Genomic DNA, 72,089 nt, shown 5'->3' with positions numbered 1-72,089 from the left:
ATGTTGTGACAACTTATCCTCTACGAAATATTTTACACAAGCCTGAGCTCTCAGGTGATCGGCCATATAAATCGGCAGGTACGACATCGAGTATCGACCTCGAACCGCTATCAAATCTCAGATCTTAGCAGACTTTGTGGCTGACTTCATGCCGACCTTGGTACCCAAAATTGAAAAGGAATTACTGATAAAATCGGATACCTCTTCGGGAATCTGGACCCTCTTTACGGATGGAGCCTCGAATGCAAAAGGGTCCGAACTGGGCATCGCACTAAAATCGCCCACAGGTAATGTAGTTAGATAGTCTATTAAAACTACAGAATTAACTAATAATGAGGCAGAATATGAGGCCGTGCTTGCACGTCTCAAACTAGCTAAGAGCTTGGGAGCCGAGGTCGTGGAGGCTATATGTGATTCCCTCCTCGTGGTAAATCAAGTCAACGGGACTTTCGAAGTCCGAGAAGATCGAGTGCAGAGGTACTTGGATAAATTACAAGTGACTCTACATCGATTTAAGGAATGGACTTTGCAACATGTGCTTCGAGAATAGAATAGTGAGGCTGACGCTCTTGCGAACTTAGGTTCTTCGGTCGAGGATGACGAACTTAACTCGGGGACTGTCGTGCAACTTATGAAATCGGTAATCAAAGAAGGTCATGCCGAGATAAACTCCACGAGCTTAACCTGGGATTGGAGAAACAAGTATATAGAATACTTCAAGAACGGGAAACTTCCATCGGATCCAAAGGAATCGAGAGCTCTACGCATAAAAGCTGCACGGTTCACCTTATCCAATGATGGAACGATGTTCAGAAGGACGTTCGATGGTCCACTGGCAATATGTTTGGGACCAGGAGATACCAATTACATCCTACGTGATATTCACGAGGGTACTTATGGGAATCATTCTGATGCTGATTCATTAGTCCACAAAATAATCAGAGCAGGATATTATTGGATCGATGTGGACAAAGATGCCAGGGAGTTCGTTCAAAAATGCGACAAATGCCAAAGACATGCGCCCATGATTCATCAACCCGGGGAACTTCTCCACTCGCTCCTAGCTTCTTGGTCTTTCATGAAATGGGGAATGGACATCGTCGGCCCCCTCCCATCGGCCCCAGGTAAGGCTCAGTTTATTTTGTTTATTACTGATTATTTCTCTAAATGGGTTGAAGTACAGGCTTTCAAGAAAGTCAGAGAAAAGGACCACATCATATGTCGGTTCGGGATGCCATCCGAGATTGTATGTGATAATGGAAAGCAATTCATCGGAAGAAAAGTAACCAAATATCTCAAAGACCACAAAATCAAAAGGATCCTATCAACATCTTATCATCCCAACAGAAACGGATAGGCCGAATCGACCAATAAAACCATCATCCAAAATCTTAAGAAAAGATTAACTGACGCTAAAGGAAGATGGAGAGAAATACTACCCGAAGCCCTATGGGCTTACCGCACAACATCAAAATCGAGCATCGGGGCGACACCATTCTCGTTAGTTTATGGCACCGAAGCTCTTATCCCGATTGAGGTCGGGGAACCTAGCATCAGGTTTTGATATGTAACAAATGAGTCGAATAAAGAGATGATGAAAACGAGCCTAGAATTATTGGACGAAAAATGAGAAGCAGCTCTCGTTCGATTAGCCGTCCAAAAATAGCGGATCGAAAGGTATTATAATCGAAGAACCAATCTTCGATATTTTAAAATCGGGGAATTAGTGCTACGGAAAGTTACTCTCAACACCCAAAATTCAAATGAAGGAAAACTGGGTCCGAACTGGGCATGTTCTTGAAATCGTCGAAAAAGGAAACTCGGTGTAATAAATGGAAAACAACTACAAAGCAATTGGAACGTGTCGCACTTTAAACGATACTACTGTTAAGGTACGACCCTCCTATGTTCATTTATTTCTCGAAATTAACCCTTGCAGGTGTTCGATCAGAAACAGGGATGGGTTATTCAACTCGAAGCCTTTAGGCCTGAAAGCACGCATTGCACTCTTTTTTCCTTAGACCGATTTTGTCCCAAATGGGTTTTTCGGCAAGGTTTTTAATGAGGCAACCATTGATCGTGCTAACTTAGAACAATTCAACAGTATTCGAGTCCTCTTTACAATCAACTTCGAATACTGGGGGACATTACCCCCGAATATATCAAGTTCAATTATCAAGTTCGAAGCAAGAAAGTTACTTCATGACAACAGGGTTTCGATAGGAAAATTGTAAGAGCCAAATGGTCAAAACGAACCATGCTCATGTAGTTTGCTCGATCCCTGGTACAGAACATAAACACATGTATAATGACATAAAGAGAATTTTTTACCGATATCTCATATCTCAGAATCCATCCTCTATTTCATGATATATTATGACAACATTACACCATAAATCGGGGACCGCCAACCAAAAAATCAACGAGATCAAGTCCCACTAAGCCTACGGGCTACATCACTTCGAGTTCAAGCAATTATTCACTCGACTACTAAGCCTACGGGCTACTCTTATTTTGAGTTCGAGCAATCACTCACTCGACTACTAAGCCTACGGGCTACTCTTATTTCGAGTTCGAGCAATCACTCACTCGACCACTAAGCCTACGGGCTACATCACTTCGAGTTCGAGCAATCACTCACTCGACTACTAAGCCTATGGGCTACTCTTATTTCGAGTTCGAGCAATCACTCACTCGACTACTAAGCCTACGGGTTACTCTTATTTCGAGTTCGAGCAATAACTCACTCAACCACTAAGCCTACGGGCTACATCACTTCGAGTTCGAGCAATCACTCACTCGACTACTAAGCCTATGGGCTACTCTTATTTTTGAGTTTGAGCAATCACTCACGGGACTACTAAGCCTACAGGCTACATTACTTCGAGTTTGAGCAAGCACTCACTCGACCATTAAGCCTAAGGGTTATGTCATTTCGAGTTCGAGCAATCACTCACTTGACCACTAAGCCTACGGGCTACATCACTTCGAGTTCGAGCAATCACTCACTCGACTACTAAGCCTACGAGCTACTCTTATTTCGAGTTCGATCAATCACTCACTCGACTATTAAGCCTACGGGCTACTCTTATTTCGAGTTCGAGCAAACAGTCACTCGACCATTAAGCCTGAGGGCTACGTCATTTCGAGTTCGAGCAATCACTCACTCGACCACTAAGCCTATGGGCTACATTACTTTGAGTTCGAGCAAGCACTCACTCGACCATTAAGCCTAAGGGCTATGTCATTTTGAGTTCGAGCAATCACTCACTCGACTACTAAGCCTAAGGGCTAATCTTATTTCGAGTTCGAGCAATCACTCACTCGACTATTAAAAGCCTACGGGCAAGTTCAAGCAACCACTCACTCAACTACTAATCCTAAGAGCCTACGAACTACATTACTTCGAGTTCAAGCAATCACTCACTCGTATATAAGGACTTCAAGATCCGGCTTCGATCAAATTGCCTAAAACCTCGAACTTATGAAAACTTTCATAAGGCATGAATGAAACAGAGTTTTTATGAGGCATGACTGAAACAAAATTTTCACAAGGCAGAATATGAAACAAAGACAAATCGGGAAAGGCAAAGATCTTCATATATATGAGTATTTACAAGGTCTGATCAGGACCCTACATAAAAAAGATCAAAAACAAAAAACCCTAAGGTTCCTGATCATCTCTGGGAGCCGCCTCTTCTCCATTGAGCTCCTCCCCGCTCTCAGACCCACTCTTGCTCTCATTGTCACCATCGGAAGCCAGGGCTCCATCTTTGGCTTCAAGTTCTTTAGCCTTTTTTGTCTCTTCGACGAGATCGAAACCTCGAGCATGGATTTCCTCGAGGGTCTCCTTCCGCAATTGGCATTTGGCGAGTTTAGAAACTCAGTATGCTCGAGTTTAAGTGGTTTCAGATCTCTTTCTCACTTGTACTTGAGCGGCTTCGACATCGGCCCGATAGACAGCCACGAATACATCCGCCTCGGCTTTTACTTTTTCAGCTTCATATTTGGCATTGGCAAGTTCGGAAGTCAACCGAGCTTCAAGCTCCTCTATTTTTCTTACTTGAACCGAGCTCCTCTCCTTCAAGGCTTGAAGTTGACCTTCGGCCAATGATAATTGGGCTCGAACTATCACGACCCAAACCGATGGGCCGCGACGGGCACCCGGTACCTTACTCAATCGAGTACCAACATAACGTATCTTTTCGTATCATACTATCATAGATAACTGAGCCGGAGAGGCTGCCGTGAGATAGGTAAAATACAATATGTAATACCAACTTATACATAAGACATATGGGCCTATAAGACCAAAATAACCACTCGTACACTGAACATAGGCCGACAAGGCCGTACAATCTTTTACGTACATGACATCTGTCTACAAGCCTCTAAGAATACATAATTGTCATAAAGGTCGGGACAGAGCCCCGCCATACCAAATAATACACATCTAAATCATACTGACCAAACAAGCAACTTCAGAGCAAATGGAGTGCACCAAATTCTTTCGCTGAGCTGATCGCCTACTTGGAGGACTCTCGACCTGTCTATCGAGACCTGCGGGCATGAAACGCAGTATCCCCAGGCAAAAGGGACATCAGTACAAATAATGTACCGAGTATGTAAGGAATGAAAATCAGTAAATAATAGACATGAGAAAAACATGGAGTAAAAGACTCGACATGTATGTCTGAATAACTCTGTGAATCATTTCATATTTATAATGTCATGCATATGCGTATAAATATCATACCATGCATAGGTATATGCGTTCATAACATCATCAAGCCTCTGAGGGCATCCCATCATATCATCTCGGCCACTGTGGGCAAATCATCAACGTATACCAGCTGATCAGGTGGTGGTGCGTATATAACGCCATAACCTTTTCCCATATCCCATATACATATAATATACGCGTATATAACGCCATCTGGTCATGGGTCAATGTATATGTATAAATTCATGAAATGCATAAGAAATACGTTAATAAGATTTTCTCGTTATGTCATAAAAATAATATGCATGTCGGATAAAACTTTATCAAATACGTATTTTTCTGAGACCCATGAACAGAAAATATAATAATAATTTACATGGGAAATCAAGAATATAGACACCCCTAATGTTTATATGAATAGTCATTTATGGAAATTGTGCATTTGCTCGTTTCGTTCGTGTCGTATAGATCATGCCAAAAAGAAAGAAGGAATAGCCTTAACATACTTGAGTTGATTCTCTTGAGAAAGATTACACTGTATTCCCTTAATATTGCAAAATCTCATGTTAATTAAGGTGCTCTGAAATCTCGGGTTTTTGAAGTGTTGAAGACGCTATGGAATATCATACTTTGAATTCCTAAAGAGCCTTGAAATCTCACAGTTTGAAGGAAATATTGAAGCAAACCACGTTGCTAAGATGATAAGGAATTATTTTGGTTGAATTCTTGGAGTGTCATTCGTAAGCTTTAGCATCCAAAAATGAAGCTTAGCACTTTAAAATGAATTCTTCAAAAATGTTAGTTGGTAGGCCCCACTAATTTTGATGACTTAGCCCCCTTAGTCTTCCAAATGTGCCATGTTGCTTCTTAATTCAAGAGTCATTCTTTTAGCTCTTATTGGCTGCCACGTTAGGGGCTTCAACCTTCTCCAAAGATTTTTTTTAATTAATCTCCCACTAAAATTTATTAATTATCCAATTATCCACCTAATTAGAAATTATCTCAAATTACTCAAAATACTTCTTACTTTTAATACACTTTGTACACCTTACTATTATGGTTATGTGGTACCTTGTATGACACTAGTCCATAAATGCCGGGTGTTTTAGCTCGGGCCGTATTTTATCCCAAAATGTCAAACTTTGACGAAATTTATTTTCTTCGATTTGCTTACCCTCTCACCTTCACGAATTCAATTATCACTTGTTTGAAATAGCATAATGCTTATAATCTCAAAATAATCTCGTTCCCGAATTTACATCGATTAGCTTACGACGAAACTTTAACGTACGAAAATGCGGAATGTAACATCTCATTTCCGAGCTTATATCAATTTACGTATGGCGTACTTCCACGTACGAAAACATGGGGTGTAACATCTTTTCCCCCCTTGGATCATTCGTCCTCGAATGTTGACTGATGCACTTATCATTTTCATGACTTATGTCTTCCGAATACTTTAGTATTGTCCTTGCCATCTAGGCAAATGTTCTGTGAATAATTCCAAAGGCCAGGGCATTCCCCCCTTTAGACCTCTTTCTCACACCACGACTTATGGTCGGAATCCTTCCAATATCATAACTGTTGCTACCTTCTATCATGCAGCCTGTACGACTCTGACCTTGTAAGTGCGCCTATACGACTCTTCTCTCCTTTTTCCTCCGGCTTTTAGCCAATCTCTAGGCCTCACTTTGTAAACATATACAGAACTTGATAAGGTGTCCCTCTGGGCATCTATGGGTATACTGAATTTCTTCGCTCGATACTTTGTTGGACTTACGGATATTGCTATATCTTATTTCATAGACCCGATTATCCATCCGTATGACTTTACTGCATCTAGGTAGGTCATATTATACCATAACTCTTACTTCGATTTATCATTGCAGAGGTCTGCTACTGAACTCCAGGTTACTTTCGTTGCTTATCCCATATGTATAAATCTAAGTCCTTTAATGCTTCCTCATTACTGTTCATCTTAAGAATGACGGCCTAATCTCATCTCATACTTTGTGACTTTTGTCCATCCATTATTGATTCACCTCAATATTGATCTACAATCTACCACTGATAACTTGAAACTTCTTACGTAATACATTGTCACTAGGGCTTACATTGCATCGAGGAATATTTGAAGTAATTTTCCTGATCCACTTAGGGGCGATATTGTACTTCAATAACCGTATTTTATGGCATCCCAATGTGATTCACCTTACGTGGGTATTTTAATCCCGTACAATTTATGAAATCCTCTTCAAATAATAACTCAATCGAAGGCCCAAACATCATCCTTTATCTACCACAATTACACCATTATTCTACTACCAGGGCAGCATTCCATCTTTTCTAATGCTATTAGTCTTAGACTCCTTTGAGTTCATTCAAGCTATACTGAGCTTTCCATAACTTAGAGAAACCATTAGCTCTCTTATTTTCATGGGCTTAATCCTGAGGACTTATCCATTCTCGTCACGTTCTCACTCGCCCTTTCTTATCCTTATTCCTATCTTCCTAAAACCCTGTCGCTTTACCCTTGTTTAGATCGGGACTTACACATATCTATTTATACTACTCGCAACCTTCCTTCAACTTGCTTGCACCATAGATTTCCTTGTGTTATTCTGGAATATCAAGCGAGACATCGCATCATTTCTAACTCTTCTTTACTCTCTTAACTAGACTTCTCGATACCTAGAAACCATAGGTTGGAAGATATGTTGCTAACAACACCGCTATCATCCCTGGATATTGAATCCCCGCACTTCTAACCTTATATCCGAAGTAAGGACTATTCACAACCTTCTGCATTTGAGTATCTCGTATGTTGTCCACCTTTACCTTACTTATCTTAATGTCTCACATCATATCTTCTATCTCTTTCATAACCCCCCTTCCACATAGGTATAATTCACATCCACAACTTGGAGCTCTCTTATAATACTTGCACCTCTGGTGCATACACAATTTGGTGGTAGCTCTATACTGACTTTATTTTATGAGGCTGGTACCCTTCTAACTGGCTTTCTTGTAGAGCCGTTGTAGAATATGGTTGTTGTACTATCTCTTTTGCACCTCTGATATTAAGAGTGATTCTGCTATGTTCTCAATCATGATTTCTATAATTATTTTGGGTCCAATAATTAGACTCCCGATTTACTTCATTGATGTAACTCTTTAGTTTTCTCTTCCTTCTGATCATCCTTTATGTAGGCTTAAGCTATCTTCCGATCTGTGGCTCTTGGTATTAGCTATTACTTTTGCCCTTCATGGACGCTATGGAATATCCATGATACAATCTTCTAACAATTCAATCCTTTGTCTATGACCTGGGCTCAATTCTTTCTTTTAACTTATACCGGAATCTTCTATGGTTGTATAATTGTCAACATATATGCTGCATGGATAATACTCCGAACTCTTAAGTGCGTTCATAACGTAACTAACTCTGGATCATTGATCGTATAATTTCTTTCTTTCCTTCTCAGCTTTCTTTAAACGTAAGCTATTTCTTTTCCTGGTCTTTCAGCCACTTGTTGCATGAATATTTGGCTTATCTTAGTGCCCACACATATTGGAATTCCATCCAACCCATATGATTTTGAATATCACCTTTTGATTTTTTTCTTCTTCTCGTTCATTAGCCACGATAGGGGCCACTTTCTTATGGAGTGCGTACAATGTTGTTGTAAGACTGTTGTTACAAGACCATCTCCTCTTTAGGTCACTGTGCTTAGGTTGAAGCTTTCTTCCTTATTTCCTAAGCTAGTCTTTCATTGTAGTACTTAGGGAGGATCCTCTAACTCTTGTAAAGTTGTGAGCTTATTACATTGTATACTCGACGGACCTTTTGATGTCCTTCCTTGCCTATATTTATTCGTAGTTACTTACCTCCACGCCCTTATGCTTGTAGGGTTGCTTCTGAACTAATATTTTGACTGTCTTCCCAGTGACACTCTCTTTTATTCCCGTAATACTCATACGGTACCTTTAACTACCCCAACTCATATCTGAATATTTCTCAGGTATTACAATGATATTACTGCGAGGCTGAATTCACTATATTGGGTTTTACTATGTTTATCTTGCATGATCTGCTGACTCGTCAGTAACCTTCTGTCTAGCCATAAATAGGCTCTTCCTGAATCAACTACCAACTACTCGTTGGCCCATTCTCATATCAATGTTTTGCGTAATCTTGCTTGGGTTATTTCCTTTGTCTTAACTTACGTCTCGCACTGGCTCCTTATTTATTAATATAATCTCGAGTAGGAACCCTTACTTTCTTTCCTTGACATCGTATTTGCGTAATGTTCTGGAATCGTAGCATCTCTGTAGGCTTTAAATCAGTGCAATCTCATCCCTTTTCTCATTTTTATCGCATTCTTTTACCATTCCATAGTTACTAGAACCGCTTAATTCTGATTTAATGCCACATCACTCCATATTCCCCCCTTTAGGGGAGTATTAAGATTTAGTGTTACAATGAGCTACCTATAGATGTTTTATCTCTACATATTTGGCGTCTTTTCACATCATCGATGACCCTTAATCACCTTGCGGTAATCCTTCTGTACCAAGGATAACAAACTTCCTTACTCACGAGGGAGACACCTAGTGTAACTGGCATACACAGTCCCTTAAGCTTGACTTTGCTCACATTGCTTACTTTAGGGTGGCGTCTTCCTGAATGACCATTCTCTGAATTTCTCATGAATCTTCTTCTGTTGTCCATTCTATTATCGCCAGAACGCAATATGAAATTCTCATGATGTCGACCATTATCAAATCATTCAGTCCCTAATTCATGTTTAGTTTATCTTATTCACCAGCTCATACTGATTTCTATTACTCTGGGGTCTAACTTTTCCTTCTGGTAGTCGCGTTGGAGTCACAAACTTATTTCTCGAAATGAGGATACGACTTTATGGCATTTACTCTTTTGTCATCTCAAGGCCTGTCACCTCTCGTCTTTTCCTTCACTTGACTATAGACTCTGTAATACTATCATCTTTTTGATCTACCGTTGTCATCCATGTATCACATCTTACTCATAATGCTTCATTAACTCTCTTCCTATTTCCCGCTAACATTTATGTCTATCACTTTATTCTGAAACTCGAACAAGACATTCTTTTGCTTTTAACTCCCCTTACCGCATCTACCGCCCCATCGGGTTGCCTAACATTCTTTCTCTACTAGGGACGGGAGCCACACTAAGGTAATATTTATCCCTTCAAGGCTTCCAGTGCCTATCTTTGTAGTACTCAGATCTAGTTGTACTATTCTAGAGTGCACCGTCTGGGTATCTCACAAGGAGATCTATTAGCACATTTGCAATATCCTTCGAAAATGTCAACTAACACAAATAATCCATTCTCCCAGTCGGATCCTGATATCCCGTCCGTCTCTTAAACTACACCTGTTAGCCACCATAGGGCATAACTGAGATGGGTGTGGCCAATTGTACATATATATATCGTCGCTGAAGTTAACTCAAAATGCTTATATTTCTTTGCTTGAATTGTAAATACTGATATTCTTCATTAACTGGGCGTCTCGTACCCTTCTTCACCTTGCTTCTTTTTCTCATCATTAGCATCATGCAAAATCGAGTTCCTCTGTCTTAACTCTTCCACAGCTATATCTCTTGTCAACCGTCTTTCTAGATGTAGGCATCGTCGTATTATGAATAAGATAAGGTTTAGGAAATTGAGTTCTTACAACTGAGCTTTACCACACGATCTAGAGTAAGAAGAAAGAGTGACAGTCCTAAATGCCTTGTAGCCTCCTGCTTATAAGTGTGGTGCACGACACACCCATAAACAAAACTCTACTAGACACGGCTTACAGACTCCCTAGGACAAAACTACTCTGATACCACTTTTGTCACGACCCAAACCGATAGCCGCGACGGGCACCCGGTACCTTACTCAACCGAGTACCAACATAACGTATCTTTTCGTATCATACTATCATAGATAACTGAGTCGGAGAGGCTGTCGTGAGATAGGTAGAATACAATATGTAATACCAACTTATACATAAGACATATGGGCCTCTAAGACCAAAATAACCACTCGTACACTGAACATAGGCCGACAAGGCCATACAATCTTTTACGTACATGACATCTGTCTACAAGCCTCTAAGAATACATAATTGTCATAAAGGTCGAGACAGAGCCCCGCTATACCAAACAATACACATCTAAATCATACTGACCAAACAAGCAACTTCGGAGCAAATGGAGTGCACCAAATTCTTTCGCTGAGCTGATCGCCTACTTGGAGGACTCTCGACCTGTCTATCGACACCTGCGGGCATGAAACGCAGCATCCCCAGGCAAAAGGGACATCAGTACAAATAATGTACCGAGTATGTAAGGAATGAAAATCAGTAAATAATAGACATGAGAAAAACATGGAGTAAAAGACTCGACATGTATGTCTGAATAACTCTGTGAATCATTTCATATTTATAATGTCATGCATATGCGTATAAATATCATACCATGCATAGGTATATGCGTTCATAACATCATCAAGCCTCTGAGGACATCCCATCATATCATCTCGGCCACTGTGGACAAATCATCAACGTATACCAGCTGATCAGGTGGCGGTGCGTACGCCATAACCTTTTCCCATATCCCATATACATATAATATACGCGTATATAACGCCATCTGGTCATGGGTCAATGTATATGTATAAATTCATGAAATGCATAAGAAATACATTAATAAGATTTTCTCGGAATGTCATAAAAATAATATGCCTATCGGATAAAACTTTATCAAATACGTATTTTTCTGAGACCCATGAATAGAAGATATAATAATAATTCACATGGGGAATCAAGAATATAGACACCTATAATATTTCTATGAATAGTCATTTATGAAAATTGTGCATTTGCTCGTTTCGTTCGTGTCGTATAGATCATGCCAAAAAGAAAGAATGGATAGCCTTAACATACCTGAGTCGATTCTCTTGAGAAAGATTACACCGTATTCCCTAAATATTGGAAAATCTCACGTTAATTAAGGTGCTCTGAAATCTCGGATTTTTGAAGTGTTGAAGACGCTATGGAATATCATACTTTGAATTCCTAAAGAGCCTTGAAATCTCACGGTTTGAAGGAAATATTGAAGCAACCCACGTTGCTAAGATGATAAGGAATTATTTTGGATGAATTCTTGGAGTTTCATCCCTAAGCTTTAGCATCCAAAAATGAAGCTTAGCACTTTAAAATGAATTCTTCAAAAATGTTAGTTGGTAGGCCCCACTAATTTTGATGACTTAGCCCCCTTAGTCTTCCAGATGTGCCATGTTGCTTCTTAATTCAAGAGTCATTCTTTTAGCTCTTATTGACTGCCACGTTATGGGCTTCAACCTTATCCAACGATTGTTTTTAATTAATCTCCCACTAAAATTTATTAATTACCCAATTATCTACCTAATTAGAAATTATCTCAAATTACTCAAAATACTACTCACTTTTAATACACTTTGTACACCTTACTATTATGGTCTTATGGTACCTTGTATGGCATTAGTCCAAAAAAGCCGGGTGTTTTAGCTCGGGCCGTATTTTATCCCAAAATATCAAACTTCGACGAAATTTATTTTCTTCGATTTGCTTACCCTCTCACCTTCACGAATTCACTTATCACTTGTTTGAAATAGCATAATGCTTATAATCTCAAAATAATCTCATTCCCGAACTTACGTCGATTAGTTTACGACGAAACTTTAACGTGCGAAAATGTAGAATGTAACATCTCATTTCCGAGCTTATATCAATTTAGTTATGGCGTACTTCCACGTACAAAAATATGGGGTGTAACACGAACAACCTCCTTCTCTGCAGCAAGGCGATCCATACCTTCTTTCTACCCCAAGGTCTCCGCCTTTATTATATCAACCTCCGCACAAAGCTGCCTGATCATCTCGAGCTTCTGCTGCAGCTGTGAGATCAAAATATTAGGCTCCGATCCTGAATTGAGCCCATGAGTTTTTTAAGATTTTCATTACCTGCTCGGTCAGATCGGTCTGATCTTGGTGAGCCTTGGTCAACTCGGCTTGGAGGTCCTTGATCTCCTCTTTTCTTTGCTTACAACGAAGTCTGAGGGCATTTCTCTCTTCCGTGAGCCTTCGAAGGTCGGCCTCGTACCGACTAAGCTCGGCTCGAGACCAGGAACATGCTTCCCAATGAAGCGCTGAGGCCTACACATAAAGAAAAGAAGTTAGAAGAGGAAAACAAACACAAAGATAATACTAACCAAGAGAGTTATGGCTTACCCGATTCAGAGCTCGCTGCACTTCGTTAAAAAGGCCCGATGCCTCACCCGAATCCTTCCTCGAGACTTCCAAATCGCTCATTTCGGTAGCATCTTCGACCCCAGTAAAATAATCATGAAAGGAATCCTCCCTTCCGTGGCCTCCTTCAACACAAAGGGTCTTCAAGGCCCAAGCCTCTCGAATCATTTCCTCGAAAAACGAGGGGAGCAGCGGGGAACCTCCAATTTCTATTGCCCCAAGTGAATCACTTGGGGCGTTCTCTCCATCTCCGAGGGCCTCAAGACCAGCCCCCACAGTCGTACCCACCATTGGTGCGTTATAGTGGGAGGTAGCCTCGATCCTCGATGACTCGGGGACTTCGACCAACTCTCTTCCCGAGACTCCCTCATCGCAAAATAGAATCTTTGCGGCCTTCATCGATTCAGTAGCCTTTGGGCCTCGATGCTCATTTTCACTCGGGACATCAGCCCAGAGTCATCATCTTTTTCTTCTTCGTCTTCATCCCTTAGGCGCTGAACTGATTCTTCGGTCAGAGGAATGGTATTCTTTCTCGGCTTACGAGCTGTCCTCGTTTTAAGTTTTGGAGCCTCGGAGGTAGAGGCCCTTTTTCTCTTATTGTCCTTCACCAGTTTTGGAACCGCGGCCGAAGTCTCTTCCTCGCCAGACGGGGGCCTCATGACCGCATCTTTGCCAAGGCCTACACACAAGAAAATTAGTTAAGTATAGGAAAGTCATTTTGTTCGAATCATCAAAGACATGGGGAAGATACTTACCATGATTTTTAGCCTCCTATCAGCCCTTTGATAAGTCGCGCCACGAGCTCTCGGCATATGTGGAGGTCGAAGCCAGGTCCCGTACCCAGCTCTTAAGGTTAGGAATAGTACCGGGCATCCACACAACCGCTACATCACAGAAAAAGATATCGGTGAGAAAGAAGCAAAGGAACAAAATAATAGGGGCCAACAGTAGAAATTATACTTACGCTTCATGTTCCATTCCTCAGGAAATGGCATATTCTCAGCCGGGATTAGGTCTGAAGTCTTCACTCGAACGAACCTGCCCATCCAGCCCCGGTCCTTGTCCTCGTCTATGCTCTAGAACATCACTTTGGTAGCTCGGCGCTTGAGTTTTATTAACCCACCTCGATAGAGGCGGGGACTGTACAACCTAATGAGGTGGTCGAGGGTGAAAGGCATCCCCTCGACTTTGTTTATGAAGAAGCGGATCAAAATAACGATCCGCCAAAAAGAAGGATGGATTTGGCCTAGAGTTACTTGGTATTGGCAGCAAAAATCGATGACAACAAGGGTCGAGGGAGCCCAACGTGAAAGGGTAAGTTTACACACTTAGAAACCCTTTCACATGAGTAGTAATATCCTCTTCGGGAGCCGGGATTATCACTTCTATGTCCTCCCAGTTGCAATCTTTCCTTAACTGTTTAAGATGGCCCTCAGTTATCGAGCACATATATCTCGATACTGGCTCGCATCGATCGGGGACCGGCGAAGCTTTGTCGATCTTAAAATCGGAGGTAAGAACACACCCCCCGGGAACACACTCCTCAGGTCGTGGCTCCATCGGTGTTTTGTCGCCGGCGGGCCACGAAGAAGAAGCTTTTTCTTTCTGAGGAACGGTTTTTGATATTTTCGCCATTAGAATCTGAAGATTGAAGATAACAAGATTTGGTGTTCTAAAAGATGGATTTTGCAGTGAAAATCGCAAATTTACAGATGAAAAACTCAGAAGATGCGAAAGGGAATTTAGAAGATTTGGAGATGTAAAGATAAAAAATGGTAAAAAAAAAAAGGGCTATTTATAGGGTTGGCAACGACGGTTCAGTGTCGACAATGGCCGACCATCGTCTGACACGCATTTAATGCCTTGGTAAACTAAACCGACGGGACATATATCATGTGTGTCATGGTCGGGCTCGATGCAAATGTCAATTTGTATCGAGTTATATCGCTTGAAAATCATGTCGCTTCTCGCCACATTCTTCCCGAGAAACGAGGGGACTATCTATATACGGATAAAATCGGTTTCGACCTTCATATGTTCAGTCAAGGTTGGAATATAATGGACCAAAGGTCATCTTCATAATATCAGGTATGAGATCCGAAGTCAGGTTACCGAGCTATAACTTCTGGGACTGATCAAATGCCAAACTTGAAGTCATTACTGAGCTCGAATCCAAAATCGAGGTATGATGCGAAGCGGCGTCTTCGAGCTTGAGAGCCAGAGATCGACCAATACCGAGCCCAAGTCAATACCAGGCCCCGAGTCAATATCGAGCTCGAGTCAATATCGGGCTCTAAGTCTGGAAACCAACCAATGCCGAGTCCGATCAAGATCGAGCCAAGGGACAAGAGCCGTTACAGTCGCACTAAGGAGAGAGAATCTCGACGGGAATTAGGGAAAAGCTATTCTATCATGGGTCCCCACTATGTATTTTTAATTATATCTAAAGTAAGATTCCTCCACTATAAGAGGGATAGCTACTATTTCTATAAGGGGAAGAACATTAAGGCATACATACACTCTTATACTCAGATATCACTATTGACAGAGATATACAGTAGATATTATCTTCTTGTAAGCTTTTTACATTAATTCGCCTTGCTAGTTCATAAAATCGCTTTCTAGTTCAATATTGGTTCATATTTCATTCTTTACCAGTCAATATTCTATATATTTCTACTTACTTTTCTGATTTATGTTAAGTTATACTACGTACCCTTAGAACTACGTATAATTCAACTCTATCCATTTTTCGGATAAATATATAGGCAACAGGTACATGTAACTCTTTTGAACAAGGCTGGCCAGATTGTACTGGTTCATCTGAAGGTGCAGCAGGAAAAGTGGTAGGCACTTTTGGTGGTACAAGTTCTGTAGAAATTGGTTTTTGATTTCTAGGGGTTGTTCAAGAGTCTGAAGAGAGTGTTGTGGCAGAGATTGCATGCATGGAATATGAAGAGTAAGGGGATCTGCAGCTTCAGTAATTGATGTAGTGGGCACCACTTCACCTCACACTAATCATGATAATTTAGCAATTCATTTTGAATAACATGGTCCTAAAGAAATCACTTTAGATAATGGTTCGAAATTACCTATATATGCCACATTGGTATACATTGAAGCAACTAAAGATAACAACGCCGAGGAGGATGAAGAGTTGCCTCCCATTGTAAGAGGGTCTTGGTTTAGCTTCGTTGTTCATAATCAACAAAGAAAAATTAAAGACAGGAAAAGAAGAAAAAATTAGTTGTTAGGCCACAAAAGTCGCTGATACCATGTAAAGGTATATTTCTCTATATTGATATATCAAACCAGTACGGTCTACATATATCAAAATGATCTCTGAACAATAAGATTCCTACACAGACAAATACATTAAGAGTCCTACTGCAGCACAAAGCTGTCAATACATCCTAGACTCCTATATGCACAACAGTTACGTATATTGCACAAATATATTGTCATCGATCCTATACAAGACCAAACATAAAATCATATGAAACCATCAAGTCCTCTCGTCAAGAAAAAAAAATCACGCTTATCCTTTGTTTATGCCTTATTTCCTAAGTAGTAAAGACTAAATTTTTCCTAGGCATAAGCTTTGCTTTGACATGCCTTCCTTGAATTTGATCCATAAAATATAAGTTTATTTGAACAGGATGTGAATTAGCGAAGAATCGTGGGAGGTTGAAATAAATATGTCATGGGATGACCCAACTACTTCACCTTTGGAAACTTTCTTGTGCATTCCTATTAGAATGAGTCTCATGCAAATATGCAATAATGGACCAAGATTCCTCTATTGTATCGTCAGATAGAGTCAAAAGTCACAAGTACCATAACTCGACTTGTCAACCCAATCCCACATTGTAATACAAAATTAATCAGAGTCAGTAAATTTTCAAATATTATATAACTAAGTAATAATATGGCAGAATAGCCTAATAAATACTTCTACTTGTCCCGTTTTGTCATCCCGATTTCGATAATCTACAAAGTTTTATTCAGACACTCGTAGTTTTTAAAACACATTACTTTAAACCCCTCCAGCCTCGCGTGTTCTTCAAACACACGATGTGAATGGCACATCATAGTCCACATTAGATTTTTAATGACACATCATTCTTTTTTTAAGTTTACTTTCAAAAATTTAATTTTTTTTCCTTTTTTTCGCTCTACTCCTCCGCACCCTTGACCAACTATTGAAAACATCAAACATGGTATCTTTTGTCTTACATTCGTCTCTTTGATAGTCAAACTTGTCCCTCCATCGTATGAAACAAGGCGCTTTTACCAAAAATCAACTTCGTTAGAGAGCCATAAGCTTGCAATGGATCCCTTAAATTGGTTTAAACTCGTTAATCCGAGATCCTTAAACCAAGTAGCTGAAGCTAAGGAATCTTGGTAGATAAGCTGCTTGAACACAAAAAGAGGAAAAAAAACCAAGACCTCAGATAACCAAGAGGAATAAGGAAATGTAGACAACTTCTCTCCCATTAATAAATGAAGATATTAGAACATTTTTCAAAATTTGAATCTTGGAAAGAGGGGAATCTAATCCTACACCCTGAATATTACCATCTTTACCGGCGGCAGCACCACGGTGGACAACTAAACTGGATCTTCAATACCTCACCATAAATTGTCCAAAAAATTAGATTTTCAGCTTCTCTCATCAAATAAAATTCCACCATTCACCATTAAATATCCACTCCACCACCTGAGAATCTATTAGTCCTGAAATAATTGTTACCCAAACCAGATTCAACACCGCCAATAGACACAGATCTAATTCATTTCAGAAATATTAATGGTAATTGCTCTTCTAAAAAAATTTACTACTACTTTTTTCTCATATATTGACAGAAGGTTTGTGAAAATGGGGAGGGGAATAACGGGAAAGGAATAAGGGGAGAAAGATAAAAGAAAAATGGAGGAGGGGAATAACGGGAAAGGAATAAGGAGAGAAGAGAAAAGAAAAATGGAGGAGGGGTGGGGAAAGAACGGGAAAGGGAAGGGTAGAAAGAGAAAAAGAAATGGGGGAAGGGGCGGAGGAAAGAAGAAAGAACAAATATATTTTATTTTTTATTATATTATTTTTTTTGTCTTTTACATTTATTTTTTATTTTTATTTTTTCTTCTTATTTTAATCATTTTTAGTCTAACTTTTTTATGTTTACTCTCGTTATACGTGTGAAGTTCACGTATTTTGTCCAACTCGGTCGTAAAGTTGCCACGTATGTTTGGTCAACGGTTAGAGAGGTTTAAAGTAATGTGTCTTAAAAATTATGAGTGCCTAGATAAAATTTTTTAGAGTATCGGGACTGAGATAACAAAACGGGATAAGTAAAAGTGTTTATTAGGGTATTCTGTCTAATAATAAAAAGAGACTGAAATTGCAGTTTAGCACCTCTATGGTTCCAGTTATTGTCCAACGGAAGACTTTGTGAAGAGGTCAAAGTCTCCGCCCGGCTTCTATTGCTAGCCATTTGTTCTGACTTTTCTCCCACAGGCCACAACCATGCAAGTCGATACACATCAATTCATTTCATTGGTATTCTTTTAATATGTTCTCATTATTGTTGAATGTTGATTAGTCAACCTTCTGAGAGTCACGCATTTGCGCATTATCAAGTCCCTTAAACACGTAATTATAAACAATTTAAGGTTCTTGTTTGCGTATAATTTTTGCTGTTTTGTTTTTAGTTATTTGAACATACAGCCAAAACAATGTGGGGTGAGGGGCGTCAGTTTTATATTTCGTCTATCGGAGGGAGGGAGCCGAGGGTCTATCGCAATCAGCCTCTTTATCCATGGTAGAGGTAAGGTCTGCGTACACACTATCCTCCCCAGACCCCACTAGTGAGATTATACTGGGTTGTTGTTGTTGTTGTTGTTGTTTCAATTGTTAAAATTTGAATGGCAGTATCAAAAAGTTAGATTTAGATAGGTTCTGTTAGCAATGATTGAAATCTTACAATTTGAATTGTAGCCTTAAAAATTGAAATTTACCCACTACTAACTTCTTAAAAAACATGGAGGGTATTTAATTAGAGCTTGGAATGCGACTCATATCTTGCAACTTATGAAAGTCATTTGGAATAATTTCGAAATAAAATTATACCTAGGGAATTCTCCTCTTATAAAAATTAATATTTTGTTTTCAATTAAATTCACATATATGAGAATGTAATTTCAATTTTTCTTTCCTTTCACTGTATTCCATTTTCTACAAATAGACCTATACTCTGCGTACTATTAAACAGACACGTATGCGAATTTTAGTATTTTTGTTTACTTTCTTTTCGATGTCTTCATTCTTCTCCAAGAAGAAACTTACACTATTTCTCATTTTTTTGACTCTTAAACTAATACTGACTAAACTTAGTCAAATTTGGTTTTATTAGTTTCGCCCTTAAAGGAACCATGAGATGCTTTTATTCGTCAGCATTTAATTAATGGAACCCCCATTTTTTAAAATATGTGGCTTTAAACATCAAGGTGTGTTTCGTATAACAGAAAATATTTTTTCATTTTTCACTGTTTGGTTGCACACAATAGTTTGGAAAATATTTTCCTAGATATCACATTTTCCTGAAATTGAAGGAAAATGACTTTTCTAGAAAAAGTTAGGAAAATATTTTCCAAAAACTCCACCTACCCTCACATCTAAACCCAATCCCTCCTTCTCTCCGCTACCCCACCTCTCCCACCCCCTCTCTCCAAACATTTTTTTTTTCCAATTTCAGTTTTTGTTTTCTTTCCGTTACCACCCACCCTGCTAACCCTCCGGAAATTTTTTCTTTAATTTCTACACCCTCCCTCCCCCCGATGATCCTCCCTGCAAACTTTTTTTTTTTTTTTTTTGCATTTTCAATTTTTGTTTTCGTTTTTCTGCACCACCTACCCCCTCCCCTCCGCTGCAAAAAAATATTTTTTTTTATATTTTCAGTTCTGTTTTTTTCATTAATCAGTTTACAGGTTCGAAATTTTACGAGTTCCAAAGTTATGAGTTTGGAGGTTTATGTGTTTGAAAGTTTGCGGGTTTAGAAATTATAAAATCTACAGGTTTGAAAGTTTAGCGGTTCGGAATTTTATGAAATTTGTGGGTTCGGAAGGTTGTTGGTTTGAAAGTTTATGGCTTCATGTTTACTGTATCTAAATTATTTATGAATACTCTTGAGAAGTTATTTTCCTTAATTTGCATACCAAACACCGAAAAATGAGTAAGATTACTACTTGTTTTCCAAGAAATTTTTTTTACGGAAAATATTTTCCTTTATACCAAACACACCCCAAGTTCTTGGTACTTTGTTGGACCACTAACTTTAGTTCTCTTGAATCTCCAATTTGGACTTGGCCAACATGCTTATGTCTTGTAGTTAAGTGATTTGTATATCATGAAGGAATGAGAAAATTTTTTATGTAATTTCTTTTTATCCGCTCAAGTTTTCGTTGTCGGAGTTATTTGATATTTATACCGATATAAAATAAAAGATCATACCTGATAAAATAATGGAGACTTGTGCAAATTAACTCTCACACCACCATTAAAAAAGGAAAAAAAAAAAAGTTAAGAGGGAAACATCAGCAACCCATAAACCATGAATTGATTTAAAGTGTTCTTTAAATGATCCTAAGTTATGTACTTAATTCCAGGAAGTAATAATGATCCTTCTAAAGTTTGTCATCCTTCACTTCTCATCACACCCAGCAACATTTTTTGCTTCAAAGCTTTATACTTTAGTTAATAATTAGTCGTTTAACCTTATATATTGTTTACCTAAATTTCTGTGGAATATATATGTCCTCCTTTTAAAAGAAAAAGAGTTCCTATGCAAATATTGGTTACCTAATATGTATCTGTTTTTCTTTACCTAGTTAATAGGGAAATAACAAATAAATATCTATGACCAACAAATAGCCAACTCACTGAAGTTTTAAAATCATGAAACTGCGATACAAGTTGTACCATATTGGTCATTGTTCTGTTCCAACTAATATTTAATCCAACTTAACGAATATAAATAACTATATTTTGAAATAAAAAGTAATACATTGAATCCTTGGCGTAGCAATTAATTTAGAAGATGGAGGTACGTCATACGTGCTTAGATCTAAGTGTTGATATGTTTTTAGCATAAGTACTAATATCCTTTCCAAATTAGTTTGTATTAAATGATTTAATATTTTGGTAATTAGTAATGTAAATAGTACTTTTTTTATCTTCAAAAGAATTTAGGTTTATAAGGTTGAAGGCAAGGTATAAAATTTTACAGTGAAATTGAATTTGATTTTTTAAATATTTTTCAACATATGTATTTAAAATATTTTTAATAACTATAATTAAAAATAATTATTTGAATTTTTTTTGTCTACAAAAAATTGTTTGATTCAATAAATATATAATAATAGTAATTGGAGTATTCGTTTTTGCACGTATCAACATTCCTGTCACCTTGAAAAAGAAAAATATTTGTCCAACATAAATAAACAAATAACCAGCCAATAGGAAGTACTTCATCCACGTCAGCGAATCAAAAGACCGACACATAGCAAAGCCAAATAAAAACCAGACACATCATCACCTGAAATTACTTTTAAAGTCCCTAATTTAATATGGGAAAAAAGTTCCTAGTTTAATACACTAATTAAACAGTTACGCTTTAAACAAAAAATATTTAAAAAGTTACTACTTTAAAAAATAAATTTATTCCCTTATTAATCTTCGACTTTAACCATATTAGTAGATTACTAATAATCCAACCTTAAACAGACTTTTATATAGGTAAAAGGAGTAAATAAAAGCAATTCTACCTCTTTTGTGCTTCTACTTTTCCCCCCTCTTTCTCTGTGTCATTAACACAAGTTTTTTGCTTAGCGCTTCACGAATTTTCTTCTCCCTTTCACAGCTCTTTCTTGCTTCTGTTTGGTTCTTTTTACATATTTATAGGTACCCAGAAGGTTAATATTAGCTAACAGGTCTTATAGTAGCTAAACCCAAATTCTTTTTCCCTTGAAAATCACTCTTGTTCTGTGATTCTTAGGCTTCCATTTCTTGTTTCTGTTCAAGATTTTTCTGGGTTTTGCTTATCATTACAGGTACTTTCTGAAACACCCTGCCTTTTGCATTTATGTGTTAAAAAGGTGTAATCTTTGTGTGCTTTTGTGTCTTGTGTTGATGGGAACTTGTTTCTTAGCTTTGTGCTTTTGTGTCTTGTGTTGATGGGAACTTGCTTATGATAATTAAATTTCTTTGTCTGTTTTTGGACCTAACTTGTGCAGAGGAGAATATATTTTAAATTTTAAGAAAGTATAGTTGTTTCGTATTGATAGATAGGTTAGTTTGTAAAATACATTGAATGTGAGGGACGAGTAAAATAAGACTCATAGTGGCTTGTTTTTGGGGACACAGAATTGAGGAATTGAAATTAGCTTAGTGCTTGATCTATTGGTTGTGTTCAAGTTGATATAGTCAAAAGCTAGGCACATGACCAATTGACTTTGCAGAAGTGTGTATCATGTTTGGTCTTTGCTGGGATTTAAGGTTTCTAATATTCAAATTCATTGGAGGCAATCTAGTGTAGGAGGAAATAATTTGCAGTTCTATATTGATTAAGAAACTTTTACCGTTTGAGTTTGTGTGTTGAGAAGGAGGAGGGTGAGATGCTAAGAGCTTGAGGCAAGGTAGTTAATTTCTAATTTGAAGCTAAAGAAGAGAGGCTCATTAGCTTGTTCACCTTAACTTTTTTGTTTGTTTGTTTGTGTGGGTGCATCTTAACTTTTTAATTGCAGAAGGATCTTACTTTTCTTTTGATATTTCAGGTTCTCCGTCCCATTGTTATGTTCGTTCGACTGAAAGGTGGTAGCTAATAAACTTACTTGGGATGCAGTAAAGCTTATTTGACTAGTTTGGTTGTACTTATTGATTCAGATACTGTATTTAACATGAGGAATTTTGGACGCGGGTTCGTGATCATGGAATTTTACTTGTGATCATACCAAGTGTTTGATGTTGTCTATTTCATAATAGTTTCTCTAACTTGAAGTACGTTCTGCAGCTCCAATTCCTTAATGTCAGCTGAAACTATGAGGCTTATTGTCTCCATATGTTGTGGAATCATATTTGGCTTATTCATAGGAATTTCATTTCCTACTAGCTCATTAACCAAGGTATAGATTGATAATGCCCTCCTTGTTCATACAATCATATAGTGATCAATTTCGTGCAGTGCTGTAATTTCATTTGTATATAAAATACTTCTTTTGGTTCCGATTTTTCAGCTAAATATAACAGCCAGTATTGTAAGCAACTTCCCAATTGCTAGAGACAGAAATAATATTGTTTCAGCCCAAAAGCATGCAGATTCATCGTCTAATACTATGGACATTAGCAATCAGAATGCGACAGGTCAATTGCAGGTACATCCTTGCTACCACGAAATTGATTTAAAGGTCAAGATTTAGGGCTTTGGCCACCAGTATGAACTAGTATTATTTTGCTGCAATTGCTTAAAATATTTGTTCTCGTATGCCTTCTTTCTTGCAGTTCTGCCAGAAGTGACAATTTTATAGGTCAAGATATTAACTTATCATGTTTTCAAGTATGAAATATTGCAAGAAGAAAAATGATTTAATGCGAAGACACGTGTGCAAACACCTATCCTTATGTAATACGCATCCTTCTAAGAATACTAAAGGAACTTATTCTTGCTAATTTTCTTTATCAAGAGTTTGTATGCAGATTGAGTGAAAAACACTTCCCCTAGATCCCTGCTTGAGCTGAATATATGGTCATCAACACTATTTCTGAAGCTAAACATTCCAAATTCTATCGATTATCAGAAAAATTCTAAAGTTCTAGCCTGTCCTACATAGCAAGTTAGCTACTGATAGCAATTCATATAAATCTCCAACACCTTTTCGTTTTTCAATGTAACATGAAATTGCATTTCCAGTAGATGTTTTTGCATCATTTTTAAGTAAACAGCAGACATATGTTTGCTTTAGTTAGCATTAATAGTTACGGAAAATCAGTCGAGGTTAGATGATTGAAAAAATGTCTTCTTTAGTCCTCAAGTTTAAGCATTTTGCATGTTTCAGTCAATACTTTCTATCAGTGGCAGTGGCAGAATTACCTCTGACTGGAATCTTTTAACATGTCTTCATTTCTTGATTGTTCTGGATTTAACAAGTCTTATCCCCTTTATCTACTACCTCTTAAACGTTATTCTTGCTTTGTTTTGCACATTTTTCTGCTTCTTTCAAGTGCTGTTTAATCAACCTTCTTCATCTTTATCTTCTTTGCTTCATGTGTGTGACTGTGTTTGATGTTTGAGATTATGCAAGCAAATATCTTAAAATAAAAGCACATTTTCCATCTGATAGTCATCCTTATTCTTATCAGATTTGGGTCCAATCAAACCCAAGAGGGGCAGAAAGATTACCTCCAGGGATTGTTAATTCTGAGTCCGACTTCTATCCCCGGAGATTGTGGGGGAAACCTAGTGAGGTAAGTGTAACATTGAACTTGCATATCACAATTGCTACTTGTTGCATGAGCTAGAAGCATAATATTCTCTTATAAGGTAAAATAAAATTAGATGCAGCACTTGTAGCTTTTTGCCTGTTACTTTTAGGATCAAACTTTGTCCAAATATGGTAACCCATCTCCGTCCTGGGTTGACTTTGATCTAGAAAAAATCTGAATCTTTTCCTTAACAAACTATATCACAAAATTTGATTTATTTGCTCCCACTAATCCAGATCAAGGCAGTTGTGATTTGCAAACCTTAAGAATGAGGACATTGTACTGACAATCCAAAATAAAAATTGGGGAGAGGCATCTTATTATTGTATTTTATCTGCAGGACCTACCCAGCAAGCCAAAATATCTGGTAACGTTTACTGTTGGTCTTAATCAGAAGCATAACATTGATGCTGCTGTAAAGAAGGTATATCAATATGTTTCCTTTTGTAGGCTCCTCCCCACTCTCTATTCAATTCCTCACTCATCCTTACAATTTTTCCTGTACAGTTCTCTGACGACTTTACAGTTCTTCTTTTTCACTATGATGGCAAGACGACTGAATGGGATGAATTTGAATGGTCAAAACGAGCCATCCACGTGAGTGTTCAGAAACAAACAAAATGGTAAGTAATATGATAAAGTAATTCTGAACTAGAACTATGATCAACTTTAAACCATGTTAGTGACAAGAAGTTTACCTCTTTATAAGGTGGTATGCAAAAAGGTTTCTGCATCCGGACATTGTCGCCCCATATGACTATATTTTTATCTGGGATGAAGACCTAGGAATTGAGCATTTTGATGCCAAGGAGTAAGTATTTTGTAATTTCCTGTGTTTAACAGCTGATTTGACCCAATATCTTAGTTTCTCTAAATTCGTTGGTCCAACCCCAGGTACATTAGACTTGTCAAGAAGCATGGTTTGGAAATTTCACAGCCAGGTTTGGATCCCAGGAAAGGAACAACATGGCAAATGACAAAGAGAAGAGGTGATCGTGAAGTTCACACGTAAGAACCAGGAATCCCATGATATTATTTATCTACCGAGTCTTGTGTCTTTTTAAATGTTTTATACTTGGTATTTAGATTTCCCTCTGCTTATTCTTTTTCTTTTCTTGATTTATCTGATCAGGATAACAGAAGAGAAACCAGGCTGGTGCTCAAACCCCCATTTGCCTCCATGTGCAGCGTACGAATAGTTCTCCTGTTTGCTTGTTTGTTCAGTTCCTTTTTTTTTTCAATAATTATATTTTGTTTCAGTTCTTAAGTATTCCTTACCATGTAATCTTCTCTGTTTTCAGATTTGTAGAGATCATGGCTCCTGTCTTCTCCCGAGATGCATGGCGTTGTGTATGGCATATGATTCAGGTATCTACCTTGCATATTAAACATGGAGAAGGTCTTGACTTTGTGCTTTTTTGAGATTGACTCTGTTGTTTTATGACTTGTAGAATGACTTGGTCCATGGTTGGGGACTTGACTTTGCACTTCGTAGATGCGTTGAGGTAAATTCAGCTCATCCTACGAATTCAGTCTTCTCAGCTACTTTCTTCACATGCATTTGTCTGTTAGTACCAAAGTATTCAAGGCACTAAGCATATATACATTCTGTTTTGAAGCCTGCTCATGAGAAAATTGGAGTTGTAGATGCTCAATGGATTGTTCATCATGGTGTCCCTTCCCTTGGAAATCAGGTAACTAGATGAAGTGAATATTGCCATCTACTTATCCATAGTTTGACATGTAACAAGATGAAGTGAATATTGCCATCTACTTATCCATTCCCACACCTTAGTTTGACATGTAATCTGCTAGTTGGTAAAAGTGGAGCCAATCCTTGCTTGTATAAATTGATTTTGGAAGCATATTGAAAAACATGATAAAACCTATAGCCATCTTTAAGTTATGCCAAAGGAAGTAGACTTGTTTATGCTATTATTGGCTTTTACACCAAAGTGACCACTTTTTTTCCTTTCCTCATTCCCTCTATACAGGGGCAATCAAAAGACGGGAAGGCTCCATGGCAAGGGGTAAGTAATTCTATGTTACATTTGTTATATAAGTACCCTGAGTTAGCCCCCAGTCCCCCCCCCCCCCCCCCACAACCCCACACACACACAAAAGAAAAACCTCCAGCAAATTCCTTTCCAGAAAAGAAAGTTTTCTGGAGAGAAAGTGTCCGGGAAGAGGGAGGGGGGTAGCATCTATTGACAGTTCACTTTTTCTTTGGAATATGTCTGTTGAGCTACTTGTGTTTCATCCTTTTCCACTTTAAAAACTTGAAGCAGGTGGATTGCTATGTTATTAATTGAGCTTGTATGTTGTTGTGGCAGGTGAGGGAGAGATGTAGAAAGGAATGGACAATGTTTCAATCAAGGGTAGCAAATGCAGAGAAAGCCTATTTCAAGTCAAAAGGAATTGATCCTTCCAATCTGACATCTCATTGAGTTAACATGGTCAAGTTGACAGTATACATAGTATTGGCAATTTTGCCTAGGATGATAGGTTCCATCTTGTAAAATTGATAGTCATAGTTGTTAAGATACATTAAAATTTTAAAGTAAAGCATATATAGAGCTTCTTCAATAGAGTCGTGCATGATTGCGATTTACTTATAATAAATAAGTTTGAAAAACATTGGTGATATTACCCTAAGTCAGTAAAACTGTCAGTACTTTGCTATGGCTAATATTAAAACCAGTTTGGTTTCAACAATTCTCCACAAGCATATTAAAGATGAGAAAGGAGAAGAAAATGGGGCTAAAGTGAACGCCCCATTTTATGTGGTCATTAATTTCTAGTCTCCATCCAAATGGATGAGGTATAAAACGGAGAAATCCTTAACTCTTCTTCCTTACATTCATGGAATAGCCTTTTTCTTTGAAAAGAAAAGTTTCTTTTACCAGAAAATGCATTTAAAGCAGAATAGCAGATAGCCACGCTGATGTATAGCTTTAATATCAGTCCCTTTGACGTGAAACAATCGATGCGTCAATTTAAAATTAGACAGGTTCAGTTATATGAATCCTTATTTAGCAAATTAGATAGGTTCAGCTATATAAATCCTCCTTATAGATATAGAGAGAGTGTTTTGAACTAGACATATACTTATAATTCTGAAGTTTTTAAAAAAATTGTTTAATCGATTTCGCAGTCACTGCCACAAAGGAATCAGCTACGAACATGATATTTATTTTTTTGATGGGTTGGTGGGGATAACTACGAAACAGACCTAGAACTCTTGAGGAGATTAAAGAAGAGCACGCACGTTGAGGCTAAGATTTCAGACAAACATTGCAGCTGTACTTCTACGTTGCTTTCTTTCTTAAGATTTACAGAGCACAGATAATGAGGAGGTGCATGCACCTTCACAATCTTTGTTCTCTGTCTTTCCAGCATTTGGTGTCATGTTCCTTTTAATCATTCTCCCAAAATTAAGGGCTAAAGGTATGACTTTGGGTACACGCGCCAGTCTTTGTTTTTCTTTGTGCATTTTACCTAACCTTCTTTTCATTTCTTTCTTTTCTGCCTCTATACAGTTTGGAATTCCTCATGTTACAAGGTTAAGTATAACCAAGTTACATTAGGTTAAAAAATTATCTCCTAGATTGCTATTTAACCTCGAATATTTGTATACGGGGTCAGCACGCACCCCGAGTTCTCGATGAATCAAACGAATATGAATGTATGAGATAGAGATCGAATCTGAAAAAACTCTTTGGTTCGAGGCTGGAACGGGGTGCTCGCCATCGGGCCCGACAAGATAACACCCTCCGAACCCAAAACGAGCTCCAAGACCTCGGAAAGCATTACAAATGGTTGCACACGACTAACAGAGGACTGTGATATCCGCACCCAACCGAAAATCACGGCGCGGATCTCGCCCGATGCCGGTAGCGTATCAGTGATTGATGTACAAGAAGGATTTTTACTTTTTTTGGATTGTACTAGGGGTAAAACTCCCCTACTATATAAAGGGAAAGTTTCTTATTCAGTAGACACATTATAACACGCATATCAAGGCAATACAAAATTATTTCTCTGCTTTCTAGCTATTGAAAGGTTCTTATTTTAATCATAGTCCTTCATACGTATTTGGCTTCGAATCGAGGGTCCGGTCGAGGCAAAACTATTGTTAAGCTTAAATCCGAGCCCGGACTCAACGTCACAACTGGTTTGGTTATTTATCTTATCTTTAATTCGTTTATCTTACATTCTTGATTACTTGTATTGAATCAATCCACATATCCTTAAAACCACGTACAAATTTAATTGTTATCCGTTGTAAGAGTAAACAGTTTGGCGCACACCGTGGGGCTAAGGATAATAGTGGTGGTTTGATACAAATCTCCATAACACACTCAATTTTATACTTGTTCTTTAAGGTCTCAATTTCAGGTCAGTTTAAAAATATCAAATTCTCAGTCTGCTCACTTGAACATCGAGGCTAAGTCTGGCCATCATGGCGAACACAACAATCTGGTGCCTAGCAATGAGGTGTCGCCTGTTGATCCCAATGGAGTCCCAGTTGCAGATCCAGTCGATGCTAACTCGCATGTGGCCATCGATGCCAACCTGCCTACCGACCCCAAGAACAGTATTCGCGGAGGAGCCTGACCAACAGCTCAAGAAGCGCCCGAAGGAAGGCGACAGAGTTAGTCTACGAGTGATCTTCGAAATGTTGCAGGCTCAACAGGCGGCGATAGTGCAGCAGAAAAATCAAAGCCGCGCCCCCAACAGAGTTGAGCCCGAACCATCCCGGAAATCACCCGAAGAAATGAGCAGATCGCCGAAAGGGCGAGTGAAACTGAGCCTGGTGTCAGTCCCAAAGTAATGAAAATTCTTGAAGCATTAACGAAACGGGTGGAGTCAGGTGAAAAGAAAATTGAGGCTAACGACAAGGAGGTGGAGACATATAATTCGGGGGTCGATCAAATCACATGAGCGCCAATCCCGAAGAGGTTTCGTATGCCCAATATTCCAAAATATAACGTAACCACGGATCCGAATGAGCATGTGACCTCCTACACATGCGTCATCAAAGGTAACGACTTGGAAGACGATGAGATCGAGTCAGTGTTATTAAAGAAGTTCGGGGAAACTCTCTCAAAAAGAGCAATGATATGGTACCATAACTAGCCCCTAAATTCCATTGATTCGTTAGCTATGCTCGCGAATGCCTTTTTGAAGGCTCATGCTGGGGCCATCAAGGTCGAGACCATAAAATTAGATCTTTTCAAGGTTAAGCAAAGGGATAACGAGATGCTCAGGGAGTTCGTGTCAAGATTTCAAATAGAACGGATGGACTTACCTCCGGTCGCAGACGATTGGGCCGTTCAAGAATTCACTCATGGACTTAACCCCCGAAGCTCCTTGGCTTCCAGCAGCTGAAACAAAACTTGGTAGAGTACCCGGTGGTAACTTGGGCCTACGTCCACGACAGGTACCAGTCAAAACTCAGAGTCGAGGATGACTAACTTGGAGCCCCTTCTAGATCCGTTTATCCCATCAAAACTGACGACAGGCCTCAGAGAGTCGTCGATCATGAATCAAGGTCGGTACGAGATCAGTACCAACCATACGGTACAGATCGAAGGGGAAACGGGTCCGGGCGCAACTCTACAAGGAACGAAAAGAGAAGTGATCGAGGACCCATTATCCGAGGTCTAATGAGCAAAAATGGTTTCGACAGGCCGCTTAGGGGAAGGGAAGCACCAAGATTATCAGAGTATAACTTCAACGTTGATGCAACCAACATCGTATCAGCCATTGGGCGCATCAAGGAAACCAAGTGGCCTTGACCAATACAGCCCGACCCTACCTAGAGAGATCCTAACCTGATGTGTAAATATCATGGCACTCATGGCCACAGGACCGAGGACTACCGATAGTTGAGAGAAGAGGTCACCCGGTTGTTCAATAACGGGCATCTTCGAGAATTTCTGAGTAAACGAGCCAAAAATCGCTTCAGGAACAGAGACTCCAACAAACAGACCGAATAAGAAGAACCTCAGCACGTCATCAACATGATCATTGGAGGGGTCGATGTCCCCCAGGGACCGATGATAAAGCGCACTAAAGTATCCATCACGAGGGAAAAATGCACCCGAGATTACATCCCGCAGGGAACCATTTCGTTCGGTGACGGGGATGCCGAAGTCATCGTACATGCTCATAATGATGCACTAGTGATATCCGTACTTATCAACAAATCTCAGGTTAAATGTGTGTTGTTTAATCCAGCCAGCTGAGCCAAAATCATCAGATCAAGGGTCGTCGAGCAGTTGGGGTTACAAGATCAAATAGAACTAGCGGTCCGGGTGTTGAATGGATTTAATATAGCATGCGAAACTACTAAGGGAGAAATAACCTTGCCAGTGAATACCGCCGGAACAATTCAAGATACAAAATTCTACGTGATCGAAGGGGACATGAGGTATAACGCCTTATTCAGAAGGTCGTGGGTTCACAACATAAGGGTAGTACCCTCAACACTGCACCAGGCACTAAAGTTCCCTATGCCAGGAGGAATCAAGATGGTCTACGGAGAGCAGCCGGACGCAAAAGAAATGTTCGCAGTTAACGAGGTGATCCCAGTGCCTGCGATCTCAACATTAAAGAACACGGAGCCGACCAGGAAGGAAGAAATTAAATAGCAATCACCGATACTGGCCATGACCAAACCAGAAGACCGATGAGTAGGCGAGGAGGATGATTACGGAGTTCATAGGTCGTTTATTGCTCCCAATGATTTCGATGCCACTAAATCGATAGTCGAGGAGTTGGAGCAAGTCATATTGATCGAACACTTGCCCGATCGGAAGGTATACCTGGGCACAGGGTTAACTCCCGAGCTCAGGAAAAAACTCATTGAATTTCTTATAGCTAACATAAATTATTTCGCTTGGTCCCATCTTGACATGACAGGGATCCCGCCGGAGGTAACCACTCATAAGCTGAGTTTGCACTCGAAGTTCCATCCGGTTAACCAGTAAAGGAGACCGTAGTCCGAAGTCAAGCACACATTCATCAAGGATGATATCTAAACTCCTTAAAATAGGATCCATTCAAAAAGTTAAGTACCCGAACTGGTTAGCCAACGTAGTGGTAGTACCTAAGAAAGGAAATAAGCTAAGAATGTGTGTAGACTATAAAGATTTGAACAAGGCATGCCCTAAGGATTCTTTTCCTTTGCCTAACATCGATCGGATGATCGACACGATGGTCGGGCATGAGATACTCAGTTTTCTCGATGCCTATTCCGGGTTCAACCAAATTTGGATGGACTTGGGCAATCAAGGAAAAACTTCCTTTATTACTAAATTCGTCACCTATTGTTATAACTTAATGGCATTCGGATTAAAGAACACCGGTGCCACCTATCAACGCCTAGTAAACCAGATGTTCGAAGAACAAATATGAAAATCAATAGAAGTTTATATTGACTATATGTTAGTCGAGTCTCAGCGAGCAGAAGACCATTTGAAACATTTGCAGGAAACCTTTGACATATTGAAAAAATACAATATGAAGGAAGCTGAACCCAGAAAATGCGTATCCGGGGTCGGATCCCGAAAATTCCTCGGTTTCATAGTATCCAATCGAGGGATCGAGATCAATCCCGACAAAATCAAAGCCATAGAAGACATCGCCGTGGTGGACAACGTCAAGGCCGTTTAGAGACTGACCGGGCGTATAGCTGCCTTGGGCCGGTTCATATCGAGGTCCTCGGACAAAAGTCATCGGTTCTTCTCACTATTTAGAAGAAGAATAACTTTTCCTGGACCCTGGAATGCCAACAAGCTTTGGAAGAACTCAAGCGGTACCTCTCGAGTCCCCCCTGCTCCACACTCCGAAGGCGTATGAATAGCTATACCTTTACTTGGCAGTTTTCGAGGTGGCGGTAAGTGAAGTCTTAGTTCGGTAAGAGGAAGGTACGTAATTCCCCATTTACTATGTTAGTAGGACTCTGGGCGAGGCTGAAACAAGGTATCCTCACCTGAAAAAATTGGTGCTCGCTTTGCTAAGCGCCTCCAGAAAGTTGAAACCGTACTTTCAATGTCACCCCATATGTGTCATAACCTCTTACCCACTGAGGAACATCATGTACAAGCCAGAGCTATCGGGTCGGTTGGCCAAATGGGCCGTCAAAATTAGCGGGTACGATATCGTATATCGACAACGAACTGCCATAAAATCTCAAATTTTGGCCGACTTCGTGGTCGAAGTCGAAAGAGAATTATTGTTAGCCTCGGGGACTCCCTCGAGAATTTGGACCCTTTTTACGGACAATGCCTCGAACGCAAAGGGGTCTGGGCTCAGTATCGTGCTGAAGCCCCATACGAGGAATGTAGTTACGCAGTCTATTAGAACTGTGAAATTGACTAACAATAAGGCCGAGTATGAGGCCATGATTGCAGGTCTCGAATTAGCTAAAAACCTTGGGGTCGAGGTGGTCAAAGTTAAGTGCGATTCATTCATCGTGGTAAATCAAGTCAATGGGATGTTCGAAGTGAAAGAGGAATGAATGCGAAGGTATTTAGACAATTTACATGTGACGCTGCATCAACTCAAAGAATGGACCCTACAACACGTGCCCCGAGATCAAAATAGTGAGGCTGATGCTCTGGCCAACTTGGGGTCATCGGTTGATGATGATGAATTCAGTTCGGGAACAATCGTACAACTCATGAAGTCGGTGATAGAAGAAGTCCACATCGAAGTAAACTCAATGAGTTTAACCTGGGATTGGAGGAACAAGTACATAGACTACTTGAAAAGTGGGAAATTGCCCTCGGATCCCAAAGAATCAAGAGCCTTGCGTACCAAGGCTGCCATATTTAGCTTGGTCGAAGGGGCATTGTTCAAGAGAACGTTCGACGGCCCATTGGCTAGATGCTTAGGGCCGGGAGATACCGAGTACGCCTTGAGAGAAGTTCACGAAGGCACTTGCGGAAACCATTTGGGGGCAGAATCTTTGGTTCAGAATTTAATCAGGGCCCGCTATTATTGGACTGAAATGGAGAAGGATGCGAAGGACTTCGTATGAAAATGCAATGGCTGCCAGAGACACGCACCGATGATCCATCAACCGAGAGGCTACTACACTTGGTCATGTCCCCATGGCCGTTTATGAAATGGGGAATGGACATTGTCGGTCCCCTGCCATGGGCACCCGGTAAAGCTCAATTCATACTATTCATGATTGACTATTTTTCCAAATGGGTCGAGGCCCAAGCATTCGAAAAGGTCCGGGAGAAAGAAGTCATTGACTTCATCTGGGACCACATAATATGTCGATTTAGGATACCAGCCGAAGTTGTATGTGATAATGGGAAGCAATTCATAAGCAGCAAGGTAAATAATTTTTCGAAGATCACAAAATTAAAAAGATACTATCAATACCTTACCACCCTAGTGGGAACAGACAGGCGGAGTCAACAAACAAGACCATACTTCAAAACCTAAAAATAAGGTTGACTGATGCCAAAGGGAAATGGAAAGAAATCTTGCCCAAGGTCCTATGGGCTTATCGTACAACCTCAAAGTCTAGTACCGGGGCCACTCCATTTTCGTTGGTCTATGTGGTCGAAGCCTTGATACCAGTCGAGGTGGGAGCCGAGCCTCAGATTCCAATATGCAACCGAAGAGTCAAATGGCAATGCCATAGTCACGAGCCTAAAACTATTGGATGAAAGGCGTGAGGCAGCTTTAGTCCGGTTGGCTGCCCAGAATTAGCGGATAGAAAGACACTACAACCGAAGAGCCAACCTCCGACATTTCAAGATCGGGGACTTGGTGTTGAGGAAAGTAACATTACACAACCGAAGCCCAAACAAGGGAAAGCTGGGATCGAACTGGGAAGGACCGTATTGTGTCATCGGAATTACCGGCAAAGGCTCATACAAACTCGAAGCAGGAAACGGTGTGTAACTACCGAACAATTGGAACGTGACACACTTAAAACAGTACTACTGTTAAGGTACGATCTCAACTACTCTTTAATCATGTTATGAATCGGACTAACACTTGCAGGCAGCACTCAAGAATAGATGTGGCTATTAGGTCTGAAAGTACGTGTTGCACTCTTTTTACCTCGAACCGATTTTATCCCAAAATGGGGTTTTCGGCAAGGTTTTTAATGAGCCAATAGTCAAATGTGACAACTTAGATACGAAAGCCGGTCTCAAACCGGAGTCAATAGGCATTCATTTCGCATCAACAGTATCCGAGCCCTCTCAAGCTCGACCTCGAATAGTTGGGGCCATTACCCTCGGATTAAGATTTTCAGCAAGGAAAAAAGAAAAACTTGTATGCTAGAAGCTAAGGCTCGGTGGTTAGGATTAATTGTAAGGGCCAAAGGGTCGTGTGAACCGTTCCCACATAGTCCACTTTATCCATGACACAAGCTTTTTCGATCATGTACTTTACACATATAAATGAAAGAAAGTTTCGCCTTGCTATTACACATTTTCTTGCCCTCTTAATTCTGGATCCTAAGAGCCCACGGGCTACCCCTATTCAGGGACTATCGAGCCCAAGGTCTACCCCCACTCGAGGACTGTCGTCCAAAAAAAAGGTTCGGACAACTCGGGCTACTAAATCCCGGAGGAACCAAACCTATTAGGCGGTGCCTAAATACAAAAGGCTATGGCCGACGTAAAAATGTCTCTGAGACGTCCGAAGCTCGTAATCAAAAAGTAAGGCCTTTATAAAAATTCAACCTGTAAAAGGTTATCCTCGGCAAAAGCATCATCTAAAATCACTTAATCATCTTGAAAAAACTTCCGGTCACACTGAGTTTTCAAAGCCTCGAGCAAACAAAGTTGTATCGAAGTCAGGCTCTGTTCCTACCTCTGTAAAACGAACGCCCTATAACTATATTTGATCCTATGCTAAGGCATTAGAAACAGTGTAAGAATAGAAATTATGAAAAGATGCTGAAAAAGTAAAGACTCGAAATTGCCACAAAAGGAAAATTTTATATATATTCCGGAATATACTTACAAAGGCCCAATAAAAACGGCCTCTAATATAAACAAAAAATGTACATAAGACAAAAACTAAAAAAAGTACTTAGGCATCTATGCCTAATCTTCACCAGGGCCCGACTGGTCGCCAGAGCTGTCGAAGCCTTCGGATACCTTCGAGCCCTCAGAACCCTCAGAGCTTTCGGCATATTCGGGCTCGTAAACCTTCTTCACCTCAGCTTTGAATTTTTTGGCTTCCTCGATCTCAGCCGACATGTCAAAACCTCGAGCGTGGATCTCCTCGAGGGTCTCTCTTCGGGATAGTCGCTTTATATATTCGGCCTTTGCCTTCAGGCGGACCTCGACTACCTCCACATCGGCCTTGTATTGGGCCACCATTTATTTAGCATCGGTAGAGGTTGTATCTAACTTGGACTTCATTGCTTCGTATTCTCTACCGAGGGTGTCCCGCTCTGTGACAACTGAGATTAGCTGTGCTCAGAGATCGTCATTTAGCTGAGATGACTTGTCAGCTTTCTCCTTCGCCACCTAGAGTTAGACCTCTACCGATGCCAGCTTCGTATTGGCGGTTTCCTTCTCCGAAGCTAGCAGGTCCATTTTGCTTTTCCACCCGTCAGCAATGGCTTGGACCTCGTTCATCTCGGCTCGGAGTTGGTCGATCAGGTCGATCTTCTGTTGGACCTGCGAGGTTGTGTTGTTGGTCACCACAACTAGCTCCTCGATTTTAGCTTCAAAGAGGTTTACCTTTTCAACCAGGTCAGCATGTTCCCGCCTCAAGGTCGAAGCTTCCTTCTGAGCCCTGTCCAGCTCTGCCTGAAGGTCGTTGATGGCCCCGTCTCGTTGCTCACTGAGGAGCTTGAACATGTCCTTTTTCCAAACCTTCTCCTTGAGCTCAAACTTGAGCTAACTAATTTTGAAGCGGTACCGGAGGAAGCTCTCATGGTGAAGCACCGAGGCCTACTGAACAACGAAAATAGTAAGAGATATCGAAACTTAAGTGGAATTAAAGAGGGAGTATTGATGCCTTACTCAGTTCATGGCCTGCTGCGCCTCATTGAAGAGACACGACGCGCCCACCTCATTCATCTTTGCCTGGTTCTCCTCGGTCATCAGGAATCGGAGGTAGCTGGCCATGCCCACGGAAGCAGACAGAACTCGAGCATCCTACGGGATCGTGAGAATGACTGTTCTCTTACGATCGGGGTCTACACTCGGAGCAGGAAACTGCTTCACCAGTTTTGGGCTCGAACTCGGTCTGCCAGCTTCCAAAGGCACGTCCTTCTTTGGGACCTCCGGGTCGCCCAACCCGGAAAAATCTTCAAAAGTGGACATTTCCACGCCATCGAAGAAGGAGTGAAGGGGTCGTACGCTCCATGAACTCCTTCACTTGACCTTTCTTTTCCTTCTTGGGCCTCCTCAAGCATGGATTCGGTGTAGGAGGGCGTCTCCATGATGTCTATTACACCGGTCGCCTCCTTCGGAGCAGAAGCGGCTTCTCGGGAGGTCTCAGCCCCCGTCTTTGTCTCGGCCTCTCGAGTCGGAGGGAGGTCGGCCTCACCGCTCTCTCCCTCGGCTACCGCCTGCTCCCTGGCAAGGGTCGATCCGTGAGCAACAAAAATGTCATCTTCTTCAGACTCATCCCTGATCCAGAGAAGTGAGTAAGAATCCGGCACTCGGGAGTTGGTGTTCTTCTTGGGCTTACGAGACCGGGAAGCCTCCCTCTTTTTTGGATTCACCTCGGGACCCGGGGAGCCCGAAGACTTTATTTTCCTATTTTTCTTCTCCCCTGCGGCAGCCTCGGTCTGTCCTGTAATGGAGGGATCAACGGATAAGGATGCATCCTCATCTCCTTTCAGCGGTCTAAATTCGGTGGTCTTAGGCAAACCTGCGAAGGAAAGAGGAAGGGTTAGCGTTATGTAAGTTCGGAGCGTAATAATAACTATTCTGAGAAGAGTGTTACCATGAGAACGGGCCTCCCGTCGGCCCTTAGAAAGCTTGCGCCACGAGCGCTCAAAGTACAATATCTACTTGCAGATGCCTTCGATCAACTCCTTGAGCCTGGGGATCGCATTGGGAACCCGAGCAACAGCTGCATGATCACAAATACTGATTGTGAGAAAGCGAACAAAGAAGACCCGACACTTAAGGAAAGACTACACTTATGAGATGCATTCCACTTCACGGTAAATGGCAGGCACTAGGGAGGGATAAAATCTTCAGTCTTCACCCGAACGAAGTGCCCCTACTAGTCTCGATTCTCGTCGATGCTCCAAAAAGGGGCCTTGCTGTCCCGATGAGTAAGCTTGATTAGTCCCCCTCGAAAAATTTAGGGACTGTATAGAAGGAGTAGGTGGTCGAGGGTGAACCGAGGGGACTCGGTGTTGTTCACAAAATAACGTAGGAGGATCACGATCCTCCAAATAGACGGGTGGATTTACCCAAGGTAAACCTTGTATCTCTTGCAAAAGGCCAAAGCTACTGGGTCTATCGAGCCCAGTGTGAAGGGATACGTGTAAACACTTAAATACCCCTCCACATGAGTGGTAATATCGTCCTTAGACCCGGGGACTACCACATCCTTACCTCCCCATTTACAGTCTTCCTGGACTATGGGAAGGGTATCTTCGGTGAGAGAGCATATATATCTCGATGCCCCTTCACCTCGGTCTTGTTTGGATGAGGCCTTTTTGACTTTAAAGTCGTCTGCGATTGAACAACCCCCGGAAATAAAGCTTTTCATGGAGGGCTCTGGGCCGCTTGGGTGGCAGCCACTTCGGGAATGGCCGCCTCGGTACCTGTGGCCGGGTGGGAAGATGAAGAGGCAACCTATTGAGGAACTGATTTGGAAGTCTTGGCCATTGTGATATGGAGAATAAGAAGATTTGAAGGGAAGATATGAAGATTTGAAGGAAAGATATGAAGGTTTGAAGGAAAGGGTATGAAGGTTTGAAGATAGGATGAAGATCTGGGTAGAAACCTAAGAACAATTATGAAGATTTGAAGATCAAAGGTCTTATGAAGATTTAAAAGAGTTGATAGCTGCTAGAGAATTTGAAGATAAAAGCTAGGATCGGAAAGTGGAAGAAGAATAAATGGTCGAAGCTTTTATAGGAGAAAATGTAATCATTACGCGACGTTTCACATTTGGAGGCGACCAACCGATGGTTGACACGTGTCCGAAATCAGAACGATGCGACTGATGGGACGTTTCGGCTTATTCGTCATCTCGGTTGTAACGTATGAAGAAAGAAATCGGGGTTCATCTATCGTTCCCCATCGTTTCGGCAAACCCACTCTCTAAGAAACGAGGGGACTATCTGTATACGGGTGAACTCGGGGTCAGCACGCACCCCGAGTTTTCGGTGAATCAAACGAAGTATGAATGTATGAGATAGAGATCGAATCTGAGAACTTTTTGGTTCAAGGTTGGAACGGGATGCTCGCCACCAGGCCCGATAAGGCAACACCCCCCGAACCCGAAACGAGCTCCAAGACCTCGGAAAGCATTACAAACGGTTGCACACAACTAACAGAGGGCCGTGATATCCGCACCCAACCGGATATCACAGCGCGGATCTCGCTCGATGCCGGTAGCGTATCAGTGATTGGTGTACAAGGAGGATTTTTACCTTTTTTTTAGAATTGTACTAGCGGTAAAACACCCCTATTATATAAATGGGAAGTTTATTATTCAGTAGACACATTGTAACACGCATATCAAGGCAATACAAAATTATTTCTCTGCTTTCTAGCTATTGAAATGTTCTTATTTTAATCATAGTCCTTCATACGTATTTGGCTTCGAATCGAGGGTCCGGTCGAGGGCAAAACTATTGTTAAGCTTAAATACGAGCCCGGACTCAACGTCACAACTGGTTTGGTTATTTATCTTATCTTTAATTCGTTTATCTAATATTCTTGATTATTTATATTGAATCAATCTACATATTCTTAAAAATCTCATACAAATTTAATTGTTATCCGTTTTAAGGGTAAACAATATTAAGCACTTACTTAGTCACGATTTTTGACTCTTCGTTTATTTTGACAAATCTCTCGCTCTATATGCGTATGTGCATGTGCAGGGGCGGAGGCATCGCAGGGGAAGCAGTGTCATGTGACACCGCTTCACCTTCGCCGAAAAGTGACATTAGAAATACATGTAAATAACCTATATAACAAATAAAATGACACCGCTTGACACTTAGCCTTTCATGGTCCAACTGGTTTAGCGGGTCTATTTACCAAAATATACGGTTTGCAGTTTACCAGTGGGACCAAAGCTGTCAGTATTAGTTAACGTGTTAAAATGATGAAGTTTTACTACTTATTTTTAAAATGCTATTATAAATACATTTAAAATGATGAAGCTTGTTGAAGAAAGTTGTATTAATATACCTGAATCGTTTTTTGTTGATATGATTTAGATATTTTTTTTCGTAATATGATGTTATAAGAATTTGTTCATTGTTATGTGATACTGTTTACCATGAATCCTACATACGCCATTCTGCATGTGTGAGAGGATACAATTGCTTTGGATCCGTCAACTCTAAGTTCTAAATCTTTTTATGCTGATTTGCTTCATAGAAGTCAACAACCCAATTTTGACTCTCAAGTTTTTCATTTAGATTTTAATTTATGTGTTTTTCATTGTTAAATTCTGCATAAACCAAATATCGACACAATATATGAAATGCTAGAATCCTATATAATGTGTCCTTTCAATTGCTGCCCCTTCTAGATATGTTTGAGACAAACTTGAAATAACAACGTTACGTGAATAGAATAACAATTGATAATACAATCCCATGACACAAATTGCCGCTGCAGATGAACTTTCCACTACCCTAGGCCTCAACTGAAAGGTCCTAACCATGACATGTGTGTTATTGGCTCCTAAAGCAAACGTAAACGTGGCATTCTAATAGTACCCAACTTACACCCCCTAGAGGGCCCAAAATTTAAGCCAATTCTTAATCAAATCACAATCCCCCACACGGGAATCGTACACGTGTAGCCACGTGTCTAGCTTGCTGACCTAATATTTGGTTAAGATCTTAACCCCAGGTCACACCCATTCGTGGTTAGGACCACGCAATTCCATATTTATTTGGTACCGGTCTTCACAACTTGATTTGGCCAAATATCAAACACCTGGTATGCGCGAATTGACTCCGTTCCTTCTCTCACCTTTTCCTCTCAACTCCCTTGACAAAAACCCAAGATTTCAGCTACCCATGTTCAGAAACAGTGAAATAACAAATGGGGCTTTCGGGTTTTCCAAGTCCAGCTGAGGGAATGCTACCGGTATTGGTAATGAACACAGTGTTATCAGCGGCCTTAATCAAGAACATGTTGAAATCAATGCTTCAAATGGTGGGTGCTACTTGGGATCAATCCAATTCGCAAGAAGAAGAAACATCAGTTTCTAATGAAAGCAGTAGTAGCAGCGGGTCAAGAGAAAGAAGAGTGTCAATTACTAGGTACGAGTCTCTGTGTAAAAATAGGTGCGGCGGCGGCAGAGGGACGACAATGGAGTGTTGTGTGTGTTTAAGTAAGTTTAAAGATGACGAAAAGGTGAGTGAGTTGTCGTGTAAGCATTTCTTTCATACGAGGTGTTTGGGCAAGTGGTTCGATAATCAACATAGTACTTGTCCTCTCTGCCGTTCCATTTTCTGACTGGAATATTGCAGAGTATAGGTAGATGAATGGTATCTGATTTGACGCTTCAATTGTAAATTAGTTTTTGGTTTTGGTTATATAATTAGTCTATATATAACTAATTTAGGGTAATCGGTTCTGTATTCTAGAGATGAATGATGATTCTTCCTCTTTCTTTATCTTTAATTTGCTAAAGAAATGTCACTATGAGAAGGATGCTTTCCCCTTTTGTTACCTGTCAACTTTTCATGGCCTCTTTGTAAAATCTGATTGTATAAGAGCATATTTACTGGTGGGATTGAAAAGGAAGAATTAACAGAAAGTTACTACTAATATAGTAATATTATACTCCCTCCGTTTTCTTATAAAAGAAAATAATTCTAACTCTAAACTTTTTATTTTATCAATTTTATCCTTAATGAAAAACTTTTATAACCACACAAATGTCATGATCCTGCAAAGTTTTTAAGAATACACATTTCAGAAGTTTTCCTCTTTTTTCTTAAATTTCGTGTCGAATTAAATTAACTCATTTAAATTGAACGAAGAGATTATTTTTTGGCTTGGTTCTTTTTGAGCTACTATGGGACATTGCACAAAAAAGGATAAAGTTTATTCTTTCTCGGATTTAACTATGTAGTTTTGGAACTTTAGTGGTATTCTGCAAAGAAAAGATGCACCAAGTATATTCTAAACTACTACATGCCTAATACAAAGAAGGTGTTCGCAAGACTGGTAAAGTAAATTGCTGTGTTGTATCCTTACAACTTGCAAAGTCCTAGTCTCCCAGTTCCGAAATCGGTCCACATCCTGCCAGCACGCTCAGGTTCAAGAAAACAATGAAGTTGGTCCATAATTTGTTTTACTATATGTATACGGGTGAACTCGGGGTCAGCACACCCCGAGTCGACGGTGGGTCAAATGAATATGAATGTATGAGATAGAGATCGAATCTGAAAAAACTCTGAAAAAACTCTTTGGTTCGAGGCTGGAACGGGGTGCTCGCCATCGGGCCCGACAAGATAACACCCTCCGAACCCAAAACGAGCTCCAAGACCTCAGAAAGCATTACAAACTGTTGCACACGACTAACAGACGCCCGTGATATCCACACCCAACAGGATATCACGGCGCGGATCTCGCCTGATGCCGGTAGCGTATCACTGATTGATGTACAAGGAGAATTTTTACCCTTTTTAGAATTGTACTAGGGGTAAAACTCCCCTACTATATAAAGGGGAAGTTTTTTATCCAATAGAGACATTGTAAAACGCTTATCAAGGCAATACAAACTTATTTCTCTACTTTCTAGCTATTGAAAGATCCTTGTTTTAATCATAGTTCTTCATACATATTTGGCTTCGAATCAAGGGTGCGGGCGGGAGCAAAACTATTGCAAACTTAAATTCGAGCCCAGACTCAACGTCACAATTGGTTTGGTTATTTATTTTATCCTTAATTCGTTTAGCTAACATTCTTGATTACTTGTATTGAATCAATCCACATATCCTTAAAACTGCGTATAAATTTAATTATTATCCATTTCAAGGGTAAACAGTTTGGCTCCCAGCGTGGGGCCAAGGATAACTGTAGTGGTTTGATACAAATTTCCATAACACACTCTATTTTACACTTGTTCTTTAAGGTCTTAATTTCAGGTCAGTTTAAAAATGTCAAATTCTCAGTCTGCTCACCTGAACGTTGAGGATGGGTCTGGCCATCATGGCAAAAATAACAATCTGGTGCCTATCAATAAGGTGCCCCCTACTGATCCCAACGTGGTCCCAGTCATAGACCTAGTCGATGCTAACTCGCAGGTGGTGATCGACGCCAACCTACTACCGACCCCGAGAACAGCGTTCGCGGAGGAGCCCGACCAACGGCTCAAGGAGCGCCCGAAGGCCAAGGTGACGGGGTCAGTCTACGATTGATCTTCGAAATGTTGCAAGCTCAATAGGCGGCGATTGCGCAGCTGCAAATTCAAAGGCGCGCCCCCAGTAGGGTGGAGCCCGAACCATCCCGAAAAAACACCCGAAAAAATGAGTAGATCACCGAAATGCCCGGTGAAGCTGAGTTCGGTGTCAGCCCTGAAGTAATGAAATGCTTGAAACATTAATGAAACTAGGTGGAATCAGGTGAAAAGAAAATTGAGGAAAACGACAAAAAAGTGAAAACATATAATTCCGGGTCGGTCAAATCCCAGGAGCGCCCCCGATATTGAAAGGCTCGGATTCCAAGAAAATTATCCAAAAGCCTTTTCCTCCGAGCGCGGTACCAAAGCCAATCCCGAAGAGGTTTCATATGCCCGATATTCCAAAATATAACGGAACCACGGATCCGAATGAGCATGTGACCTCCTACACATGCGCCATAAAAGGTAACGACTTGGAAGATGACGAAATCGAGCCAGTGTTGTTAAAAGAGTTCGGGAAAACTCTGTCAAAGGAGCAATGATATGGTACCACAAATTGCCCCCAAATTCCATTTATTCGTTCGCTATGCTCGCGAATGCTTTTGTAAAGGCTCATGCCGGGGCCATCAAGGTCGAGACTAGAAAATCAAATCTTCAAAGTTAAGCAAAGGGACAACGAGATGCTCATGGAATTCGTGTCAAGATTTCAAATGGAACGTATGGACTTGCCTCCGGCTGTGAACGATTAGGCCGTTCAGGCATTCACTCAAGGACTTAACCCCCGTAGCTCCTTAGCTTCGCAGCAGCTGAAAAACAATTTGGTAGAATACTCGGCGGTAACTTGGACCGACGTCTACAACAGGTACTAGTCAAAAATTAGAGTTGAGGACGACCAACTCAGAGCCCCTTCTGGGTCCGTTTATCCCATCAGAACGAACGACATACCTAAGAGAGTCGTCGATCATGAATCAAGGTCAGTCTGAGATCGGTATCAGCCATACAGTGTATATCGGAGGGAAAGCAGACCCCGACGAAACCCTACGAGGAACGAGAAGGGAAACGATGGTGGGACCAATAACCGAGGTGTGATGAGCAAGAACGGTTTTGACAGCCCGCTCGGGGGAAGGGAAGCACCAAGATTATCAGAGTATAACTTCAACATTGATGCAACCAGCATCGTATCGGCTATGGGGCGCATCAAGGAAACCAAGTAGCCTCGACCATTGCAGTCCGATCCTACCTAGAGAGACCCTAACCTGATGTGTAAGTATCATGGAACTCATGGCCATAGGACTGAGGACTGCCGACAATTGAGAGAAGAAGTTGCCCGATTGTTCAATAACGGGCACCTCCGATTGTTTCTGAGTGATCGAGCCAAAATCCACTTCAGGAACAGAGACTCCAATAAACAAACTGAACAAGAAGAACCTCAGCACGTCATCAACATGATTATTGGAGGGGTCGATGTCTCCCAGGGGCCTATGATAAAGTGCACTAAAGTATCCATCACAAGAGAAAATCACACTCGAGATTACATTCTGGAGGGAACCATTTCGTTCAGGGACGAGGATGCCGAGGGCATCGTACAACCTCATAATGATGCACTACTGATATTCGTACTTATCAACAAATCTTGAGTTAAACGTGTATTGATTGATCCAGGCAGCTCGACCAACATCACCAGATCGAGGGTTGAAGAGAAGTTGGGGTTACAGGATCAAATAGTGCCGGCGGTCCGAGTGTTGAACGAATTTAACATGGCATGCGAAACTACTAAAGGCATAATAACCCTGCCAGTGAATACCGTCTGGACGATTCAAGATACAAAATTCTACGTAATCGAAGGGGACATGAGGTATAACGTCTTATTCGGAAGGCCATGGGTTCACAACATAAGGGCAGTACCCTCAACATTACACCAGGTACTGAAGTTCCCTACGCCCGGAGGAATCAAGACAGTCTACGAAGAGCAGCCGACTGCAAAGGAAATGTTCCCAGTCGATGAGGTGATCCCAGTGCCCGTGGTCTCGACATCAAAGAATACAGAGCCAACTAGGAAGGAAGAAATTAAATAGAAATCACCGATACCGACCCCGACCGAACCAGAAGAGCGAGGAGCAGGCGAGAAGGATGATTACGGAGTTCCTAGGTTGTTCATTGCTCCCGATGATTTCGATGCCACCAAATCAACAGTCAATGAGCTGGAGCAAGTCATATTGATCGAACACTTACCCGATCAGAAGGTATACCCGGGCACGGGGTTAACTCCCGAGCTTAGGAAAAAACTCATTGAATTTCTTATAGCTATCATAGATTGTTTCGCTTGGTCCCATCTTGACATAACAAGGATCCTGCCGGAGGTAACCACTCATATGTTGAGTTTGGATCCAAAGTTCTACCTGGTTAAGTAGAAAAGAAGACCGCAGTCCGAGGTCAAGTACACATTCATCAAGGATGAGGTATCTAAACTCCTTAAAATAGGATCCATTCGGAAAGTTAAGTACCCGGACTGGTTAACCAACGTAGTGGTAGTACCTAAGAAAGGAAATAAGCTAAGAATGTGTGTGAATTATAAAGATCTGAACAAGGCATGCCCTAAGGATTCTTTTCCTTTGCCTAACATTGATCGGATTATCGACGCGACGGCCGGGCACAAGATACTCAGTTTTCTTGATGCCTATTTCGGGTACAACTAAATTCAGATGGACCCGGTCGATCAAGAAAAGACTTTCTTTATCACTAATTCGGCACTTATTGTTATAACGTAATGTCGTTCGGATTAAAGAATGCCGGTGCTACCTATCAACGCCTAGTAAACCGAATGTTCGAAGAACATATAGAAAAATCAATGGAAGTTTACATTGACGACATGTTAGTTAAGTCCCTACGAGCAGAGGACCATTTGAAACATTTGCAGGAAACCTTCGATATATTGAAGAGATATACTATGAAGATGAACTCAGAAAAGTGCACATTTGGGGTTGGATCCGGAAAATTTCTCAGGTTCATGGTATCCAATCGAGCGATCGAGATCAACCCCGATAAAATTAAAGCCATAGAAGACATCACGGTGGTGGACAACGTCAAGGCCGTTTAGGGGATGACTAGGTGTATAGCCTCCTTGGGCCGGTTCATATAGATATCCTCGGACAAAAGCCATCGGTCCTTCTCATTGTTGAAAAAGAAGAATAACATTTCCTGGACCCCAGAATGAAAACAAGCTTTGGAGGAACTCAAACGGTACCTTTCGAGTCCCCCCTGCTCCACACTCTGAAGGAGGATGAATAGCTGTACCTTTACATGGTGGTTTCCGAGGTGGCGGTACGTGGAGTCTTAGTCCGGGAAGAGGAAGGTATGCAATTCCCTATTTACTATGTCAGTAGAACTCTAGGCAAGGCTGAAATGAGGTATCCTCACTGGAAAAATTGGCGCTCGCTTTGCTAAGCGCCTCTAGTAAGTTAAAACCGTACTTTCAATGTCACCCCATCTGTGTCGTAACCTCTTACCCACTGAGGAACATCATGCACAAACCCGAGCTCTCTGGCCGGTTGGCCAAATGGACCGTCAAAATCAGCTGGTACGATATCAAGTATCGGCCCCGAACCTCCATAAAATCTCAAATTTTGGCCGACTTCGTGGCTGACTTTACGCCGACATTAGTAACCGAAGTCGAAAGAGAATTATTGCTAGCCTAAGGGACTGCCACGGGAATTTGGACCCTCTTTACGGACGGTGCCTCGAACGCAAAGGGGTCCGGGCTCGGCATCGTGCTGAAACCGCCTACGGGAAATATAGTTAGGCAGTATATTAGAACTGTGAAATTGACTAACAATGAGGCTGAGTATGAGGCCATGCTTGTAGGTCTCGAATTGGCTAAAAGCCTTGGGGCCGAGGTGGTCGAAGCTAAGTGCGATCCCGTCCTCGTGGTAAATCAAGTAAATGTGACGTTCTAAGTGAAAGAGGAATGAATGCGAAGGTATTTAGACTAGTTATAGGCAATGCTGCATCAATTCAAGGAATGGACCCTACAACACGTGCCCTGAGATCAAAATAACGAGGCTGATGCTCTGCTAACTTAGGGTCATCAGTTAATGATGACAAATTCAGTTCGAGAACAGTCGTATAGCTCATGAAGATGGTGATAGAAGAAAGCCATGCCGAGTAAACTTAACGAGTTTAACCTAGGATTGGAGGAACAAGTACATAGACTACTTGAAAACTGGGAAATTGCCCTCGAATCCCAAAGAATCGAGAGCCCTGCGTACCAAGGCTACCATATTTAGCTTGGTCGAAGGAACACTGTTCAGGAGAACGTTCGACGACCCGTTAGCCATATGCTTGGGGTCGGGAGATACCGAGTACGGTTTGAGAGAAGTTCACGAAGGCACTTGCAGGAACCATTTGGGGGCAGGATCTTTGGTTTGGAAATTAATCAGGGCCGACTATTATTGTACCGAAATGGAGAAAGATGCAAAGGACTTCGTACGAAAGTGCGATGATTGACAGAGGCACGCACCGATGATCCATCAACCTGGAGAGATATTCCAATTGGTCCTGTCCCCGTGGCCGTTTATGAAATGGGGAATGGACATCGTCGGTCCCCTACCATGGGCACTCGGTAAAGTTCAATTCAAACTATTTATGGCTGATTATGTTTCCAAATAGGTCGAGGCTCAAGCATTCGAAAAGGTCCAGGAAAAAGAAGTCATTTACTTCATGTGGGACCATATAATATGTCGATTTGGGATACCGGCCGAAGTCATGTGTGATAATGGAAAACAATTCCTCGGCAACAAGGTAAATAAATTTTTTGAAGATCACAAGATTAAGAAGATATTATTAACACCTTACCACCCTAGTGGGAACGAACATGCAGAATCAACAAACAAGACCATACTTCAAAACCTAAAAAAGAGGTTGACCGATGACAAAGGGAAATAGAAGGAAATCTTGCCCGAAGTCTTGTGGGCATATCGTACAACCTTGAAGTCTAGTATTGGGGCCACTCCATTTTCGTTGGTCTACGTGGCCGAAGCCTTGATACTAGTCAAGGTGGGAGAACCGAGCCTCAGGTTCCAATATGCAATCGAAGAGTCAAATGGCAAGGCCATGATTACGAGCCCGAAACAATTGGATGAAAGGCGTGAGGAAGCTTTTGTCCGGTTGGCAGCCCAGAAATAGCTGATAGAGAGATACTACAACCGAAGAGCCAATCTCCGACATTTCAATATCGGGGACTTGGTTTTGAGGAAAGTAATATTACACACCCGGTACCCGAACGAGGGAAAGTTGGGACCGAATTGGGAAGGACCGTATCGAGTCATCAGAATTACCGGTAAAGGCTCATACAAACTCAAAGCGGGAAACAGTGTGCAACTACCGAATAACTGGAACGTGATGCACTTAAAGCGGTACTACTGCTAAGGTATGACCTTAAATACTCTTTAATCATGTTATGAATCAGACTAATACTTGCAGGAAACGGCCAAGGATGGATGTGGCTATTAGGTCTGAAAGCATGCGTTGCACTTTTTTTCCTTGAACCGGTTTTGTCCCAAAATGGGTTTTTTGGTAAGGTTTTTAATGAGGCAATAGTAAAACGTGCCAACTTAGATTCTAAGGCCCGTTTCAGGCCGGAGTCAAAGATCGTTCGCTTCATGTAAACAGTAGCCCTCTCAAGCTCGACCTCGAATACTGGGGGACATTACCCTCGGACTAAGGATCAAGGGATTTTAGCAAGGAAAGAAGAACAACTTTGTATACTAGAAGCTATGGCTTGGTGGTTAGGATTCACTATAAGGGCCAAACGGTCATATGAATCGTGCTCACATAGTCCACTCAAGCCATGACACAAGTTTTTATGCGCTTCCGATCATGTACTTTACACACTGAGAAATAAAAGAAAGTTTTGCCTTGCTATTTACACATTTCCTTGCCTGTTAAATTTATGATCCTAAGAGCCCACGGGCTACCCTTACTCGGGGGCTATCAAGCCCAAGGGCTACCCCTATTCGGGGACTGTTGTCCGAAGAAGATTCGAACAACCCGGGCTATCAAATCCCGGAGGAACCAAACCTATGAGATGGTGCCCAAATACGAAAGGCTACGACCACCCAAAAAATGGCTCGGAGATGTCCGAAGCTTAAGGCCTTTATAAGAACTCGAAACATGCTAAGAGGTTACCCTCGACAATATCGTCTAAAAGTCGCTTAAGCATATTGAAAGAAATCTCCGGTCACACCGAATTTTCACAGCCTCGAACAAACAAAGTTGTATCGAGATCGGGCCTTGTTCGGACCTCTAACTACAGTCGATTTTATGCTAAGGCATTAGAAACGTTACATGAACAGAAAGTATGAAAAGATGCTGGAAAGGTACAAGTACGATATTGCCGGAGAAGGAAAAATTTCATATATATATATATATATATATATATATATATATAGAGAGAGAGAGAGAGAGAGAGAGAGATTTAGAAAGTCCTAATAAAAACGACCTCAAAATAAACGAAAATAATTGTACATAGGGCAAAAACTAAAAAAGCACTAAGGAATCTACGCCTAGTCTTCACCCGGGGCCGACTCAAAGCCGTCAGAGTCTCCGAAGCCCTTGGAACCCTCAGAACCCTCAGAGCCTTCGGCACCTTCGGCACTTTCGGGCTCGTAAAGCTTCTTTGCCTTGTCCTCAGAATTTTTGCCTTCCTCGATCTCAGCCAACAGGTCAAAACATCGGACGTGAATCTCTTCGAAGTCTCTCTTCGGGATAACCGCTTCATATATTCAGCCTTTGCCTTTAGGCAAACCTCAGCTGCCTCCACATCGGCCTTGTATTGGGCCACCATTTCTTCAGCATCGACGGAGGTCGTATCCAATTTGGACTCCACTGCCTCGTATTCTCTACTGAGGGCGTCCCGATCTGTGACAGCCGAGCTCAGCTGTGCTCGGAGATTGTCATTTGGTTGAGACCACTTGTCAGCTTTCTCCTTTGCCATCTGGAGTTGGACCTCTACTGATGCCAGCTTCGCTTTGGCGGTTTCCTTCTCCGAATCCATCACGTCCATTTTGCTTTTCCACCCGTCAGCCATGGCTTGGACCTCGTTCATCTCGGCTCGGAGTTGGTCGATCAGGTCAATCTTTTGTTGGACCTGCGAGGTTGTGTTGTTAGCCACCATGACTAGCTCCTCATTTCTAACTTCAAAGACCTTTACTTTTTCGACCAGATCATCATGTTCCCGCTTCAAGGTAGAAGCTTCCTTTTGAGCCCTGTCCAGCTCGGCCTGAAGATCCTTGACGGCCCTATCTTGTTGTTCACTAAGAAGCCTTTACATGTCCTTCTTCCGAACCTGCTCCTTGAGCTCCAAATCGAGATGGGTGATTTTGGAGCGGTACCGGAGGAAGATCTCGTGGTGAAGCATCGAGGCCTGCAAAGTAACAAAAATAATAAGAGGTATTGAAACCTAAGTGGAATTAACAAATGAGTATTGATGCCTTACCCGGTTCAGCGCCTGCTGCACCTTATTGAAGTGACACGACGCCCCCACCTCGTTCATCTTCGTCTAATCCTCTTTGATCACCAGGCATCAGAGATAGCTGGTTATGCCCATTGGAGCAGATAAAATTCGAGCATCTGTCGGGACAGTAAGAATGACTATTCTCTTACGGCCGGGGTCTACACTCGGAGCAGGAACTGCTTCACAAATTTTGGGCTCGAACTCGGCCTGCCAGTTTCCAAAGGCACATCCTTCTTCGGGATCTCCACGTCCCCCAGCCCAGAAAAATCTTCCAAAATGGACATATCCACGCCATCGAAGAAGGAGTGAAGAGGGTCGTCCGGGCCGTGAACTCCTTCACTTGACTTTTCTTTTCCTGCTTGGGCCTCCTCAAGCATGGACTCGGTGTAGGAGGGCGTCTCCATGATGTCTATTACATCGGTCACCTCCTTCAGAGCAGAAGCGGCTTCTCGGGAGGTCTCAGCCCTCGTCTCCGTCTCGGCCTCTTGAGTCGGAGGGAGGTCGACCTCACCGCTCTCTCCCTCGGCTGCCGCCTGCTCCCTGGCAATGGTCGATTCGTGAGCGACAAAAATGTCATCTTCTTCAGACTCATCCCTGAGCCGGCAAAGTGAGTCAGAATCCGGTACCCTGGAGTTGGTGCTCTTCTTGGGCTTACGAGCCCGGGATGTCGCCCTCTCTTTTGGCTTCACCTCAGGACCCGGGGAGCTCAAAGACTTTCTTTTCCTCTTCTTCTTCTCCGCCGAGGCAGCCCCGGGTTGTCCTTTAACGGAGGGATCAATGTATAGGGGTACATCCTCCTCCCCTTCCAGCGGCCTAAGTTCGGTGGTCTTAGAAGAACCTACGAAAGATAGAGAAAAGGTCAGCGTTATGTAAGTTCAAGGCGTAATAGTAACTATTCTGACAAGAGCCTTACCATGAGAACGGGCCTCCTATCGGCCCTTCAAAAGCTTGTTCCACAAGCGCTCAAAGTACGACATCTTCTTGAAGATGCCTTCGATCCACTCCTTGTGCCGAGCGACCGCATTGGGAACCCGAGCAACAGCTGCACGATCACAAATACTGATGGTGAGAAAGGGAACAAAGGAGACTCGACACTTAAGGAAAGACTACACTTACGATATGCATTCTACTTCTCGGGAAATGGCAGGAACTCAGGAGGGATTAAATCTTCAGTCTTTACCCGAACGAAGCGCCCCTGCCAGCCTCGGTCTCGATCTTCATCGATGCTCGAAAATGGGGCCTTGCTGGCCTCGGCGAGTGGGCTAGATTTGTCCCTCTCAGAAAATTCGGGGACTGCATAGACGGAGTAGGTGGTCGAGGGTGAACCGAGGAGACTTGATGTTGTTCAACAAAATAACATGGGAGGATCATGATCCTACAAAGAGACTGGTGGATTTTCCCAAGTCACACCTCGTATCTCTTGCAGAAGGCAAAAACTACTGGGTCTATCGGGCCCAGTGTGAAGGGATAAGTATAAAAACTTAAATACCCCTCCACATGAATGGTAATATCGTCCTGAGGCTCAGGGACTACCACGTCCTTACCTCCCCATTTACAGTCCTTTCGGACTGTGGGAAGGGTATCTTCGGTAATAGAGCATATATATCTCGATGCCCCCTCACCTCGGTCTTATTTGGATGAGGCCTTCTCGACTTTAAAGTCGTCTATGATTGAACAACCCATGGGAATAAAGCTCTTCATGGGGGGCTTTGGGGCCACTTCGGTAGCAGTCACTTCGGGAGCAACCACCTCGGGAGCAGCCATCTCGAGAATAACCACCTCAGAAATGGTTGCCTCAGTACCTGTGGCCGGATGGGAAGATGAAGTGGCAGCCTACTGAGGAGCTGATTTGGAATTCTTGGCCATCGTGATCTGTAGAATAAGAAGATTTGAAGGGAAAATATGCAGGTTTGAAGGAAAGATATGAAGGTTTGAAAGAAAAGGTATAAAGGTTTGAAGGTAGGATGAAGATCTAGGTAGAACCCTAAGAACGGTTATGTCACGACCTAAAATCCCAAGTACCGTGATGGCGCCTATCATGATTCTAGGCAAGACGACAACTCACACATACCGACATCTTGAAATTTAAAATATACAAAAATAAGCTTAAGCAAGTAAAAGTCTCATAAAACTGAATGAAAACGTTATAGCTCAATACAGAATTTTCCAAAACCCGGGTGTCACTGAGTACATGAGAATCTATACAAATACATAGTCTGATACACTATCTAAGAAAGTAGAACTGGATAAGTAAAACTAAGGGATAGGGGAGGAGAGTCAAGGTCTGTAAACGTCAAGGCAGCTACCTCGATAATCTCCGAACAGCTAAAAACTCTGAGATCAACAACCACCGTGCCCGAAAACACCTGGATTTGCACACGAAGTGCAGGGTGTAGCGTGAGTACAACCAACTAAATAAGTAACAAGTCTAAACTTTGGACTGGAAGCAGTGATGAGTCCGAAAAATACGGTCCAAATACATAATTAAACAGTATGAAAATTTACAGAACATATATGTCAAGTCTGAATGATATGAGGAATATGACATCTCTAGATCACATGCAAATATGCATATCGTATGTGATGCAACACAATGAAAGCCTCGCGTACTCACACTCTCGGAGTACTTAACCCGCCTGTTTTAATTCTCACTCATCACACTCAATTACTCAGCACTGTACAGGGCAGATCTAGCTCAGGGCAGATCCAACCTGAATCAAATATCATGAATCAATAGCAACTGCACTCAGTGTGGGTGTTCAGACTATGGAGGGGCAGATCTAGCCCAAGCACTATAATAAGCCAATCATGGCTTGAATCAATAAATCCTGCTGTGACGTGCAACCCGATCCCATAAATATCACTCACAAATAGGCCCTCGGCCTCACTCAGTTATCAATCTCTCCAGTCTCTCGGGCTCACAACACTCATGCTAAACAACCCAAATCAATGATACGTGATATGACAATGTATGATAACAGAGACTGAGATATGATATGCAATGATGAATGTGACTGAGTACATAACTGCACTTAAGCAAATAACTCAACAGCAAAGAATGACCATTGTGGGTCCCTATAGTACCAGCACATAGCCTAAACATGATTTCTAGCATAAATCACAGCTCAAGTGCTCTAACACATGGAGTACAGTAATGATATTCAGATGAGATAGCTACACAGTTCTATGGAATCGACTTAATAACAATTACTATGGTTCCGTCACCTAGCATACGCGTCACCTCAACACCAATCACATAACACGTAATTTCGGGGATTCATACCCTCAGAACCAAGTTTAGAAATGTTACTTACCTCAAACCATGCAAATCTCTACTCCAACAAGCCCTTGCCTCGTGAATTGGCCTCCGAATGCCTCAAATCTAGCCAAAAACAATTCGATACAATCAACTCAAGCTATATGAATCAATTCCATATGAAAATGCTAAGTTCTTAATCAAAAGTCAAAAAGTCAACCCCGGGCCCACATCTCGATATTCGATGAAAGTTACAAAATTCGAACACCCATTCAACCACGAGTCCAACTATACCAAAATCACTCAAATCCGTTACCAAAATCCCGCTCAAATTCCCAAAATTCGGCCTAAGAAGTTTTCTCCGTTTTTCCAAATTTTTCTACCCAAATCACTAATTAAATGATGAAATCTAAGATCTATTCATGTAATTTAACCAAAACCAAGTAAGAATCACTTACCCCAATCACTCCCTTGAAAATCTCTCCAAGAGTCGCCTCAAACCGAGATCCCAAAATCAAATTGTGAAATAAACTCAAACCCTCGTTTTTGAGATTTAATATTCTGCCCAGAAGTCCTTAATCGCGATCGCGAAAAATTCCTCGCGATCGCGAAGCACAAACTAAGCTGCCCAAAAATTAAACCTATGCGAACGCGACAATATCCACATGAACGCGAAGCACTGCCTACTCAGACCTACGCGATTGCGTCCCTCTTCATATGATCGCGAAGAACAAAACATGTGTACTCAGCTCCTACCTCATTTCCTTTTCGCGAACGCGGCCTAGCCCACGCATTCGCGATTCACTGCTTCACTAACCTACGCGATCGCAGCCCTCAACTCGCGAATGCGTAAAGTAAAAATCCCAGCTGCCCAAACAAGCCTTCGCGAACGCGGACCTATCCACGCGATCACATAGAAGGAAACCAGACATGCACACTAGAAAGACTTCAACAATCTTCCAAGTCAAATTTCACTCCGTTAACCGTACGAAATCCACCCGAGGCCTCCGGTACCCTAACCAAACATACCAACAAGTCCTAAAACATCATACGAACATAGTCGAGGCCTCAAATCACATCAAACAATATCAAAAATTCGAATCGCACCCCAATTTAAGCCTAATGAACTTATGAACTCCTAACTTCTACATTCGATGCCGAAACCTATCAAATCAAGTCCAATTGACCTCAAATTTTGAACACAAGTCATAAATGACATAACCGACCTATTCCAATTTCCAGAACCAAATTTTGATCCCAGTAATCACAAAGTCAACTCTCGGTCAAACTTTTCAATTTCCAAAACTTTTAATTTTCCAACTTTTGCCATTTCAAGCCTAAATCAACTACGGACCTCCAAATTATTATTCGGACATACTCCTAAGTCCTAAATCACCCAACAGAGCTATCAGAACAATCAAAACTCTATTTTTAAGCCATTTACACATAAGTCAACACCCGGTCAACCTTGTCAACTTAAGCTTCCAACATTGAGACTAAGTGTCTCAACTCATTCCGTAACATCTCCGGAACCGAACCAACTACCCCGACAAGTCAAATAATGACAATTGAGCGTAAAATAAGCAGTAAATGGGTGAGCGGGGCTACAACACTCAAAATGACTGGCCGGGTCGTTATATTATCCCCCTCTTAAACAAACATTCGTCAAACATACCCGGAGTCTCAAATAGGTGTGGATATCTTCTCTGCATCTCCCGCTCGGTCTCCCAAGTATCCTCCTCGACTGGATGGCCTCTCCACTGCACCTTCACTGAAGCTATGTTCTTTGACCTCAACTTTTGAACCTGTCGATCCAAAATGGCCACTGGCTCCACATCATAAGTCAAATCACCATCCAACTGAGCCGTGCTAAAATCCAAAACATGAGACGGGTTGGGGACATACTTCAGGAGCATAGAAATATGAAACACTAGATGAACACTCGACAGACTAGGCGACAAGGCAAGCTTGTAAGCCACTTCTCCAATCCTCTGAAGCTCTTCAAACAGACCAATGTACCGAGGGCTCAACTTGACCTTCTTCCCAAACCTCATAACACCCTTCATGGGTGAAAATTTGAGCAGTACCTTCTCCCCCACGATGTAAGAAACATCACGAACCTTCCGATCAGCGTAACGCTTCTGCCTAGACTGCGCCGTGCAAAGCCGATCCTAAATCAACTTAACATTGTCCAGAGCATCTTGAACTAAGTCAGTACCTAACAGCCTAGCCTTACCCGGCTCAAACCATCCCATCGGAGACCGACACCGTGTCCCATATAAAGCCTCATACGGAGCCATCTGGATGCTCGATTGGTAGCTGTTGTTGTAGACAAACTCTGCAAGCTGCAGAAACTGATCTCAAGAACCCCCGAAATCTATGACACAAGCGTGTATCATATCCTCCAATATCTGAATAGTGCGCTCGGACCGTCCGTCTGTCTGAGGGTGAAATGTTGTACTCAACTCAACCTGTGTGGCCAACTCTCGCTGCATTTCTCTCCAAAACTGCGATGTAAACTGCGTGCCCCAATCTGAAATGATGGACACCGGCACACCATGAATATGAACAATCTCGCGGATGTAGATCTCAGCCAACTGCTCCAAAGAATAGGTAGTCCCAACTGGAATTAAATACGCGGACTTGGTCAACCGATCCATAATCACCCAAATAGCATCAAACTTCCTCAAAGTCCGTAGAAGCCCAACTACAAAATCCATGGTGATACGCTCCCATTTCCACCATGGATTTTGTATCACCATGGATCCGCCCGGTCTTTGATGCTCATACTTCACCTGTTGACAATTTAGGCACCGAGCTACAAACCCCACTATATCCTTCTTTATCCTCCTCCACCAATAATGCTTCCTCAAGTCTTGATACATCTTCGCGACACCCGGATGAATTGAATAGCCCCAACTGTAGGCCTCCTTAAGAATCAACTCACATAGCCCATCTACATTAGGCACACAAATCTGACCCTACATCCTTAACACCCCATCATCCCCAATAGTAACCTTCTTAGCATCAACGTGCTGAACCATGTCCTTAAGGACGAGCAAATGAGGATCATCATACTGGTGCTCTATGATGCGATCATATAAGGAAGACCGAGAAACCATACAAGCTAGAACCCGGCTAGGCTCCAAAACATCTAATCTTACGAACTGGTTGGCCAAGGCCTGAACATCAACTGCAAGCGTTCTCTCACCAATAGGAATAAATGCAAGGCTATCCATACTCACCGCCTTTCTACTCAAGGCATTGGCCACCACATTGGCCTTCCCAAGATGATATAGAATGGTAATATCATAGTCTTTTAGCAGCTCCAATCATCTACGCTGCCTTAAATTTAAATCCTTCTGTTTGAACAAGTACTCGAGACTCCGATGGTCTATAAATACCTCACAAGACACACCATAGAGATAATGCCTCCATATTTTCAATGCACGGAGATGGTTTCCAACTCCAAATCATGGACAGGGTAGTTCTAGTCATGGGTCTTCAACTGATGTGAAGCTTAAGCAATCACTCTACCCTCTTGTATCAAGACACACCCAATGCCAATCCGAGAAATATCACAATACACTGTATAAGAGCCACAAGCTGAAGGCAAAAGTAGAACTAGAGCTATGGTCAAGGAAGAGTTGAGCTTCTGAAAGCTCTCCTCACACTCATCTGACCACCTGAATGGAGCACCCTTCTGGGTTAATTTGGTCAAAGGTGCTGCAATAGACGAGAAACCCTCCATGAAGCGACGATAATAACTGGCCAAGCCGAGAAATCTCCGAATCTCAGTAGCTGAGGATGGTCTGGGATAACTCTGAACCGTCCTTATCTTCTTTGGATCCACCTTAAACCCCTCGCTAGAAACCACGTGCCCCAAGAACGCCACTGAACTAAGCCAAAACTCACACTTGGAGAACTTGGCATAAAGCGTCTCCCCTCTCAGCCGCTGTAGTACAATCCTCAAATGTTGGGCATGCATACTCCTCCTGGCTACGTGAGTACACCAGGATATCATCTATGAATACTATGATACACAAATCAAGATATGGCTGACATACATTGTTCATCAGATGCATGAATGCTGCTGGGGAGTTGGTCAACCCGAAAGACATCACAAGGAACTCATAGTGACCATAGAGGGTCTTGAATGCCGTCTTCAGAATATCCGAGTCTCGAATCTTCAACTGGTGATACCCAAATCTCAAATCAATCTCAGAGAACACCCTCGCTCCATGAAGCTAGTCAAATAGATCATCAATGCACGGTAAAGGATACTTGTTCTTGATTTTAACTTTGTTCAACTGCCTATAGTCAATGCACATCCGCATAGTACCATCCTTCTTCTTCACAAATAGAACCGGTGCACCCCAAGGCGACACACTAGGCCTAATAAACCCCTTATCAAGAAGTTCCTGAAGCTGCTCTTTCAATTCCTTCAACTCAGCTTGTGCCATACGATACAGAGGAATAGAAATGGGATGAGTGCCTGACACCAAGTCAATACCAAAGTCAATATCCCTGTGGTGTGGCATGCCCGACAGGTCTGCAGGAAACACATTTGAAAAGTCTCTTACTGACGGTACAGAATCAATAGTAGGGGTATCAACACCAACATCCCTCACAAAGGCCAAATATGACAGACACCCCTTCCCAACCATCCGTTGGGCCTTCAGATAAAAAATCACCATGCTGGGAACATAATCTAGAGAACCTCTCCACTCGATCCTTGGCAACCCCGACATCACCAATGTCACGTTCTTAACGTGACAATCCAGAATAATATGACATGGAAACAACCAATTCATACCCAAAATCATGTCAAAATCGACCATACTAAGCAATAAGAGATCAACTCTAGTTTCCAATCCCCCAATAGTCACTACACATGATCGATACACAAGGTCCACAACAATAGTATCGCCCACTAGAGTAGATACATGAATAGATAAAATGAAGGACTCACGGAGCATATCTAGATAACGAGAAAAATATGATGATACATACGAATAAGTAGAACCAGGGTCAAATAATATAGAAGCATTCATGTGGCATACTAAGACAATACCTGTAATCACTGTGTTTGAAGCAATGGCCTCTGGCCTGGTAGGAATAACATAGAATCGAGCCTGACCGCCACCTGATTGGCCTGCCCCTCTAGGGCGACCCCTAGCTGCTTGAGCTCCACCCCGAGCTGACTAGGCGGGTGGTGAAGTAACTGGTGCAGAAGTCGCAGCCTGACTCCTATGCTGAACTGGACCTCCCGAAAGGCGGGGACAATGCCTCTTCATATGGCCCAACTCTCCACACTCAAAACAACCCCTCTCGAAAAATGGTGGCAACTACTGAGGCGGACCCCGAGAACCAGAATAACTACCAGAGAAACCTGGTGCCGATGAACCCTGAACTGAAGGTGTAGGAGACAAACTCTGAGCTGGGAGTGCACTGAGAGATGACTGACCCGGTCGAGCACTGTATGAACCATAGTTAGCTGATGCGCCATGATGAACTGGACGAGCTATCTGAGCGGGCCTATAAGGACGAACCCTGCTGTGGTGGGACTGACTCCCAGAGGGAACACTGCTGAAACCACCCGAACCACGAGACCTCTTGGGCTCCCTCTCCTCACGTACCTGACTACGAACAAACTCTAGCCGCTGAGCATTATCAATCACCTCGTCGAACCTAGCATCGAATACATTCTCCCGAGTCATAATAAAATGCAATTGATCGGTGAGGCCATCAATGAACCTCATAATCCTCTCCCTCTTAGTGGGAACCAACCAAACTGTGTGACGAGACAACTCCGAAAATCTCATCTCATACTGGGGCACAGACATGCCCTCCTAATGTAACTGCTCGAACTGCATGCACAACTCCTCCCTGTGGGTCTATGGCACAAACTTCTCCAAGAAGAGAACGGAGAACTCATTCCATGAAAGTGGTGCATCACCGACTAGCCTAATCCTCTCATAGGCCTCCCACCATCAGAAGGCAACCTCTAATAGTTGAAAAGTAGTAAAGGAGACTCCACTAGTATCCAGAATACCTGCCGTGCGAAAAATCCACTGGCACCTATCCAAGAAGTCCTGAGCATCCTCTTACTCAACCCCTCTGAATGATGGAGGCCTGAGCCTCCCAAATCTCTCTAGCCTCTTCCGCTCTTAATCACTCATAATAGGTCCCACCTGGGCCTGAGCAACTGCAACCGGCTAGGCTGGTAGTACCCCAGTGTCTGAATTCCATGCACCACCTGCTCTGGAGTATGGGCGGCGGGTATCTGAGTACCTCCCCCGACCTGAGAAGTGGTTGGTGCAGCCTGAACAGAGACTTCCCGAGTAAGGCTAGTGCAAACAGTCAATATCTGGGCTAAAGCCTCCTGAAGGCCTGGAATCACAATGGGCATAACTGGTGCCTGAGTTGGCCCCACTGGCTTAATCATATATGGAACTTGCTCCTGAGATGGAGCAACTGGTGGATATGCAGGTGCTTCTCTAGCTGTTGTACGAGTTGCACCTCAGCCTCTACTGCGGCCTCGGCCTCTCATGGCCCTAGCTGGTGGTATTGGTGGCCGTCCACCTAATCCGGTAGCATGTGTCCTCACCGTCTGTAAGAGAATAGAATAACATAAGTTTAGTTCCCGAAATTGACAAATTCGCATGACAAGAATACAAGAATATGGAGTTTTCCATAGGGTTGGGCAGCCTCTCGAACATATGTACAGACATCTATGTACCGATCCGCAAGACTCTACTAAACCTTCTTATGAATCATGAGACCTATGTAACCTAGGCTCTGATACCAACTTGTCATGACCCAAAATTCCAAGCGTCGTGATGGCACCTATCATGATACTAGGCAAGCCGACAACTCACACATACCAACATCTTGAAATTTAAAATATACAAAACTAAGCCTAAGTAAGTAAAAGTCTCATAAAACTGAATGAAAATGTCACAACTCAATACAGAATTTTCTAAAACCCGGGTGTCACTGAGTACATGAGCATCTATATAAATACATAGTCTGATACACTGTCTAAGAAAGTAGAATTGAATAAGTAAAATTGAGGGATATGGGAGGAGAGTCAAGGTCTGCGGACGCCAAGGCAGCTACATCAATAATTTCTGAACGGCTGAAAAGTCTTAGATCAACAACCACCATGCCCAAAAACACCTGGATCTGCACATGAAGTGCATGGTGTAGCGTGAGTACAACCAACTCAATAAGTAACAAGTCTAACCTTTGGACTAAAAGTTGTGACGAGTCTGAATAATACGGTCCAAATACATAATTAAACATTACGAAAATTTATTGAACATATGATAGTAATATTTTAGAGAAACTCATAATTTGCAGGTACCAGTACAGGAATGTAGACATGCTTCCAAGTTTAACAATTAAACTCAGAACAGATAAAATATGTCAAGTCTGAATGATATGAGGAATATGATATCTCTAGATATACATGCCAATATGTATATCGTATGTGATGCAACACAATGAAAGCCTTGCGTACTCACACTCTCGGAGTACATAGCCTAACTGTTTCAATTCTCACTCATCACACTCAATCACTTAGCACTGTACATGGCAGATCCAACCCGAATCAAATATTGTGAATCAATAACAACTGCGCTCACTGTGGGTGTGCAGACTCCGGAGGTGCAGATCCAGCCCAAGCGCTATAATAAGACAATAGTGGCATGAATCAATAAAGCCTGATGCAGCGTGCAATTCGATACCATAAATATCACTCACAAACAGGCCCTCGGGGGGCACAGTTCACGCCTAATTTTTTGAAGAAGTTTCAGCAAGATTTGGGTACTCAGGTGAATCTCAGTACAACCTTTCACCCGCAGACGGACGGGTAGGCAGAGCGGAATAATTAGATGCTCGAGGATATGTTATGCGCTTGTGTTCTAGACTTCAAAGGTAGTTGGGATGATCATTTTCCACTCATAGAATTTGCCTACAATGATAGTTATCATGCTATTATTCAGATGGCACCGTTCGGGGCTTTATATGGAAGGAGATATAGATCTACCATTGGGTGGTTCGAGATTGGGGAAGCAGAGTTGATAGGGTCACACCTCGTGCATCAGGCTATGGAAAAAGTTAAGATCATTAAGGAGAGGTTGAAGACTGCTCAGAGTCGTCAGAAGTCCTATTCGGATGTTCGTCGTAGGGATTTATAGTTCAAAGAAGATGATTGGGTATTCTTGAAGGTTTCCCCCATGAAAGGTGTAATGCGATTTGGTAAGAAAGAGAAATTGAGTCCGAGGTATGTCGGACCGTACAGAATCATTCAGAGGATCGGTGAGGTGGTGTACAAGCTTGAGCCACCACCTGAGATGTCATTAGTGCACCCCGTGTTTCATGTGTATATGTTGAAGAAAGTAGTTGGATACCTGACACTCATTGTTTCGGTCGAGACTATTGAGGTTAATGAGAAATTGACTTATGAAGAGATTCCAGTTTCTATTATTGATCGACAAGTTCGAAAGTTAAGAAATAAAGAAATTGCCTCTGTGAAAGTGGTATGGCAAAACCAACAGGTTGAAGTGGCTACTTGGGAGGCCGAGGAAGAAATGAAGAAAACGTATCCTTATTTGTTTGAGGTTGAATAGCCATGTATTGATAAAGTTGTGTTCTATGAAAATTCTAAGAGTTACCTTCTATGAATTATGTATCATTTGTACCGTTGTTGTTCAGGGAGTTCCTTCCCTGGTAATATATTGCTTATGAGGCCACGGTTGGTGTTGTTCTTATGTTATATTGCATCATCGGTTATGTATATGCCGTTAGGATTATTTTCTGGATTCTCTAATAGGTGGATAGGCCCAGTTACAGGGGAGACTCTGGCGAAATTTTTGGAAATTTAGGGAGTTAGACAAATTTTGAAACTACTGGTGTGTGTGAATTAACAATTGAGTCATATTGAATGCTAATGATAGAATTTGACCCTCATTCGAGGACAAATGATCCTAGATGAGGGAGAATGTAAGGCGTTGTAAAATTTCATAAAGGAATTAAGGTTTCGGGGTGCCTATTTAGGCTTACGTGTTTGAGGGTTTTTTGGGTTGAACAATGCACTGGGGAGTAAAGGAATTGTTTTCCCGAAAAAGTCATTTCTATGGCCCACTATGCGGTCGCAGAATCACTCTGCGGACCGCATAATGGCCGCAGAGTGAAGCAAAGGCAGGTCAGCTTGTAGGAAGGTCTGCGGTGCATTATGCGACCGGAGACCAGTTATGCGGTGCATTATGCGACAGGAGAACAGGTTTGCGGGTCGCATAACTACCGCAGACCCAGGCAGGCTGCATCGATTTTGGGTATCAATTGTGCGGCCGATATACGGACCGCATATCCTGTTCCGGAGCTTCATTTTTGGATTTTTATAACGTGACCCTACTTCATTAAATAGACGATTTGTACCATCTTTTCGGCAAAAACCTGATATTTTGAGGGTTAGAGAGTGCCTTAGAGTGGGAGAGAGTTCTTCAAAAATTGTTCTTTAATTGTTGCTCAAATCTTGGAATATTAACAAGGAAAACCCACAAGGTTTTCATTCTAAAAGTAAGATTCTACACCCTAATCCTCAATCTCGAATTTTATCTAGAATTGGGTAATTAATAAGATAATTTCTTGGCATGAGAGTTGTCCATCTTGCACGCATGTGTTATCAAAGGGTGTAAGAAGATTGTTGAGCTAAGAATGGTAGATAATGGATTTGGGAAGATGGAAATCACCATAGGAGGACCTTGAAACCTTAATGCACACCTAGTGTTTGATAAAATGCTCAAATGAGCTAGAACCCTGTTCATCTTCCTAATTTTGGTTCAATTTGTTATATTTCTAAAATAGATTGAAGTTGTTAAGAATTCCGAAATATTTTAGAGTTTAAGGAAGCTCTATTGAGGTATGTTGGCTAAACGCTTCTTTAAGAATTGGAACCCCCATTACCCTTGTAAGTTCCAAGATGTTTATTATAAATCGAGTATTCCGAATAAGTTTTGTGACAAAGATATATGTTCAATTCGTATTTCAAATGCTCTTATCATACTGTATTATAAATTGAAGATGTGTTCCAAACTATGGATTGTGTATCTACATGTTATAATTCCAAGTCGTGATTTATGTGAAAACTATTATGCTAAATTGTATAGAGATTGTGATTGGGATTACACCTCCACCCGCATACATTGGGGTGAGGCGGCAAGGCCGCTTTGTGTATGATTGTGGTATTGTTTTTGCACCACCACCCGCATATATATATATATATATATATATATATATATATATATATATATATATATATATATATATATATATATATATATATATATATATATATTGGAGTGAGGCGGCATGGCCGCTTTGTGTAGGTATTCGTATCGTTGATGCATTTCCACTCGCATATATTGGGGTGAGGTGGAATGGCCGCTTTGTGTAGGTTTGTTTTGGTATTGTGGTTATACCTCCACCCGCATACATTGGGGTGAGGCGGCAGGGCCGCTTGAGTAGAGTTTTGGTAATATGCTTACATCTCCTCTTGCATACATTGGGGTGAGGCGGCGGGGCCGCTTTGTGTAAAAATGGTTACAGAGGATCTCACCTTAAATTTTATAAATATTATTGACAGCTCTTGATAAGCTTGCTTTGGATTAAACGGCTATCTATGCTATCCTATTGTCACCCTAATTCATCATATTTATATTGTATTTCCGAGTTCTTAAATTGGTGTTTAGTTTTCATACTAACACTATTCGACATGTACTAACGTCCTTTTTGACGGGGGAACTGCATCTTTAATGGATGCAGGTGGTTCTACATCGGAGAATATTGACCAGTTATAGCGGTGCTCATTCTTCCCAGCAGACTTGGTGAGCCCTATCTCATTCCGTGGTTATGCATCTTTTATTTCGTATATGTTAACGTGTTTTGAGGTATAGCCGGAGCCTTGTTGCCGGCACTAGCATTGTACTTTTTGGTATCTTTAGAGGCTCTGTAGACTTAGTGTGGGTTGTATATGGGTGTTGGGAATGATAAACAAGTTGTATTGTGATTAAATCACTTGTTCCACTTTGAACCATGAAGGGGTGTGTGTGTGTTTAGAGACTTATTAAATGAGGTAACTAATGGTAATAAATTGGTATTATAGACATGATCACCTTATTGTCTAATTAACAAAAATATGTATTATCTTTATTCATGGATGAGTTCGGGTAGAAGGAAATCTAATAGGCTTGCTCGGCCGGGTTCACTCGGTTGAGCACCGGTCGCGCTCCCCGATTTTGGGGCGTGACAATAACAGAGACTGATATATGATATGCAATGATGAATGCGACTGAGTACATAAGTGTAATTAAGCAAATAACTCAATAGCAAAGAACGACTATTATGGGTCCTGCCTTATTTCCTCTTCGCGAACGCGGCCTAGCCCACGTGTTTGCGATTCACTGCTTCACTAACCTACGGGATAACAACCCTCAACTCGCAAATGCGTAGATTAAAAATCCTAGATGTCCAAATAAGCCTTTGCGATCGCGTACCTATCCACGTGATCGCATAGAAGGAAACCAGACCTGTACACCAGAAAAACATCAGAAATCTTTCAAGTCCCATTTCACTTCGCTAACTATCCGAAATCCACCTGATGCCCCCAGGACCCCAACTAAACATACCAACAAGTCCTAAAACATCATACAAACTTAGTAGAGGCCTCAAATCACATCAAACAACATCAAAACACAAATCGCACCCCAATTCAAGCCTAATGAACTTATGAACTCCTAACTTCTACATTTGATGCCGAAACCTATCAAATCAAGTCCGATTAACCTCAAATTTTGCACACAAGTCATAAATGACACACCAGACCTATTCCATCTTCTGAAACCAAAATCCGATCCTTGTAACCACAAAGTCAACTCTCGGTCAAACTTCTTAATTTCCAAAACTTCTAATTTTCCAACTTTCGCCATTTCAAGCCTAAATCAACTACGGACCTCCAAATTACTATCCAGACACACTCCTAAGTCCAAAATAACCCAATGGATCTATCAGAACCATCAAAACTCCATTCTGGTCATAATTCAACATCCGATCAACCTTTTTAACTTAAGCTTCCAACCTTGAGACTAAGTGTCTCAACTCATTCCGGAACATCCCCGGAACCGAACCAACTTCCCCGACAAGTCACATAATGATAATTGATCATAAAATAAGCAGTAAATGGGGTAACGGGTTTATAACACTCAAAATGACCGGCCGAGTCGTTTCAAGTTATGAAGATTTGAAGATCAAAGGTAAAGAGATGAAAATTTAAAAGAGATGATAGCCGCAAGATAATTCGAAGATAAAAGCTAGGATCGGGAAGTGGTAAAAGTACAAAAGGTCGAAGCTTTTATAGGAAAAAATGTAATCATTACACGACGTTTCATCTTCGGAGGTGATCAGTCGATGGTTGACACATGTCCGAAGTTAGAACGACGCTACTGATGGTACATTTTGGCTTATTCATCATCTCGGTTGTAATGTACAAAGGTTGAAACCGGGGTTCATCTATCATTTCCCATCATTTAGGTAAACATACTCTATGAGAAACGAGGGGACGGGGTGCTCGCCATCGGGTGTGTCAAACGAAGTATGAATGTATGAGATAGAGGCCGAATATGAAAACTCTCTAGTTCGAGGCTGGAACAGGGTGCTCACCATTGAGCCTGACAAGATAGCACCTCCCGGACCTGGAACGAGAAAAGCATTACAAACGGTTGCACACGACTAATAGAGGGTCGTGATCTCCGCATCCAACCGGATATCACGGCGCGGATCTCGCCCGATGCCGGTAACATATCAGTGATTTATGTAGTACATATATTTTTAGATTTGGCCTTTGTAATAGCCAGAATGCTCTCATCATACTTTAGCCTTCTTGCTAATGTGCATTGAAACCCAATTCCATGGAAAAGCGAGGTTGGGGAAGACCTAAAAATCAATCAGAAAGCGACATGAAAATCACCATGGGCAAACAGACCAAGGGGAGGGTGACTAACAATACTTCGGGTAACCAAACGATAGTTACGGCGGCAAGTTTGAGGGTTCTGATGAACATGCATCCCATAACTTATCTTGCTCAGTCGGCGAAGTCTCGATCTCAAACGACAGGGAAGCAGAACACACCAAAAGGGAAGGAAAACACTTGTACCCAATTCGATATGGCTGGGACATCTGAAACTCCAACTTCGTCAATGAAACCTACTGAGGAAGTGGTGATGGAAAAGGGCGCAACACCTATGAAATTGGAGCAGAATCCAAAATTGGAGGTCATCCCAGTGAAACAAGCTCCAAACCCATTGTAATCTATAACAAACCAATAGGTACTAGACCTACTTCCACAGGAAAAGGAGGAAGAGAACAACCAGTCGCAAAATTGGGCTGGATTATTCCCTCGAAATCGAGTAGCTGCGAATGGTATGGCTCTGGATTTTATCCCTCTTCAGGTGATTAATGAAAAAAGCTACGATTGTTCTGGAGGAAGACGAGATTAAGGAGAAAACAGAGATGTGGAATAATGCACTAGTGATCTATACCACGGGTGAGTTACCTAGCTATACATTTATGAGTAACTACATATCTAAGAGTTGGAATGAAGTGAGAACAAAAGAATTATATCTAAATGATGAGGGATTTTGTATTGCTAAATTCTTAGATATTCATGATAGAAATTAAATCTTATACTCAGGCCCACACACTTTGCCCAGTAGACCATTAATTCTTAAAGTATGGACCCCTACCTTTGATTTCCAATAGGAATTTCCCTGTACAATGCCTATTTGGGCTAGATTGCCCAACTTGCCTTTGAACTGCTGGGGAGCTAAGACCTTGAGCAAAATTGAAAGTGGATTAGGGAAACCTATTTTTGTGGATGAATGTACCAAGAAGCAGGTTCGAATATCTTATGCTAGGATCCTAGTTGACATGGATATCACTCAACTCATGTAGAGGAGTTGGACATCACAGATCCAACATGCAAAGTGTTTTCTCAGAACATTGAGTATGATTGGAAGCCTCTGTTCTACAAACAATGTGTGAAGTTTGGTCATGTCTGCCATAAAGAACCAAAGATGGTCAATACTCAACAATGTAGCTACCAGAGAACTTGCATAAGAAGAATACTAAACCAAGAAGTAAGTATAAGGGTCACAAATCAGGGATGAATATGCAATGGAGACCACAAGGGATACAAATAGGAAACCTATACCTCACCAAATAGGGGTGGTATAGGCACCTGTTAGGATGCCTGAGAATCAATATAAGAAGCCTGCTCCAAAAAGTAGTACAGTCAAGAATGATTCCAATTTTACCATGCTACAAGGGAAGAAGAGTCAAGGCCCATTAACAGGGGAGATGACTGCTACTGGCTCTACTTCAACTCCAGGTGGTACTCAGAAATCATATGTAACTGCAGGGTGCAACAGACAGTTGTGGTGCCTAATAAGTCTCCTGTTAGGTTGCATAATACATACTCAACACTTACCGGAGGAATTGCAGGGAGCTTGGGAGCTGGTAGAACTCCTGAGGGAGGAACTCAAATACTTTCTTAATGAATACTCTCCCAAACTTAAGTCTTTGCTTTCCTCAAGTAAATAAATTAGTTCCCACCTCCAAAAGTTAAGGGTCATTTTAGCGAGTCAAAGGTGAGCCATCCACACATCATTTAGGAACAACAATTACCCACACTACTCATGTATTATCAACAAGGCGACAAGTTAAACATTCATACACATATAGTTCTAATGTGACATTTGAGCTTCAAGAATTGACTTTATTCATCAAGGACTTTTGCTCTATCATGTAGGTCATGGTAGACTCCAACCTCTTCCTCCTCTACTTCCATTTGCCAGGCTCACATAAGAAATTTAGCACTCGATCCAAAGATTTATGAAAGGTTCACTCATCTCTCTCAAGAGAGTGTCACAAGAACGGCTTCAATTACCATCGGCTTGCCCCTCATGTAGATCACCACTAATGTAAGCTCACTCGGATTGAAATCAAGTAGGACTTCTTTCGGGATGTGATGAAGGCTTTTGGATTAGGGTCGGATACAGTATGGGTGAGTGGTTACACCTTTCCTTAAGCACTCCATCTTTTATTTTTCGGCTCACACATTGCCAATTCTTAGAGGTACTTTCTTTTCATTGGGGACTAGAGAGACTTAACACCACTCTTTATTGATCATTCATTCTTTTTCTCCCTTTTTGATTTCTCCATGTTTGGGATTATTACCTCTTTTTGGATCCATTCAACCCTTCAATTATTCACTTTTTGCATTTTTCTTTTTGTTCTTTTCTTTTCTTGCCTTCACTTCTCATAGAGATCATTTCTTTTCTCTTTTTGTACTTTGATACCTTTTTCAAGTTCCTCGTATCTCCCCCAAGATTACATTTTAAGCCATTTGTTTCTCGAGAGTGCTAAGGAAAGCTCGGGTGCCAAGAGAGGGTCAAGACCAAACGGGTAAAGGCTTATAATATGGTTATCAAATGAGAAAGGCTAGAGGCTCAAAGGGGTTGACTAGGGATAATGATATTGGTTGGCAATAGAAAACTCAAACGGGCCAAGGAGCGCCTACAATCACTTCTCAAACAAAGAAAAATTTAGGATTTGGCCTTGAAACACATTCGGGGCAAGTTATAAACTCTTTGCACGGATACTTGGACTAGCAAGAATACATCTCACCCTTCACGCAACCGGATTGTTAAAGAGGACAGAGTCAAGGGCCCACAACGACCACATTCATGTTTAAAGTTCACTATGGTCCAATTAAACCACTCGATGATTGCCAAAGTCAACACAAGAGTCACAAAGTCACTAACTAGAGCTATTTCTTTCAAAAATCTTGTCTCTTATCATAAGCACCTAGTTAAGTGTGTTGGTATCAATTGAAGCATGGTTGACTCTTCCAGCATGACTTAATTAGGTATTTTTGTCCATTACTACTACTATTATTACGTAAACACAAAAATAGATTCATTTCTGTAAGAAGGTTGTCATGCCATCGATCATTGGGACGAATCACCCGGTTTACACAATAACTACCTTTGGAAACAATTATGGCAATAAGAAAACCAAAGGCTTAGTATCTACTAAAACATAAAAAGAAGCTACTAAATCAAACAAAGAAGCTACTAAATCAAACAAAGAACTAATAAAGAAACAAAAATAAAGATTCTAATAAGCAAAAACTACTGAAGATAGAATGAATATACATAATGAGAGAAAGAGAGAGAATATATACATAATAAGAAAGGAGAAAATAATAACAAGTTATTACTGGCCAAATGTCTCAGAATGTATCAAATATAATCAATAAACTCCACCCCCCGAATAAAGATAAGCATTGTCTCCAATACTTAACAAAATAATATTAAAAAAGGGGAAAGAGTGAAGAAAACTCCCTATGGCTCCTTGGACATATCTATGTCCCCAGCAATGTCACTGCACACAGGCTCATCCAACTGAATCTCATCATCCTCAACTCTGGGTGTGGCTGGGTTGGTGAACATCTGATGCACTACCTCGGCAATGTCGGCAGCAAGGTTTGGCTTCTCAGACTGGCCAGTTGGTGCCACCTGTGCTGTAGGATCTTGGCCCGAATGGTGTGGGTCAATCAGCATGTCAAAGGGGAGATCTCCGACTGTAGAAAGCCTGGTCACCTGTCTCTGGAGCTTGTCCACTGACATTTTGCTGGCCTGGGACTTTCTTATCTTCTTTACTTCCTTTCCCAGCTCTTTGATCACTGACCCGTGCTGTACCAAGGTTGCCATAATAGTGTTCTGATTCTCTAGGAGCTTCTTTAATGTCTCTTCAACTGTCAGGGGAAATTGAGGTGCCTAAACAGAAGACTATGCCATAACAGTACTGGATAAGTCAGACAACTTTGTAGTAGTTGTCTGCATCCAGTTGTTGAGACTCGCTAATGTCTGGGAGAATCGGAGCACAGAAAGTGGGGCAGTAGGCATAGGCACTAGCTTCAAAACCGAGGTGGGAGCTGTGGCAGGAACTGTAGTAAGGCATGTGGATGATGGCGGAGGCATAGCTGCGGCACTAGAGGATGGCTCGGTTGAAGTAGATGGAAAATCAACTGCCTCAGCAGCTACCGTAGCTGACTCATCAGACTGGCCCGCGGTGGTAGGAGGCTGAACTTTCTTCTTTGGATTGTTCACATCCATCAGTGAATACAAAGTAAAAGGCTTCTTCGGCCTCACCTTTGTGTCATAATCCCTCGGCTATACCCTTGCATCCATGAGATACTCTATTATAATGTTGGAATATAGGTAGGACGAGTCATCTTGCCGAGCAATCACTGAGATGTTGGCCGACATCATGACCCCTACATTGATAGGGTACCCGGCCATAATAGAAGCAACCAGAACTGCCCGAATAATCGAAAGGTAAGTCTCATTCTGGCTCGGGTCCAGTCTACTGCAGACAAAGGTTTGCCACCCCTTCGCCTCAAAATTGAGAGTGCTCCGGCGGATAAGAACCCTAGCGGCAATCGATGGAGGTGGTGGCCCTGGTGCTACTAGAATCTTTGCTAACCAAGGTCGGGCTGTGTCTCCCAGTGCATACATCTCCAAATATTCCTTTGGATCAACATCTTCGAAGCCCAAGTACGTGTTGAGTGTATGTTGATCAAATCTCACTTTTAAGTTACGTACTTTAGTCACTTTTGTCCCTTTTCAATGTGAGCCATATTTGCATAGAATTCCTAGTCTAGGTACTCTTTGGCGTCCACTACACTTTGAGTGAACCACATCCACCCACTTGCGTTCCCTGAACTGTCTCAATACTGCCGGGTTGTACCTCTCCAAATATTTCAATAGAAACTGTCACTCGAGAGTTAGAGACCTCACTAGCCACCATGTATGAAAGCTAGTGAAGGCAGCAAAGCTGACAAATTGGTCCTCCCAAACGTCTTTCTTCTTCGAACTTTCAAGGCCGACAGCTATAGCATCTCCCCCTCTGCTATCATCGAGGATATCCTGAACTGGTGTATCTTGTTCCTCAAGGATAGGTATAGCCGATGGCTCAGAAGCCTGACTAGCACTCTCTGAGTCCTCGGAAGTGCTATGAGATGAGGATAACTCATCCCTGAGTTGGTATCTCCCTTG

The 72,089-nt window shown here is 41.7% G+C and overlaps 2 protein-coding genes across 4 annotated transcripts; both read left to right on the top strand.

The window, feature by feature from the left end:
* Nucleotides 1–21,903: 21,903 nt before the first annotated feature.
* Nucleotides 21,904–27,263, top strand: LOC107794437 (uncharacterized). Of its 3 annotated transcripts, none has more exons than XM_075248033.1 (15): nt 21,904–22,146; nt 22,870–23,012; nt 23,106–23,217; nt 23,329–23,466; nt 24,452–24,556; nt 24,915–24,998; nt 25,082–25,197; nt 25,284–25,385; nt 25,469–25,582; nt 25,707–25,763; nt 25,876–25,942; nt 26,026–26,079; nt 26,194–26,268; nt 26,569–26,604; nt 26,908–27,263. In XM_075248033.1, exons 2-15 carry the CDS (start codon nt 22,993–22,995, stop codon nt 27,019–27,021), a joined length of 1,194 nt encoding a protein of 397 aa, XP_075104134.1. In that variant the 5' UTR covers nt 21,904–22,146; nt 22,870–22,992; the 3' UTR covers nt 27,022–27,263. The 3 variants fall into 3 exon arrangements, with proteins under 3 accessions (XP_075104134.1, XP_075104136.1, XP_075104135.1); XM_075248034.1 differs by having other exon boundaries at nt 22,006–22,146; nt 22,870–22,906; XM_075248035.1 differs by lacking the exon at nt 26,194–26,268 and having other exon boundaries at nt 21,906–22,146.
* A 13,567-nt stretch (nt 27,264–40,830) lies between these two features.
* Nucleotides 40,831–41,276, top strand: LOC142178125 (putative E3 ubiquitin-protein ligase XERICO). Its single transcript, XM_075247456.1, has 2 exons — nt 40,831–41,145; nt 41,262–41,276. Exons 1-2 carry the CDS (start codon nt 40,831–40,833, stop codon nt 41,274–41,276), a joined length of 330 nt encoding a protein of 109 aa, XP_075103557.1.
* The last annotated feature ends 30,813 nt before the right edge of the window (nt 41,277–72,089 follow it).

The sequence above is a fragment of the Nicotiana tabacum genome, chromosome 24 (genome assembly GCF_000715075.1).
Source record: "Nicotiana tabacum cultivar K326 chromosome 24, ASM71507v2, whole genome shotgun sequence".
NCBI lineage: Eukaryota > Viridiplantae > Streptophyta > Magnoliopsida > Solanales > Solanaceae > Nicotiana > Nicotiana tabacum.
The sequence above is the reverse complement of the archived record's forward strand: the minus strand, read 5'-3'. Positions and strand labels throughout refer to the sequence as shown.

Coding starts and splice junctions, on each gene's coding strand:
- LOC107794437 (XM_075248033.1), top strand. CDS start 22,993: ATGAGGAATTTTGGACGCGG. Junction 25,198..25,283: donor GTTCAGAAACAAACAAAATG/GTAAGTAATATG, acceptor CCTCTTTATAAG/GTGGTATGCAAAAAGGTTTC. Junction 26,080..26,193: donor CACTTCGTAGATGCGTTGAG/GTAAATTCAGCT, acceptor TCTGTTTTGAAG/CCTGCTCATGAGAAAATTGG.
- LOC142178125 (XM_075247456.1), top strand. CDS start 40,831: ATGGGGCTTTCGGGTTTTCCAAGTCCAGCTGAGGGAATGCTACCGGTA.